This window comes from Bidens hawaiensis, unplaced genomic scaffold, assembly GCF_021521415.1.
Source record: "Bidens hawaiensis isolate Kalapana, Puna unplaced genomic scaffold, B.hawaiensis_p1.1 tig00015250_1, whole genome shotgun sequence".
Lineage (NCBI taxonomy): Eukaryota > Viridiplantae > Streptophyta > Magnoliopsida > Asterales > Asteraceae > Bidens > Bidens hawaiensis.
In genome coordinates, this window is record NW_027492359.1 from 258,386 (window position 1) to 330,474 (window position 72,089).

Genomic DNA, 72,089 nt, shown 5'->3' on the forward strand with positions numbered 1-72,089 from the left:
GACGATCATAGCCATGTTCAATTTTAAATCCATGATTTCTAGATCATATGCATCTATCTGATCATAGTCCTCATCTGTTAAATCACTTGTGGCAATCTTACTACTCACTAAGTTTTCATATGAAGACATAAAAGCCGTCAAAAAACAAAGTTTTGCTCAGCTTCCTTCATATTAACACTAGGTGGTGTAGCAAATGGATGTGTATTAGTTGAACTTCCAGAACCACCCGAATTACCAGCAGAGTAGAAACAAACTTTTGGATCATTAAACATAGTTGATTCTTTTTCACTTGCAGCATGAGTGAGAAAAGCAGTGATTGGAGTGATCGTTGAACTAAGAGGCATACTTCCACCATAGAAAGCTGGATCTTGATTTTCTTTAGAGGATTTTTGACACTTAAGATCATATTCTCTAGCTTCAATCTTTTGTAGAAATTCAAGTGCCGTCAAGTCTTCATTCAGAAAATAATCATTTTCTTTCAAAACCATTAGAAATGTTTAGGAACTTGGAAACACACTTTTAATAGTGTCAATTTTATCTCTTTCAGAAATTTCCATTTTCATCTTGTCCATTTCAGCAATTAAATGACTAAATCTTGTAGTCATCTCTTCAACTGTTTCTCCTTTCAATAAGATAAAGTTTCGAAACTGAAACTTGAGCATCACTTTCTTACTCACAGCTGTGTTTCCCATGCTTCTCATACGCAGATGTTGAAATAAAGACGCACATCTCTTGATACTACCAACTTGATGAAAAATATTTTCTGGTAATGCCATAGTCAAAGTAGAATATGCTTTTATCTCGATTTCTAAAGCTTTCTTCTCTTCTTGTGAGTATTGAGAAATGGCTTTAGGAGTATACCCAATAGTATCATCACCAATCATTGGTGCAACATAAACTTCATCAAGACAATATGAGCAGTCAGGATGAACAGATCCCAAATGTGCACGAAACCGAGGTTCCCACTTGGCAAAGTCACTGAACTTCATCAAACGTGGACATTTAGAATATGAACCTATCTCGGTATCAAGTTGCAACATCTGTTGCATCAACATGTTTTGAGACGCTAATGCATACATACCGGCTATTTTTGAAAAATTTAAGTGTTTAACGAATCAAATAGTGAAATAGCTTAACGAATCAGTGAACAGTTATAGCGAACTGTGAATAGTTATAGCGAATCAATCCTTAACAAAGTTAAGACTAATCAGTAACGAAGCACCTTAACGAATGAGGTGAGTGTTTTAACGAATCAAAAGTCAACTTAACGAGTCAACTTAACGAATCACGAATAAGGTTAACGAATCATCCAAATGGCGAATAAGATGATGGTTTAGCGAATCACAAGTCAACTTAACGAATTGACTAAACGAATCACAAAGGATTAGTTTAGCGAATCAAATGATAATCAGTAACGAATCACTAAGAAATACTTAGCGAATTAATATAACTAATCAGCTATAGTTGATTAACGAATCACACTATAGCGAATCAAGTTGTTACAACCGTTTGTAACAAACTCTGACACCTTATGCGACGTGGCAAAGGTTGTTATGACACAAATCCCAAGAAGAACACATGTCACACGAATCAGTTAATCTAGTTAACGAACTAGATAACACGAACCAATAACTCACACGAATTGATTAACGAACTGGGTAGCAAATTAACACTGTTGATAACGAATCACCAAGAAGAATATAACGAATTACATTCATCTTCAAATCTTCAAAACTTCAAACGAATTTCCAGAAATTTTGAAGATCAAACCAAGAAACTCAACAATACCAAATTCGTAATACAACCTCGTTACTAAACCAAAATGCACAAATAACCTACCAATCTACTCGTAAACCAAATCCTAATCCAATACACATAACCTCGTAACCGATTAACACCTTAAACCAAATCAATTCGATCAAAAACAAACCCCTGTTTCGGACTTAAACCAAAACCAAAACCAAACCACACAAATCCAAATCAAACCTCAATCTCTCTTAATCCACACCTATCCAATACCTTAACCAACACAAATTCCATTCAATCCGTCCATAATTCAACCAAACTAAACACAAATTGATTCAAAATCAAACAAAAAACCGAAAAACTTGATAACAATAACAATTAACACATCAAATCAAGTGTAAAGAGCACCAACAGCTCTGATACCACTTGTTGGATCCTGGATTAACAGTCAATCGATAACAATAAACAGATCTCAGATCTGAAAATATCCGATTACCACTATTAAAGATCTAGTTCATAGTTTACCTTGATTTAATGTTATGTATGTGTATATATTATCAACAGATTAAACAAATAATGTTAAGGTGAAGCTTGAGAGAGAGCAATTACTGAAAACTTTTCTCTCCAAAACCTCTGTTACAAAATGAACAGTAGTTCACTATATATAGAAGGCGACCTGGTTCGCTAACATCCCCTAGCGAACCAGATTCCCCTTCGTTACATAAATTATCATAGTGAACCACCCCCTGATTCGTTAACATCCCCTAACGAATCAGGAGGGAATACATTATAATATCTTAGTTCGCTAACATCCCTAGTGAATTAGACATAACCTTAACGAACTAGTCAACAATAAACACAAAATATTACATTAATTAATGAATAAAACATTAACGATAAATATAAAGACTCTAGACGCAAAACCGTGCACTAACAGATGTTCACTGAAAAAGATATTCCGATAACTATTATCAAACCTGAACTTATTGAGAGTGTTTTTTCAATGAAACTTCAAAAATTCAAGAACTTGAACGTGTGTATGCTCAAACAAAAACATCAGTTCAATCTGACCCACTGACTAAGGCAAAACAACTTTTAAAACAAGCTAAGAAAATTAACTTTGTGAAGTCAAATGGGACAGATACACTAAAAAGTTTTTCGAACTGTTCTAATTTAGATTTTTACCTAAAGAAGAAATCTGAATTATCTGATGAGTTTGCAAAAAGTATGACCAAAAATGTGAGTCATCATCAACCGTCTGCATCATTCATTCCAAATACCTCACAACAACATCGTGTAGACATACAAAGTTGTTTCTTATGCGGTCAACAGAGTCATGTTGTGAGGAATTGTAGTCAGCAGAACTATCAGAATCTTCATCCTTTTATCAAGGATAAATCTAAGCCATTTCCATTGGTCAAGGAGATTTTGAAACGACCTGTGTCGTATGCTGATGATACTCATTTTTTGTTCTCAAATGTGAATCCTCGGAAGGTTCTTCATGTCAATGAGACACATGGTCAAGTGAAACCAAAATTTGTTCCAACTGAACCCATATGTCAGAACAAGAATTCAAACATTGTTCTGGCAGCTTACTTAAGACGAAAGCTAGGAAGCCGGTAACTTATTCACAAGTGGCTGAACAACAGTTGAAATCTGTTCAAGTTAATGATCAAAGAGAAAACCAAAAGGTGCCCATGACTAAGGCCTGGGCTGCCTTTTTGAACTAATCACTTTTGTTTGTGTGTAGGGTTCATCCAAAACCATCTCTGGTGAAAGCTGGATCATGGATAGCGGATGTTCTCGTCATATCACTGGGAATCTAGACCTATTAACCAACGTAAGAAATATTCAAGGGGGTTATGTAGCGTTTGCTGGGAATTCGGGGGGCATGATCACACAAGAGGGTGAAGTTTCAAATGGTCACATTACGTTTGAGAAAGTGAATTATTGCGACAAAGTTGATCATAACTTATTGAGTGTATCGCAGATTTGTGATAAAAAGTACACTACGATATTTACTGACAAAGAATGTCTTATCTTGAAACCGGGTTATGTTATTCCCGAGGACATGGTTGTCATGCGATCACCACGATCAAATGATATTTATGTCTTAAATATGAGTTCTAAGGTATCCACATCGATCGAAACATGTTTTGTCTCAAAAGCAATCGAGAAAGACTCGATTCTATGGCATCGAAGAATGGGTCACATACACGTTAGAAAGATGAATTATTTAATGGCAAATGACTTAGTTGAGAGTGTCTCATTAAAGAATTTTAAGTTATCTGATCACTGCGTTGCATGCAAAAAGGACAAGCAGAAGAAGAAGACACATCCCTCTAAGTTATTGAATTCCATTGATACTCCTCTTGAACGACTTCATATGGATTTGTTTGGTCCTGTGAATAATGCGAGTATTTCTAGGGATTGGTATTGTCTTGTAGTGACTGATGATTATTCAAGATACTCTTGGGTGTTATTTATGAGTTCGAAGGATCAAACACCGGTTTTGGTACAAAACCTTATTACTAAGATCGAATCACTGTATAAACAAAATGTGAGGAGAATCCGATGTGATAATGGTATTGAATTCAAAAACACTTTATTGGATTTCTTTTGTATTCAAAAGGGAATTCACCGAGAATATAGTGCACCTTATGTACCTCAACAAAACGGTGTTGCTGAACGGAAAAATAGAACTCTGATTGAAGCTGCAAGCACAATGCTCGCTGATTCTAAGCTTCATGTCCAATTCTGGAATGAGGCAGTGAATACAGCTTGTTATACGCTTAATCGAGTTCTAACTATGAAACGACTCAAGAAGACAAGCTATGAGATCTTAAATAATAGAAAAGGGTTTTTAATTTCACATCTGGTTGTGTTGAAGAATGGTACCATGTGGACTGTCAAAAGTACACAACTCCTCCTCAAGGGAAAGGTCCAGACTGGATGTTTGACTACGATAGTTTATTTAATTCATTCACTCCTTCGACTGAACACATCGATGAAGATCTGGTTCGAGCATACTTTGAAGATCATTTAACTACTCCAAGATCTTCAAGTTCTAATGAAGTTGAAGCTCAACCAGATGCTCCAACTGAAGAACCTCAAGTTGTTTTTCCAGTTGCTATTGATAATGTTTCTACTTCTTCTGATGATGATCAAGCTGAAGATCAAGTTATTGACCTTGACAGTGATAATGTTTCATCTCCCGAGTTAGGTGAACATTACACTAACTTATTTGATAATGTTGTTGTTCCTGAGAATCCCACTCTTCGGATTCATGGATATCATCCACAGGAAAACATCATTGGAGAACTTGATGTGGGTGTTCATACACGTCATCAAGTTGCTTCGTCAAGTGATAATAACATATTGTGTGCTTACACTAACTTACATTCTTCGGTAATTGTAAATCTTGCTAAATTCTCTTGATTTCTATCTCAAGTTGAGCCAACGACAGCTCGTAAGGCACTTGAAGATCCTTCTTGGGTAGAAGCTATGCAAGAAGAATTACAGCAATTTGCACGTTTAGGTGTTTGGGATCTTATTGATAAACCTGCTAGAGTTAAGAAGGCAATTCCGACTAAGTGGGTATTTAAGTGTAAGAAAGACGATCGAGGGGTGATTGTCAGAAACAAAGCACGTCTAGTGGTGCAAGGTTTTCATCAGCAAGAGGGTATTGATTACACAGAGGTATATGCTCCAGTTTCAAGATTAGAGTCGATTCGAATCTTCCTGGTATATGCAGCTTATAAGAATATCAAGGTCTATCAATTGGATGTTAAAAGTGTTTTTCTCAATGGTGAATTACACGAGGAAGTGTTTGTTTTACAGCCTCCTGGTTTTGAAGATCCTGATTATCCGGACTGTGTTTACCGATTAAACAAGGCCCTGTATGGTCTACATCAAGCCCCGAGAGCTTGGTATGGCACGCTCGCCGACCATCTAACTGATAATGGCTTCAAACGAGGGACTGTCGACTGCACTTTATTTCATAAAACTGTTGGTGACGATCTTCTCCTAGTCCAGATTTATGTCGACGATATTATTTTTGGGTCTACAAATGACACATTGTGTAAGGAGTTCGAGAAGTCCATGCAAACAAAGTTCGAGATGAGCTCGATGGGAAAGATGAATTTCTTTTTAGGGTTGCAGGTTCACCAGTCTGCTCACTCCCTTTAGAGGATTCCGTTGATCCTACCCTCTATCGTGCCATGATCGGTTCTTTAATGTATTTAACGGCTTCTCGCCCTGATATTATGTTTGTTGTTTGTCTTTGTGCTAGGTATCAAGCAAGTCCACGAGTGACTCAACTAGCTACAATCAAGAGAATTCTTCAGTATTTGAGGGGAAATCCAGACATCGGGTTGTGGTACCCCAAGGATGATACTTTCGATCTTACTGCCTATTCAGACTCGGACTATGGAGGTTGCAAGACCAACTTCAAATCAACGACTGCAAGATGTCAATTTTTAGGAAACCGGCTTGTTTCCTGGCAGTGTTAGAAGCAGACAACGGTCTCCACTTCAACCGCCGAAGCTGAGTATGTTGCAGCCTCGAGTTGCTGTTCCCAAGTTTTGTGGATACAACAACATCTTCGCGACTACGGTTTGAAGTTTCTTACTACTCCTATCCTGATTGATAATTCTGCTGCTATTAGTATCACCAAGAATCCCGTACAACATTCTAAAACGAAACATATCGAAATTCGATATCATTTTATACGGGATTGCTATGAAAAGAAATTAATCGATCTTGAGAAAGTGCACACTGATTTTCAAAAAGCCGATCTATTTACCAAAGTTTTTGATAAAACAAGTTTTAAATTTTTGCTTGGTTTAAACGGATTGAAGACCCTCGCTGATATCCTTAAACAAGGATGACTATCTTTATTTTCTGTCATATTTTTCTTTCAAAATTTATTTTGGTTTTAGGGGGTGAAAATCTAGAAAATACAAAAAGATTGTGTTTTTCGTTTGTATAAATAAAATCTAAAAAGATTAAAAAATTTTCAAAATTCAAAAATATTGTGATTTCTGTTTTTTTAATGTTTTTCTTTTAAATATTTAGAAAAAACCAAAAACATTTTAAAATTTTAAAAAACCAAAAAGAATGTGATTTATGTTTGTACAGAAAAATCCGAAAATCCAAAAAGATTGTGAAGTTTATTTTGTTTATAAGAAAATTGAAAAAGACAAAAATATTGTGTTTTTAAAGTTTGTATAGAGAAAACCCAAAAAGATTTTTGCAGGCATTTTTAGATTATTTTTTCGCTGAAAATTATGTCGGTTATTTAAGTTTGTGAAGCATGCTTGCATGTCTTGGTCCTATTATTCACTTGTGAATTGATGGTTAGCCATTTATTTATAAACTTAAGTTAACTGGGGCGATTAAATTTATCTTTTCTTTATTTTATGCTCCTCAAAAAAAAAATTGAACCAAAAAGAGAACATGATAGTACATTGATTATCTTGACCCCAAATCCAGTAAAAAGTAAGCTTAAAAGACTGTGTGCTTAATTGCAGTGGTGCATTGGTAGGTCTTAAAACAACCCAGTAGAGTAAAGTATGTGATATAAACATAAAGAAACGCCAAATTGAAAGGGGTGTTAGTCTCTAGCAAAAGTCTCGGTGAGGATGGCCGAAATGTAATAACCAGTCATACTCAAGCCTTATATTTGTTGATCACCCAAAAATAAAATAAAGCAAATAACAAGCGTTAGGATTCTGGACACTGTGAGTCTTTATGCGGCTTAATCATCTGGGTATTCATAAGCATGAATATTTCACTCTCTTTCAAGAAGCAAACCCAAAGTCATTAAACTTGATCACCGCTGTACTTCGTACAATTTAAATTACTGACATGATCAAAATCCACTGTTAGTCATACAATTGTTCCTCCCTTGCGTGCGTCTTAATACCAATAAGAAACGGACCCCAGGGGATACAATGTATGTAAGCCGACAGATGGACTCGTGCATACTCACTCACAGTAAAGGAAACTTGATGCATTGCTCAAAATTTCAAAATTGGTATCAAAAATTTTGATCAAAAATATAATGGTTTAAGTCAAGTTGGGGTGATTTGGCAAAAATCAAATTAAGCTTGAACCGAGATTAGAGGCTGATAGTTTCTGATATTCTGTGCTTTAATTGAACAAATTAATCATATCACAAAAATACTTGAATGTGTGTTATTAGATTTATGTGGATAACAATACCAATGACCGACTTATCGCCAGTCATAATATCGATGAAATATAAAACTGTGATGGAAGGGCAATTTTGTCAATATGATTCTCTGCTCAAAACTCAACAAAAATACATAAATATATTTCTTTTGATAAATCATTGAAAAAAAAAGAACTGTATAAATAAAAAAAACACAAAAATATTGTCTAGTTTTATGATTCGGATATTCTTTTGTAAATATACTCTTTATTCTCTATTTTACAAAATACCAAAAATATTTTCTTTCTTTTACTTTTTAAATATTTTTTAAGTTATGTTTCGTAAAAGTGAAACGTTTTTTTTAAAGTATTTACTTATCGGGATAAAAGTTTCTCGGTAATTTGTTTTAAGTTAAATTTATTTATTTTAATTAATTATTTAATTCATTTAATTATTTAATTTAAAATTAAATAAAAGATTTTCTTTCGTTAAAATCCAATTAGTTATTTATGGATAACGAACTAGGTGATTCTTTAGCGAACTAGCTTCTGGTTCGCTCACCTAATTCGCTTCCGCACTCTGTAACGAATCATCCCTTCGTTATGCATATTTAACGAATCATGACACGAATCATGTCTTGATTCGCTACCTTTAATTTAACGAATCAAGTAGCGATTCGCCAAAATAAGGTAACGAATTGAGTTAGCGAATGGGCTAATTCGTTAATTTTAATTTAAACGAATCGTCTGATTCGTACAAGTTGTACCTCGAGTTGCGTGCAAGGTCTATAACAGACAAGAAACACGAACAGTCCTTACACTGTACGCCTTCTTCCTTCACCTTAAAGTAACCTTATTCAAATTTTCCTCTGAAATTTCAACCTTCACATTTTTAAATTTCTAAAATATCTTTGGATTCCTAAGGTAAAGATGTTTATGGCGATCTAATTTTCGTCAACAATGGTTATGATTTGATAGCTAAATTATGAATTTTTAGTGTTTTAACGTAAAGATGTTGAATCTTCTCCACTCTATGAAAATCAAACGGCAGCTGACCGTCAAAACCAGGAAAAGCTTATGGAGAATCAACGACGGATGATGGGGTACATTTCTTTCTGTCAAAAGGAAACTAAAGCCCTCCGTGAGATTGTTACGTCTCAGGGGGTGAAATTGAAAGAGCAGGAGGAAATTATCCTACAACTGACGTGTAAAGTTGATGCCCTGAAGCGACTCAAGAACGATGATGAGGATCCTGACGAGTCGGGTGCTGGGGGTGAGCCAAAACAAGCTCACGGTTCATCTACTGGTGCTGGTACTAGTGGGGGTGAAGACTCGAGCCAACAGATTATTATTTATCAAGATCCAACAGCTGCCAAGCCAATTGAAATGATTGCAGCTAACACATTGATATTTGTTGATGGATCAGGGGTGGTTAAGAGTGTGGTGAATAGAGATGAGTTAGAGGTTGGGGAGTTTGTAGAAAGATCGTTGACACGGATGCTGATTTCGATTCTGCTTGGGCTGAATGACGATCAGTTGACTGCTTTAGAGACTGAGCCCGATGTCGAAGTGATAACTGAGGAGGGTTTGGAAGTTGATCCGTCGATTCAGATAAATACGGATTTTGTTTATGAGAATGAGGATGTAGAGACAGCTGAAACCTGGGTCAAAGCAAATCAAGTGACTACCTTCAAGACGGTGTCCAAGGTACATGGTGATATTGTCTCCTGGCTTTATGATTCCGAGCTGAAAGTATGTATTATCAAGTGGGAGAAGGGGATCCAATACTATGAAAAGATAAGGGACGTTCTTACATTACCGCGGTGGGATATTCGTACCCTCGCGAGACGTCCATTTATCAATCGTGGGGGTTACCGAACAGCTGAGTGGTTTCACCAACACTTACTGTTCGCGGTCAATCATGGCTTCAAATTATTCAAGCCCCAGGTCCCAAGACGTAAGCGCATTGACGAGATTTATCCAAGAACCGGCTGGAAGAAACTTGTCTTGAATGTGAAGCCGCCAAAGACGATGAAAAAGGTTCATGTGAAGACGATGCCTCAAGATATTTATCTATCTTTCAACTGCTGGTACTATGACAATCGTACTGGCGAGGCCGTCATTGTTCTTGAAAGTGGACTGAACTTATTAAGATAATCGACCCGATGTGGTTGGTTAATTTATCAGAGACAAACAATGATGTGCTACACAGGAAGCAGATCTTGTTCGAGCGCCAAGAAGATTACGACCTGGCTATGCAATTTCAACGAGTCGTTCGTGTGTGTCATGAACATGGAATTCATAGTTGCAGAGGCTGGCAGTCAAAGCGCTTCAAATAAGTTAAAGACAAAGAGCTCAAGACGAGGGGGTGTCTGTTAGTGCACGGTTTTGCGTCTAGAGTCTTTGTATTTAAAGTTAACGTTTTGTTAATGTTTATTGTAATAAATAGTTTTATTTCTTAACCAGTTCGCTAAGTTAAAGGCTAGTTCGCTAGGGGATGTTAGCGAACTAGTCAGTAAATGTATTCCTGATTCGTTAGGGGATGTTAACGAATCAGGGGGTGTTTCGCTAATTTAATGTATGTAACGAAGAGGAGGCTGGTTCGCTAGGGATGTTAGCGAACCAGATCACCTTCTATATATAGTGAACCATGTTCACTGTTTAATATGTAAGTTTTAAGAAGTTTTAGGAAGGTTTTGAGTTTAATTAACGAACTGCTGTCCAATCTCTCTCTCAAGCTTCACTCTAATATTATACAGATAATATATTAATAATAGATATACATATATAACACTGAATTGATGTTAATTATGAGCTAGATCCTTAATCGTATTAATAGTATAAACACAGATCTGAGATCTGTTCGTTGTTACTGTTATTTATACGAATCATACGGGTTCCAACAATTTCATAACTAAGCTATCACATACAGCTAAACATCATGACACCATTTGGGTGATTGTGGACCGTTTGAAGAAAATTGCTCACTTCCTGCCTATACGATAGGCAATCTAGTCAGAAATGTTAGTAAGCGTGTTCATAAGGTAGATTGTAGCAAAGCATGGAGTACCATCGTCGATTGTGTCCGATAGAGATACTCGCTTTACTTATAGATTTTGGAAGAAGTTTCACGAAGCTATGGGAACAAGACTGAACATCAGTACGGCGTATCATCCTCAAACAGACGAGCAGTCTGAAAGGACTTTCCAAACCCTTGAGGATATGCTACGTGCTTGTGTTTTAGACTTTGGAGGAAGTTGGGATGATCATTTGCATTTAGCAGAATTCTCTTACAACAACAGCTATCATTCTAGTATTGGTATGCCGTCGTTTGAGATGCTATACGGCAGAACTCCGGTATGCTAGGGAGAAATTGGGAGTTTAGAAGTTATGCAAGAAACCTCCTTGAAGTTTGATCAGATTAAGGCAAGAATGAAAGTTGCTCAAGATCGTCAAAAGTCGCATGCTGATAAGCGGCGACGACCGATTGAGTTTAACGTTGGTGATAATGTGATGCTTAAGGTCTCGCCTTGGAAAGGAATTATTCGTTTTAGAAAGAGAGGGAAGCTGAGTCCAAGGTACATTGGACCTTTTAAATGATCGTGAGGGTGAAGTGGCTTACAAGATGGATTTGCCTGAAGAGTTAGAAGGAATTCACTCTACTTTTCATGTTTCTCACTTCAGGAAATGTCTAGCTGATGATACCGTTCATGTTCCATTAATGGACATCGAAGTGGATAAACAGTTAAACTATGTTTAATAGCCTGTGGAGAAAGTTGATCGAAAGGAAAAGCAACTTCGTTGCAAAGTTATCCCCTTGGTGAAAGTGATATGGAAGCATCGTAAGGGATCGGATGCTACTTGGGAAGTTGAAGAAGAGATTCACAGATTTTACCCAAATTTGGTTAGTGATAATTAGGATTCGAGGACGAAACCTCTTTTAAGGAGGGTAGACTTGTAACATCATACTTTTAGTATAATGAATAAAAGAAAATTTGTTTGTTTAATTGTGTGTTATTATTTAGTCATGTTGAATAATAATAATGGAGTGTGGTCCAAGAAAATAAAAGATGGGCTAAGGAATGGTTACGGGCCTTAGGGTCCATGGGCTTGGGGCTATATAAACCCCTAAAACCCAAGAACCCTCATTTCATCTAAACATCCTCCCTACACACTCAAAAACAAACACAAACACTCTCATATTTTTAGTCCAGATCTAAGCCAAGCCAAGGCAAGATTTTATTAGATCTTCACCTGAACCAACAAGAAACCCGTCTAGATCCGCGTATTGGTCCAGATCTGAACCGAACCGGATTCAAAAGGTATGTTTTGGACTTAAAGATTAAATTTTTGAAGTCAGTTTGTCTTAAGATTGGATACTAAGGAAAATCGGACCATATCATGTAAGAAAAACCCAAACTTTTCCATAACCGGGTTGTTGGGTAAAATCTAGAACGAACAAGTGATGTTCGGCTCTTGTAAAAGCAAGAAATTGAAGTTGTTATGACCCGGAACTCGTTGTAATAGTAAAACGGGCCTTTAAGAGATGAAAGAAAACGCTTATAGCTGAAAGGCATGAAAAACAAGTTTAAATCGAATCGAATTGAAACTCGATTCGATTGGAAACGAATCAACTCGAAGTAAAACTGGACTAGATTAAAATGAAACTCGATTTGATTTGAAAACTCGATTCAATGATAATGAAAACTCGATTCTATTATAAAACTCGATTCGATTAGAATGAAACTCGATTCAATTAGAAAACTTAATCCGATTAAAATGAAAACTCGATTCGATTAGACAACTCGATTCGATTAAAAAACTCGATTCGATTCGTTTAAACTTCAATTTTCTGATTAATTTCTAGTAAAGGGTTATCAACAAAAATAATTTTTTTCCAAGCTAACCTGGCAGCTTAACCCCAGCCAGGGGCGCTGCCCCTTGGACCCTACTAGGGGTTGCCGCCCCTAGAACTCCGTTGCCCGGGACGCTGCTCCCGGACCCCTGTTTGTTGAGGGTTTCACTAACTTAGAATACGATATGGTTAGGAGTAGTTAAATAATACTTATAATTGTTACACGGTTAGCCACGCACAGCTAAGGAGAGGTGTTACCATTAACTCAGAAAGAAACAGGATTCAGGTGAGTTTCTAGCCCCACTTCTCTGTTTGTTTTCGGGGCTGCGTGCATACTCCTATGTGTTAGTTAATACACTTCCCTTTGTTAGTGCACGAAATGGTTGTCCGTAGCATTCGAATAAGTTATACATAGTCTAGATTGTTTATTTATTGTAAATGGCCCATTCGCTATGGTTTGTATAGAGAATGAGGTCAATTCGTTATATGCTAGGCTAGTTCGTTAAGGTATAAGCTCATTCGTTATGGTAGCATAACGAATGAGAACTGGTTCGTTAAGTGATTAGCCTAAACATAGCGAATTAGGCTTATGTTAACGAATGGGAGTGTGCAGCCTATATATAGGATGCTCCCATTCATAATTATGTGAGTTCACACACATGAGAGATGTGAGGTTCTCCATAAGTTATTATGTATTTATCCACCATAATGTATTCTCTCCATATTTATCAATAAACTATGTATTTAACGTATCTTAGATTCGTATTGTATAATCGATGTATCATAGCGGCTAGATCTCTAACGGGTTTCTACACACTTAAGTGGTAAGTGTATGCTATATGAATGTTTAATGAATGATATATGGATGATATAGTAAAGGAAAGAGTATGTATGTAATTATATGAATAATTGAATGGAGATATGTATGAATGTATGGATGTATGGTTGTGTAACAAAAAGGGGACCAGGCCCTAATAATACTGAGATGAAAGGGACCCGACCCTAATAATACCGGAGATGGAAGGGACCCGACCCTAATAATATCGGAGATCGAAGGGACCAGATCGTAATAATATCTGAGATGGTAGAGATAGTTATGCATGTAGTATGAAAGTATGAAATTATAAAAGAATGTATGTATGTAAGAATGAATGAATATGTATGTATTTATGAAAGAAAAGTAAACAGGATAAGAATGAATATGTATCTACGGATATGTATATACAAGCATGTGAAGGTCATGTATGTTGCCTGATTAACTAGAACTCACTCAGCGTAGCTGACTTTTAGTATGCACGCAGGTAAATAGGTTAAAGGAGTTGGCTTGAGGAAGGCATATGGTATGGACTGAGAGGCTGGCATCTAGAGAAGGAAGATATGATGTTTATTTATGATGTTTTAAGTTAAGACAACTGAATGTTTTAAACAAGAATGTCATGTTTTGTAATTTATGGTTGACGATTTAATATTTCCGCGAAAGTTTTAATTCACTCTGATATTTAGAACTATGTTTATGAGTAAATCCAACACCAAAGTAGGGCACCCGGGTGCGGGGCCTTACAGTGAATTTTTGACATGCGATTTATTTATCTTGATTTAAATATTTCCGCTGCGTAGACTCGAGTTTTGAATTAAATAAACATACAATTTATTTCAAGTTTATTTATTTTCAATTCAGATGCTTTCTTTTTTTTGGGAATTTGATTTTGAAAGACTTTCGTTGTTTGTGTTTTGAGGTTAAATAAACACGTTCAAATTTGTCGGTAACTTTTATGGTATGATATTCCAACTGTTTAACACCCGGATTTCGGGGTCTTACATAGGTCCTCGTGAAGTGTACGGATCTAACAAGTTTTGGATCTAACGTGTTCAAATGAGCGGAAATCACTGGAACCGATGAGTATGAATAAAAATTGTGTAGTAAAAAGAAAAGTGTAAAGATAAAATGAGATGAACACAAGCAATCACCAAAATAACTTCTTGGATTTCTTCGTTGGTTCGGTCAGCTTCTCGTTAGAGAACCTAAAAAGCCAAAATTTACAAATGCAAGTGTTAGGGAGAATTCCATGGAATTCTCCCTTTTATAGTGTGGGAGGCTTGGTGGGCTTTTGGTCCACCAGCCCAAGCCCATTACATTATAATATGCCAACCCAACACTCTAACTAACAAACAAACCGTTTTACGAACTAACTAATAATTACAATAATGATATAACAATAACGATGAACAATTATCGTCGATGACAAAATATCAGCGACGACAAATATCGAAGCTGAGGTCAAGAACAGTATCAACAAACTCCCCCTTGACGTCTGCTCGATATTCTTCAGCTTCAGCTCTTCATGTCAACATCTTCTCAACAAACTTCCCTTTGGCTATAGCTCAGCAATCTTGAGAAAGCTTCAATCTTGTCTTGATTAATCGGATGATCAGTGTAAGGCCCCGTTACCGGTAGCCCTACTTTAGTGTTGGATTTACTCATAAACGCAGTTCTAAATATCAGAGTTAACTAAAACTTTACACGGAATATAAAACTTTCATATAACATTACATGTCAAATCATAAACATGTCTTAAATCATCCCTTGTCTTTAAATATTAAAACATTAAACATAAAACAACTTGCGTCTTCAGATGCCAGACCCTTATTCTCCTGCCATGTGTCCCCGCTCAAACCAACTGTCTCATTCTACTCGCCTGTGTGCATACTAAAAGTCAGCTACGCTGAGTGAGTTCTAGTTAATCATACATCCTACAATACATTCACTTACCTTTAATCATGCATCCGAAGATACATAATAATTACTTTACTAATTTACTTCTATTTCATACTTTCATACATACGTACATAGTTTATTACTTTCATACTTACATAACCATACCTTACGTTTTAAAGAGCATTACGCCCTATAACCTTCGCATATATTATTAGGGTATGCAACCCTTTAACCTTCGCATATATTATTAGGGTATGCAACCCTTTATCCTTCGCATATATTATTAGGGTATGCAACCCTTTATCCTTCGCATATATTATTAGGGTATGCAACCCTTTAACCTTACCTTACCTTTTATTGTCATATCCATACATTTTTTACCATACATATCATAGTCGTACATACTTCCTTATTCACATACACATATCATTCATACTACAGTATACTTTCCTTAACAATACGTGCAATACCCGAAGGTCGTTCACGTAATGTCAAGCATACATACATAACTATCACAATCGTCATTAAGACATACACTTATCATTTAAGGTAAGTGTATTAACATTCACATCGAGTATGCACACATCCCCGAAAACATAACAAGGAAAGGGGGCTAGAAACTCACCTGAATGCGGTTACGTTCACCGTTAATCGTAATCCCTCTCTTGAGCTGTGCACGACTAACTGTATAATATTTACATGTATCAGTTAACTATTACTACTCATATCGTATTTCTATCTTTATATAACCCACAACGAATAGGGGTCCAGGGGCAGCACCCCTGGCAGCGGGGTTCTAGGGGCGGCAGCCCCTATCGGGGTCCAAGGGGCAGAGCCCCTGGCTGGGGTTAAGCTGCCAGGTCAGCTTGGAAAAATTTTATTTTCATTAACTGTCCTAAGGCATTTTTCATTAACATTTTAAATTATTTTCAAAGTTGGGCTTGTTTGCTAAGCCTAAGATAATAGGCCAGTTTGCCTTATATTAGATATGGGCTTAGCCCAACTGTTCATTATAGTATCTGGGCACAACTGGATTTAGGCCCAAAACCCAACAGAATGAGGTGGCCAAAAACATGGCCGAGAACCCTTTGGCAGAGAACTCATGACCGAGAACCATGCTTGACCGAAAACACATGTTTGGCCGAGAACCTTCATGGCCGAGAACCATGCTTGACCGAAAACACATGTTAGGCCGAGAACCTGGTCACCGAAAACTCTTGTTGGATTTCTGTTGACCGAAAACCATAAGGTTTGACCAAGGGTCCTCAAGATTGGCCGAGAACCCCCAGCTCAGTTCATTTTTTTACCTTAACATTTCTTTCCTTAGGTCAGTTAACCATTTTATGGTTTATACCATGAACTTAACCACTTTTCACCATCATTTCAGTCGTTATACACTCATTATCACCATGACTACAAGATATAACCCGTTTTAGACTTAAAGCTTAGACCTTTATGGTTCAAAACGTTCTAGACTAGATCTAGGGTTCATCTTTGAGCCGTATACCATCATAAGGCCATTAGGTTCATTTTAATCATCAAGTTTGTATTTTTATGAGACATCTAGGTCCAATCTACTCTAGGGTCAAGTTTCATGGCAAAATGTTCATAAAAATGTAACCTTTAAACGTAAAGTACATACCTTTATATGGTTATTAGGTCACGGCTAGCTTGTTATGAGTTATTGATCTTGTATCTAGCTTGTAACCCAAAGATCTATCAACAAAAGGTTTGATTTTTTATCTCCTTTCCTTGATCTAGCTTGCGGCCGAAAGAGGAAGGTTTGTGTTTGTTTTTGTGGTGTAAAATGGATAAGATGGATGGAAATGGAAAGATTTAGGGTTTAAGGGGTATTTATACTCCCTTAAGCCCATGAACCTAAGGCTCATCTTTCCTTTTTAGTCCATGATTAATTATCTTTAATTAACCTCCTTATCTTTCCCTTTTTACCATTTTACTATTCATCTATTTACTCAAGTAACTTTTCCATTATAAGAAATAATATGTAAAATATTATTATTTGAAAATTCGGGATGTTACAATCAGCAACAAAAGTACTAACAATCCAGTTTGTTAACCAGATCTGATTGTTCAACGTTCTGATTGCTTCGAATCACCTTCTTTAAGAGTTGTTGTCATTAATGTGATTTCTGAAGGCGACTATCAGAATAACCCCCCCCCCCCCCCTAACAACAGATGCAAATATCTTGATTTAAGGCATGAAGCGTCAGCATTAACGTAGCATCATTATCTTGATCATAGTTAGTCGATGGCGAGAAGCACTCAAATGAGGCGGAGAATCCCCATTGGATACTACGAAGTTGCGCGTGCTGGAGCTGGAAGGAGCAATCTTTGTGAATTCATTACTATCTTCAAGTGAACACGAATCAACCATATTTGCACACAAGCAAAAAACAAACACACAAACTCTTTCCAATGTTAGCACCAATTATACCCTTGGTTGAATGGTGTTGAAGGATGATGTTGAATAATGAGAGGAAAAATGATGTGGCGCAGAGATGACGAGTGAGGGGAAGGATGTTGAAGGATGTATACCCCTTAGCCTAAATGCCCAATGCTCACCAAAGGTAGTGTTGCTACAACAAATATAAGACCAATGATAGTGAATGGACTAGTTAGGCTAACAAGCTTCAAGGGTTCAGTTTAACCTAACGCATGTCATGGTGTCCCTCCACGTTTGCAAAACGTAGAGAGAGGTTCACTAGTTTGTTGTTAGTTGTTATAGTTCACCGGAGATCCAAGACCGAGATGTTTGAGACCGGTTTTTGGATGAAGTTCTTGGTGAAGCTATGATATTATTGAAGTAAGAAAGAAATAAGCAAAGTGCAGATTTCTCAAGGAAGAAGAGAAGATTAGAGAGTATATGTTAACTCCCTAACTTGGTGTGTTCTTGTTTATGGCTGGATCATCCTTTTATAGAGGGAGAGATGCAAGCCTTTTATCCAGCGTGTAAACTAGTTAACCTCCAGTTTACTAGAGTGTTGACCTTTTATGGGCGGGAAGCTTTTAACCGTTGGGCAACGATTATAATAATAATACTTTTTTTGAGCATGTCCCTTGCTCAGATGGAACAGTGATGTGAATAGTGATTTGACATCGTACTGTTGCACGTGGTTACTGTTCACATACTTGTTTCCTAAATTTGGGCGGGAAATGAAGCTTTTAACATTTTAACCCTTTTAACGTTAATGTATGAAAGCCATTTTATCAATTCCTTAGACTATCCCCGTCATCAGGTAGCATTCATTAACCACTAAGTCACTTTCACATATCATTATATTTTTCATCTCTCATTATCATTAGAGAGCCTTGACACCCTTGTAGTAACGATATATATTACATCTAAATTGTTTCTAATTACATATAGAGTTCCATAGTTTCCTAAAATGTGAATTTTAAGGAAGCAAAGTTGTGTTTCTAAATAAAAAACCGGTCATCGGTATATTTATAACGAAACATATCATTATGATTAAAAAAATTAGAGCCCCATTTATAACGAAACGTATCATTGTGATTAAAAAAGTTAGAGCCCCGTACAAAATCAGGCTCGACTTGTTAGTCGAGCACCAAACTAAAATCGAGTTATATTTAAAGTCTTTGATCGATAATCGAACACGAACTAAACGACTAACTCTCGTTTATATTAATCAAAACTAACTCAAAAACTGGTTACCATATCTCAAACCCTAACTCGGCTTGACTCTTCTTTTTGACAAACCCTAACTCGGTTTGCCTCTTGATGAACGCTAACTCGGTTGCATCTCACGGTGTCTCTAGATGAACCATAACTCGGTTGCATCTCACACGTTCTATAATGTCTAACCATAACTCGGTTTATATAAACTAACCTAACTTGTTATCAAAGACATTACCAATTATAATTACAATACAATTAGGAAACATATTGTAATTAGGAATTATAACCAACTATGACCGACTTGTCATTATTGGTCATTCAAGTTCACCGACTTGTGACTTGGAGTCCAAAATTACGTCCAACAATATTTAAGTGAGGCGTGTCTCCAAATTTATAGTAATTAAGCATATAAATTGTGTTTAAAATTAATTATCCAAATCATTTATGATTTACCTAACTATTACAACGGATACCGTATGCAGTGACATTATTTTTTTCTTGAACAACGTTTGGAACTAGTTTCAATAATCGAGTGAGCATTCCTAGGAAGGGATGTCATCCGTCCATACTGATTCTAACGCTTTAGACATCATCAAGGAGGAAACCCAACACTACGAGAAAACTTCCTTAAGTCAGGTTTTGAACCTAAGACCACCACATAAGTCCAAAGCCTTAACTATCACTCAATGTTATTGAACTAGAAAGGCAATTGTGGTTTATACTATTACAATTGGAGATCGTGATACATTAATATTATTGGATTTCTATTATGGTTGTGATTAATATTATTGTATTTAATCTTGATGTACAAAAAATAATTAAAAAAAAGTGTAACGTGAATTATATCTTGTTGATCAATCAATCAATCAATCATACCCAGTTAAGTCCCACCAACAGCAAAGTTATAAGTAGGGTTTGGGGAGGGTGGGATGTAGGCACATCGTACCTCTATCCAATGGGATAAAGAGGTGGCTTCCTGAGAGACCCTCAGCTCTGAAATACATATGTATAAGGCAATATAAAGTAAATGAAATAGTAGTAGTAATAATAATAATAATACAAATTAATAATAATATTAATAAAAACAATAATAGTAATAATAAAATAATAATAATAATAATACTATATGATGTGTGATCAAAATAAGGTAAATAGAAGCCATAAGGTGCTTCTTTTTCCCTAAAAATCTTGTTGATCATTTTCTTAAAAATGGTAAGTCAACTACTTCAAGTTTTTAAATTACCGTTTGTGACACCTATTTTACTATATATAGCCAACAATGTCTGTCTATATTTTCATAAACTCATTGCCAACTTGTAAGAATAATCAAAGATGGCTCTATCAGAAAAGTTAATCGGTTATGTGGAGAACAGTCTTGATGTCTTTCATGATGTCTTTAGGCATAACCCACACAAGTTGGTTGCAGCAACACCCGATAAGATTCATGATTGTGAGCTGCATGAGGGTGAGAGAGGGGTCACTGGTTCCGTCATCACGTGGCACTACGCTCATGGTACGTATAATACTAGTTTCGTCTAGAATCTTTTGATTTTTTTTTCTAAAATGGGATAAGAACGCATGTCCTAATGGCTTCTAGGAGAGAGACAAAAAGTCTTTTGGTTTCTAGACAATCCACCATTTGAAAAGGGATAGATCCAGTCCAAATGAAATTAACTTACTAAAAAATGAACTAGAGTAACCGCAGTGTAATATTTTAATTACTCTAGTTTTAGCATAATTACTTTAGTTGTTTATATGCTTCTCATGTTGAGAACTATTTGTATTTGATCATAACACACATATGTGTATATGTATAACAAATAAAATAATTAATAAATAGGAAATGAGTCGTGTTCGAGCCTCAGTCGTTAACCCCTAGTTTCATGCTCTCTTAGTTAAACAACAATAACCAACATTCTTTATTGGATTTGTGATTTTTTTTAACAAAGTATAATATTATTAATTTATTATCAGTTGATAAGTATGGCATACTGATCAACTTATGACATTTTGTTGCAATCTGCATGAAAAAAGATGGAAAGAAAAAGTTTTCAAAACAGATAATTGAAGCAGTGAATGAGGAAAACCACACCAGTGTGTTCAAGGTAAAGAGCTTCACAATCACACTTCATGTTGAACCAAAGGGTGATGTGCAAGTGGCTAACCTTCGAGTTTGAGAAACCGGATACAAGTGTACCCTATCGGACTTCTTTGATGGATTACCTATGCACTCTTGTTAAGGATGTCGATGCTCATAACACCGACCACTAAGTTGTGTTTTCCCGATTGAAAGAATGAATACAAATGAATATGCTCGTGTGTGAGTGTATTCAGTATAATAAATTGCTTGTGAAGTAATTTCCTTTTAATGTCTTTGCGATCATGTTGTGATATACGTATCGATCATTATTGTCGTTTTCCACAAATGATATTAACTTCGTGTTTTCTATATATCTTGAATCGTGGCCCTTGTCTTTATCACGAGCTTTTGGAGTAGCGATCATAAATAATACGACTGACAACCGACAGTTATCAAAAATGAAGAACAAATGTAACGAAACTCATGGTGGTACCTAATTACTCATGCAAACTAAATCTACTTGCCAAGATATTATTTTATCAAGCAAATCATGGTTGAACTTTTTCGTTTTACACAACTGTTGTTTATCCTTGATGTGCAGTAAATAAAGGTGCACAAACCGGGTATTTTTAAGAACCGGAACCAGGTAGGAACCGGTTCCGGGTATGGTCAACAAAAGTCAAAACCGTGTCAGATAGGAATCGGTTCCAGGTATAGCCGGGTATTTGACCGGGTTTTCTGGTTTTTTTCCATATTTCGAGTAGGGTTGGGGTTTTGACCAGGTAAAGGTGATACCGTTCCGGCGGGTCCGAGTCGGATCCAATTCCGGGTACAGGTCTAGAGAGAAACCCAATACCAAGTCGGGTCCGCTTCCGGGTACAGGTCTAGAGAGAAACCCAATACCAGGTCGTACCCGCGGATCAGGTACGAGTAAGAACCGTCTCCGAATCGGGTCTGAAACCAGGTATTTTGTGCACCTCTGGCGGTAAAGAATCTTTTGCAAAAATCTTATTAACACCTTAAACATATGATCAATTGTTTATAAATCTGATTATAACACTATGAAGCTAAGACAGAAGATGATTCTAGGACTTAATACTTTACGTCCAAAACAACACAAAGCTTTCAAAATTGTTATAATACCAATAATCCATATGACACACACCTGCAACTAGAGGTGTAACTGAGTCAAGCACCTCATCATGAGATACTTAAGATCAACTTGCTAAAATCTCAAACCCAGCTAAGTTTATCGAGCTCGAGCCCAAGCTTATACTAAACCTCTTCGAATATATGAACTCAAATCACGAACTTTACATACCACGCTTGAATATGTTCACGAGTCAAAACAAGTTTTAACAAGCCTATTAATAATTCAAAATTTTGATAATCATCATTCTATCTAATAAATATAAAAAATAAAAACACATAACTTTGTAGGCCACAAAAAAGTTATTTTCCCGTCAATCTCCTATTAAATAATAAAAATAAATGTCTTCAATTTGGTAAATAAAATGATTATACCATAACTCCATGAGTCATACTTTCAAAACTTTTTTATAAAACGTCTTTAAAAATACTCAAACATTAAAAAATATTATTTGACATTTGTAATAAACAGGTTTGATCTTTGGAAACAACCAACTCGTGGAACCACGAGCTGGCTAGTTGCAAACAACACGAGTTCAAACTCGGCATAGAAACCAATACCTGCCTAATCTAACTCAAAAGTTAACCGTTTTTAACAGTTTGAACCAACCATATCATACCAATCAACATTATACAACTGAAACACAACATCCACCATTATCTAAACTAACATCAAAACATAACTTTAAACTCTTTTCCTACTTATAAAAAAAAGTTGAAATATTTCAGCAATTGATTGATGATATTTATAAGAAATAATCTGGAGTTTTGCGGGTTGTGTCGGGCTCGATCTGCTTCGGGGCTGGATCAAATTGTAAAAAGTTTTGGTCCATGTTTTCGCCAATTTCAAGAATTGCAGCCATATTTCCGCAACGATAACAGTAATTTGGAGCACTAAACACAGTCACCACATTCTTGTCCTGATAATTTCATATATAACAATATCACAAACTTATTTCATCTATTTCGACCCGTTTACTTATTCATGGGTTGGGTTTAAGTTTTGCTTCAAACGGGTCAGATTTGAAAAAGCAGTCCAAAGTCTAATTTAATGCTAAAAATCTCCTAAATCGTTGTTTTTATTACAAAAATATCTATATATTATTATAGCCGGCTTGGCATATCTAACCCATTAAGAAAACAGGTTGTGTTCGCAGTTTAGTACTTTAGTTACAGGTCAACGCGCTAACATGTTTAGTTAAACAGGTTAACCAGTAACTCATTTAGTCATTTATGACCCGTTTATCCCCTTTATTTACAACCCACCAACCCGATTAACACATTTACAACTTGATTGTTACCCCACCAACCAACAAACCCGTTTTGACATGTTAGACAAATAGGTTAAACGGGTCATGTCCAGGTTACACGATTTTAAGCGTGTGTGGGTTAGGGACGATGTTTTTGACACAAATAAATATATGGGTTGTGTTCTGGTTGAAAATTTCAACCCCCAACCCGACACAATTGACACCCCTATTTAAAAAGCATGTAACCCGAACACAACCCGATTGAGGGTTTTAAATGGGTTGTAGTAAAGTTGTAAACGTGTTAATAGGATTGGTGGGTTGCAATAGTGGGTTAAAAGCGGTTGTCAGGTTGGTGGGTCTATCGTCAACTTGACCAAGACCTGTTAATTTAACGGCTTAGAGATGACAACCCAAAACCTCATCATTTTCTTCTTATGTCAGAAATGGTACTCGCATCATGCAAATGATAAATTTTCGTAGTAATTATAAATGAATAATAGACTTACAAATTATAGAGAGATTTAAAATGATATTTTTTTATAACATTATATAGGGTGACAAACCTGGCACCAATTGAAACCCTCCATGACAAGCTGGTGGGCCCTTGAGATGAGAGTGAGCCCATTAGTATGGTTAAAATGGCTCGCGATATCTTGTCCAAACGTATAGCCAGCCCCACGAGGTGAAATTCCCCACCCGCACCTGTCATCTGGGTCGGACCATAACAGGTCACACATTGGTCCTTCATGTGGGACCTACATAATCACCATCCAAATGTCCAACAAAACATGTTTAAAACTTCAGATACAGGTCAAGTAACCAGGTTTAAACAGATAGGTTGTAAATGATCATAAACTGGTTAACTCTATGTTTATACAGGTTGAACCGTTTATCTACAACCCAACCCAACCCAAACCAAACACCACCCGTTTATTAAACAGGTTAAGCGGATTGACCCATTTATTTTCATGCCAGGTTCGTGTCATGCTGGGAGCTAGCGCTCCAACCTTTTTTAAACATAATTGTGCGCGGTTAAAAAGAATCCCAAAATTTAGAAAGTATTTTTCAACATTCGGAAAACAGGAACATCTTTTATCATTTAAATACAATCATCAATCAACAAATTTTACACCTGTTTCACTGCACAAAGTATAGGCATACATACCACACACACACACACACTCACACGCACGCACACACACAAATTATATGCATAATTGAACCGCATAAGCACTTCTACATAATGCTTGCCAGATATAATGGGAGAGAGAGAGAGGATTATCTGGTTATATAACCATCTTATGTATATCACAGTTAAAGCAATAGGTAGCGGTGCTTATGTGCTTCATGCAGTTCTCTAATTAAAATTAAAAATGGTTATATAATGAACGACCCTCTATATGTGTATTCATTCACGTACCTCCTGAATGCGGTCCAAGGATCGAATATTGTCGAGTGTGTCCAAAGATGGTGAGAGTCCTCCATGCAAGCAAAAGATCTATAATATATCAACAAAATTAATTAAATAGTGTTCACATAATATGTACATCATTTGTATGTGATTTATGCGTATGCTTTTTTACCTGACTCTCAATAATTGCTGTAAGAGGCAGGTAATCAAAAAGGTCAGTAAAATACTTCCAAACATTTGCGTTTCCGTACTTTCTCAAACACTCGTCATAGAAACCGTACCTGAGTTGAAGATAAAGGTTATTATAATAAAGAAAGATAAGAAAAGAATAAAAGAAAAGGTGAGAATAAAAAAGCAATTGACAAAAGTTAATAAGAGCATGTATGCTATTTATTTCATGAACCACTTTACAGAAGTTTTAGTGCCGCTGTGACATGTTGTTACTATTATAGAGAAAGTTCCATGTTTTGACTAAAAAGAATCTTTGCATTTAGTGCATCAAATTAGACACTAAAATCATGTGGTCCAATAACATAGCTATTCATATAACCTTATTTTTAATACTTTTCAAACAGAAAAGAATACTAAATATGTCCCGGTCAAATCTCCATGGTATCAGTACAAGTTAAAGGCTCATTTTTTTATTCATGCCATAATTGTTTCATGTTATAACTAAAATGAATAATTAAAATACAGTATTGCTATAGGTGAAAAGTATCAAAACCTAACTTTTTATTGAATGAAACTAACTAGTAACAAAACAAAGCGACTGGCCAACCTCCAAGAGGCTGGCCACCGACTTTCAAGTATCTGTACGTTTATCTTTTTATAGCTCTTGCCTTTTTAAACACTACTATATTTGTCGGTATATTTACGTCACTTTACGTGCAAACATAAAAGAATACAAGATGACAAAAAACACTTTAATAACAAATACTAAAATTGGGTCTTCAAAGGGTAGCCCTAGTAACTATGAATTTAGTGCAAACCCTAACTTCTCTTGGGTAGCACGTGCATTAAACCGACAGACAAGAAAAATCAATACGATAATTGGACCGCTTATCTTGTTTCATTTTACATTTTGCAATTTTGCATCCACTGTCAAAATATTGTTTAGTAGGAATGATATTTGAATTTGATCATTGAGTTAGTTGTTACGCCAAGAAGGAAGCGTGTTCTATTGTCATTTTTAAATTTTATTTATGTGTATAAGGGTTCAAACGAGAACTACGAAAAATTTAGGAACCATTTTGTTCACTTGTGGATTCATTGTTTGTTAAATCAATAGTACTTATTGTGTATTCTCTTGTAGAACCATCTAATATTGCAGCACATTCGGTAGCGAACAGTGAATAAAATGGTCCTGATGGTTATCAAATACTTAGTGGTTCTCACTGAACTCATCACTATAGACACACACACACACACAAACACACGTGCGCGCACACTAATAAAGTAAAGGTCTTACACTTGAGTAATCTGCCGGCTCTCATGATTTCCTCTAAGAATAGTAAGTCTGTCTCTGTAACGAACTTTAAGAGCCACTAAGAGTGACACAGTCTCCACCGAATAATACCCACGATCTGCAGTTACAATATGAACAGAATGATATCAAACGATCGATTTAAATTGTTTACACGTGACAGAACAAAAAAGCCAATTTGACATGCAGCACATTGACGCAAAATATAAGAGACAATTAATCATAAATGCAAATGAAATATTTAAGCATGCTTATACAATCGCCATTGTACTTCCACGATGACAGTATCAACTTCCAAAATCACCATCGTACGTCCACGATGACGGTATCAACTTCCAAAATAAAAGAACCAGTTGGCAAAACTAAGAAGATCTGATTATAGATTCACAAGCAATCATTCCCAATTAGGGCCGTAAACGAACAATTCAGCAAACTGTTCGTGAACTGTTCGGCAGGAAGTTTGTTTATGTTCATTCATTTAATAAATGAACGAACATGAACAAGAAATTTGGTCGACTAACTAAATGAACGAACTTAAACAAAGGCCATGTGCGTTCAATAGTGTTCATGAAAGTTCGATAATGCGTTCGTTTAAGTCCGCTTATATTCGTTAATGTTTGTTCATTAAAAGTTTTTAATAGTTTTTAAAAGACTTTTCGAATCTTGGCATATAGATTTAAGCAAAATTATTAACTTTAAAACAAACATATATGTGTATTATGTGGTTAATATTTAAAATTAAAATACAAATACAAATGTTTGAAAAACACCTACATAAACTTGGTACCCGAACCGAACCGTTGACACTAACCATTCTCGGTTAGCCAAATCAAATAAAACGTTGTTTGTGTTCATTTGTGTTTGTGAACTGTTCACAAACAAGTTCATTTCCTTGATTGATGAACACTGAACAAGAAATTCCGTTCGGTTAGGTGTTCGTAAACCGTTTGCCTGTCCAATAAAGCTTAATGAACGAACATGAACAAGGCCTTGTTCGGTTTGCTTCGTTTACAGCCCTATTCCCAACTAATGATACTAAAAAATTTACTTCTATAACCTAACTTTCTACTTCTAAACCTAACGTAATCAATACATTCTAGATTTCGAGTTCCAGTTCAGTTTATACCTTTAAACTCCATCAACATTTACACAAATATTAAAACTTGTAAACTAACATCATAATTAACCACAATCCCCAAATTTGAGAAACAAAATAGCATAATAAGCAACAACTCACCAACATAATCCCCCATGAAGAGATAATTCGTATCCGGAGTACTCCCACCAATCTTAAACAGCTCAATCAGATCATAAAACTGCCCATGAATATCACCGCAAACCGTCACCGGACACTTCACCGGCTGAACATTATACTCCTCCACCAATATAGCCCTAGCTTGTTCACAAAGCATCTTCACCTCCGCTTCCGTCAACGCCTTGCACTCCATCAACTGCTCTATCTGCCTATCCACATCCGCGTGCGTCGGCATTCTCTCTCACCTCTTCCAATCACCAACCGGATCTCAAAATTCTCACAATTCTAATCAATAAACACCTTTTCAACGAACTTATTAACAAATTTCAATCCGAACGGCGATACCTAGGGTTTCATTTTGAAAGCATGCTCAAAATTATCACAAATTATAGCAGATGAAGACGAAAACAACGGAACGAGAATTACAAAGCAAATCAACGGCGGATCGAAGATCGGATATCAAATTCTTATATAGCTCTAATCCATAAACACCTTTCTAACGAAATTATTAATTATCGAATTCAAGCCAAACGAATCGAAGCCTGATACCTAGGGCGGATTGAAGATCGGATTTCAAAATATTATGAATTCCAATCGATAAACATTTGAAATACCTAGGGTTTGATGATAACAAATTCGTCTCAACTAAAAGCCGATTTGCAGGAAAAGAAATATAGCGAACTACGAATTCAAGCCGTACGAATCGAAAGCCTAATACGAACCAATCAGCCGTTTGACATAATACATAGGCTTTGGTGTGGTGTGTGTTTATAGATGTGTATGTGTATGTGTATGTGTATGTGTATGCGTATGTAATCAAAGGATGATGAAACTGAAAGTTTGAACCACAAGTGACCGATGAATGAATTTGAGTCAAAATGTTGATCCTGATGATGATGATGCTGATGCTAACGTGCGCTGCCCGCGTAGGATAGCAATGTTGATTTCTTTGAAGCGCTTATCGGCGTAGGATAGCAATGTTAATTTTTCTTTTCCAAAGTGTCTACTCAAATACGAGCGGAGGAGACGGTAGACGAGCGAAAGGTTGGTGGTTAGATACGATTAAAACCCGTCACGCGTCCAAATTTTACTAACACTGTCGGAAGACGGTGTAAACGTTGGTATGGCACAAGCATGAGCGCGTTGTTGATACATAGGCGGATCTGTTCGTATTTGGAGACGTGGTGACATGTGGTTAGCTTTGTACAACGTGTCAGCTTATTTAATATTGTCGGTGGTGTTTGTGTTTAAGTGGATGTTTTGAGAAGTATATAGTCTGATTGCCAGATTGAGGAATCCGATAACTCGTATGGATATTGAGAAGAGTTTCATTTTCCGTTTTCTTTTCTCTTTCCATTTGCAACATTGATTAAGAGTTTTTAGTCAAAGATCTTATTTTATAAAGGGTTAGGCTAAACGTACCCACATTCCTTACTTGTTATACCCCTCCGTTGAACTTTGACTTCCTTTAATAATTTTATTTGACATAATATTATCCTCTAATTTTATTTTATTTTTATGGTTTCTTTTATTTTTTATTTCTATAATGTTTTATTCTTATTTTTTTTGTTTCTCTCCTTTTGTGTTTATTGTCCTTGTTCATAATAATATTATTATCATCGACATTATATTTATAAAACTATATATAAATGTGTCTGTGTGTGTGAAAGATTGATATTAATATTGATATTCTTAAAAATAAAAAAATATTAATAATATTTACAATGATAATAATATAAAAAATTAATAATAACAAAATAGTTTTTAGTTTGATATATTTAGTGAAAACTTTTAAGTGAAACAAAATGTTTGAGGGACTAATATGTATGTAAATAATGTTAAGTGAAAATGATAATTGATTTTATAAGTTCAAAGGGTGTACATTTAGTAAAAATCATATGAAAGTGGTACTTTTAACAACACCCTTTAGGCTATGTGTAGTGGAGGGGCTACAATTGGGGGCGAATTGTGACACGTGACGCCCAGATAGCAAAGGGGGCGAATTTGTTTTTGGGGTGTAATGGTGTAGGGGCTACAAGTTGGGTCCACAGTATCTTTTTTTATTATTTTCTTTTTATAATTAAACTAATTAAATAAAACCAATTTCTTCAAATAATTAAATAAAAATGCATTAAAGTTAAAAAGAAATACAAAAAAAATACATAACTAAAAAAATACATAACTAAAAATATAAAAAAACATATAGCTCGGTTGGCGTACATGTTTAGGTTCGGGTCGGGAAATTGAAACGGATAGCTCGGTTGGTTTAGGTTCATCAGGTTCCATTGTAAGTTCACATTCGGTTGGTTTTGCGAACCATGGTGTTGACCGAAAGGAGGGAATGGGTGGTTCGGGTTGTTTCTAGGATTCATTTTGCATATACATATATATACACACACACAACATATATACATATGCATATATATATATATATATATATATATATATATCACACACACAACATATACACATATACATATATATACACACAACATATATACATATACATACATATATATATATCACACACACAACATATATACATATACATATACATATATATATATATCACACACAACATATATACATATACATATATATATACATATACATATACATATACATAATAATAATAATAATAATAATAATATAATAATAATAAAGTTATCTCCTCCAGGCGATAAATAACCCACGCCCTCGCCCAAATAGCCCCAATTTCGCTCAGGAGGGCGGTGTTCGCACCCAAAATCGCCCCAATTCACCCCTAACTTGCGCCCACTACACATGGCCTTATAAACTTCTAACTATTTGCTTTCACTTTCTCAAAAAATGTATATTTATAATATTTAAGTCTACTTGAATGTATCAACTTTTTTGCTTATGAATTCTCTAAGTCTATACTAAAAATAACATTGGTTGATGAGTTTTATAAGTTATAACTTGATGCACGAATTCGTCTCCATGAAAAACCGAATTTGCAATATATATATATATATATATATTGTATGCATATGCAAGCGAAATGATTACTAAGAAATCAAAGAGGACGAAACTGCAATCACTCATCACCGATGATTTCGAGTCAAAATGATGTTGATGATGGTCACCACGTAACGAGCTTTTTGATGAAAAAATTCTAGCATGTGCCTACCAACGAAGCATGGCAACATTGATTTTTTTTTCTCAAAAAATGTCCACTCAAATATGAGCGGCAAAGACAGTAGATGAGCTGAAGGTGGTGGTTAGATACAATTAAAACTCGTTACGTGTCCATTTTTATTAACATTGTCAAAAGATGATGTAACTGTAAGTTTGTAACAATGTTGGAACAACACAAACATGAGCGTGTTGTAAATACATTGGCAAGTCCGTTCGTATTTGGAGACCTGGTTACATGTGATTAGCTTTGAACACCATGTCCTCTTATTAAGTATCGTCGGTTGCGTTCGTATTTGAGTGGATGATTCGAGAAGAATAAAGTCAGATTGAGGAAATTGAGAACTCCTAGGGATATGGTGGAGACTTTTCCCCTCCCCCCCCGCCCCCCATTTGTAACAATGATCACGAGTTTTTAGTCTAAAATCTTCTTTTATAAATATCTAAGTATCTAAGTATCTGCTTTCACTTGTATATTAAACTTTAATCCTATAAAATGTATATTTGTGTCTTACATAAACTATATTCTTTGTACTATATATAAGCCTACTTGAATGTATCAAATTTTTGCTCATAAACACTTTATATTTTAATTTGTTCAAAAAATAACATTGGTTGACATGTGTTATAACTTGATGCACAAATTCGTCTCCATGAATCGCAGAATTTGCAGAAAATAATTTAAATTACCTTTGGTGTATATAGATGTATGTTGTGTGTATATGCAAGCGAGATGCTTACAGAAGAAATCAAAGAAGGATGAAACTGGAACCGAGTCACAAGTCACCCATGATTCCGAGTCAAAATGATGTAGATGGTGGTCACCATGTGTCAATCATTTCGATATAAGAACACTAATGTGCACCTAACAGTGTAGGATAGAAGTGTTACGGGTCTTCTGGTTTAGTGGTAGCTCAGATGATTCTTCTAGAAGAGATTGTCAGTCCGAGTCTCAACGTCTACATCAAGGGTGATTTTACCTGGTTGTTAGGGGTTTTGTCTGCGAGGTTCGAATGATCAAGAACACTAAAAATTCAGGAACCACTTTATTCACTCACGAGTTCACAGTTTCTTAAATCATTAGCTATACAATTAATTGCAGCGCTATAGCGGTGCTATAACGGATAGCGGCCCGGTGGTATAAAAGCGGTCAAAATAGCGGAACCGCTATTTGCGGCGCTATTTACCGCTATTTGACGTATTTAACAACCGATATATCGGTTTACTCATTGAGTTTATCGGCCCAAGATTATTGACCCAAGTTTGTTAGAGTTTTGGGCCCAAATCGTTTACCTTATTAACCCATAGCCCAATTCCATCTTATTTTAACCTAAATCAGTATATTATTGAACGTTAAAGACCGATACATCAGATCTTGTTTCTTTCTCCACCTCCAGCGCTGCTGATGCTATTGACTTTGTGTTTTGAACTATTGACTTTTACGATTTTGGTATTATTGTATTAAGACTTAAGTATTATTATTAGATAACTTTTGGTGTTATATATATATATATATATATATATATGAAAAAATTACAAATTTTGTCATTTTGAATTACATAAATTATGGAATGGGTCCTTTATCAAAAATAGTTTCACTCTTTGTCCTTTATTTGGATGTTTGCCATGGTTTTTGTCCTTTACACTAACGAATGTTAAGTTTCTCAGTTAAGTCATCTCATGGGCTCTGCACATGAGGGCATTTTAGTCCTTTAACAATTTAAAGGACTATTTGTGTAATATGTAACAAGATTTATCTAACTCAAACACTCCACACATCTTATTTCATCTCCTTCACTAACAAACCCTAAAATCCACCCACCTCCATTACCACACCACCACCCCCTCTAACAAATTTCCGGCCGAACAGTAACCGGAAGCTGCTTGTAGTTGGCCTTCAACTCTCTAACCTGAAACAACATCAATTGTTTGGTTTTTCTGCGTTTTTTTCGATGGCCGAGACTTCGATTACGACGCTTTGGCCTTGGAAGGTATTTATGTTTTGTTATTGTTTGGAAATTTATAAGCTTGACATGATTAATAATTGATGTTGCTTCAGGTTAGAGAGTTGAAGGCCAACTACAAGCAGCTTCCGGTTACTGTTCGGCCGGAAATTTGTTAGAGGGGGTGGTGGTGTGGTAATGGAGGTGGGTGGATTTTAGGGTTTGTTAGTGAAGGAGATGAAATAAGATGTGTGGAGTGTTTGAGTTAGATAAATCTTTTTACATATTACACAAATAGTCCTTTAAATTGTTAAAGGACTAAATGTCCTAATGTGTAGAGCCCATGAGATGACTTAACTGAGAAACTTAACATTCGTTAGTGTAAAGGACAAAAACCATGACAAACATCCAAATAAAGGACAAAGAGTGAAACTATTTTTGATAAAGGACCCATTCCATAATTTATGTAATTCAACAAGACAAAATTTGTAATTTATGTATATATATATACCGCTATCCCACCGCAATAACCGATATCTCAGATATCAGTCATTGACCGATATCCACTATTTTTTAACATTAACTGTATAGATCATTAGTACTTATAGTGTGTTCACTCCTAGAACTACCAAAATGCTAGAGTGCTTCGGTAGTAAATCAAGATAAGAATTGGAATACTTGGTAATTTGGCAAACATCCTGTCGAAACACGAAACGAATCTAACCTGATCCATGACGATGCTTCCACGGATTTTCGAGATGAACGAGCCACGTCTTGATCTTCTTCTTCCTCGGCTGCGCATGAGACCTGCAATGCTGAGACCTGCAAATGGTTTCGGGGGTGTGGAGGCGACTGCTAAGATATCCTGAGGATTTCTTGTTCACAGACACAAAAATATGGTGGTGGCTCTTACTGAGAATTTGCCCACCCTTCATAAGGAGGTGGAGACCTCCTTATATAGGGAGCCTCATGGCCACCATCATGATACCCTAATGGGCCTAGCCCAGTTAGGGTTACCTCCACCAAACCCCCTCGGCCCAAAAACAAATATATTAGCCCATATAATAAAATAAGCCAAACATAATAGATTTAGGGTCGTAGAACCGGGTTTTAGTACCATACCCCTACAAGCCCCCCCAAGTCCAGTGTTGCTCCTGGGCGCGCAAGCGTCTAGGTGGAGCGCTGGACTTTATAAGGTGTGAGGCGGTTTTTTCCCTTTTCTTTGGCCTTGTCTTATTGTCTGAGTTTTGAGAGGTTTTCTTCATGATGGTGACATGTTGTAATAAAAGCCTGCGCGCGAGGCGACTTACAAGCTATAATAATAATGAAGCTCGCGCGTGAGGCGACTTACGAGCTATAATAATAATGGAGCTGGCGCGAGAAGCGACTTACGAGCTATAATAATAATGGAGCTGGCGCGAGAAGCGACTTACGAGCTAAAATAATAATAATGCCTGCGCGCGAGAGGCGTCTTACGAGCTTAGAATAATAAAAGCCTGTGCGCGAGAGGCGTCTTATGAGCTTTGAGAATAATAATTGAGCTGGCGCGTGAGGCGACTTACGAGCTGTGAAAGTAATAAAGGCCTGCGCGTGAGGCGACTTACGGGCTGTAAGAATAATAACAGCTTGCGCGCGAGGCGTCTTATGAGCTGTGAATAATAAAGGCCTGCGCGTGAGGCGACTTACGGGCTGTAAGAATAATAACAGCTTGCGCGCGAGGCGTCTTATGAGCTGTGAATAATAAAGCCTGCGCGTGAGGCGACTTACGGGCTGTAAGAATAATAACAGCTTGCGCGCGAGGCGTCTTATGAGCTGTGAATAATAAAGCCTGCGCGCGAGGCGACTTACGGGCTGTAAGAATAATAACAGCTTGCGCGCGAGGCGTCTTATGAACTGTGAATAATAAAGCCTGCGCGTGAGGCGACTTATGGGCTACTTTATGTCACGCGCCACGTGCAGATGTTGCATGCACGTGCGCGTAGACTTTGGCTTTGTGTTCTGCGCCACGCGCAGATGTTGCGTGCGCGTGCGTGTAGATTGTGACATGTGCGAGCATGTGATGCGTAAGCATGTGATGCGTAAGCATGTGTAATATGCGTGAGCATATGTGATGCATGAACACATGGTATGAGGGTTCCCAACCCCTAAGTTTGGCGTGTAGCCATATGGGATCTTAGGAGGATTCCCAACCTTGCAGTTTGGCATGTGTAATATGCGTGAGCATATGTGATGCGTGAACACATGGTATGAGGATTCTCAACCCCTAAGTTTGGCGTGTAGCCATATGGGATCTTAGGAGGATTCCCAACCTTGCAGTTTGGCATGTGTAATATGCGTGAGCATATGTGATGCGTGAACACATGGTATGAGGATTCCCAACCCCTAAGTTTGGCGTGTAGCCATATGGGATCTTAGGAGGATTCCCAACCTTGAAGTTTGGCATGTGTAATATGCGTGAGCATATGTGATGCGTGAACACATGGTATGAGGATTCCCAACCCCTAAGTTTGGAGTGTAGCCATATGGGATCTTAGGAGGATTCCCAACCTTGAAGTTTGGCGCGTAGCCATATGGGATATTATGAGGATTCCCATCCTTGGCGCGTAGCCATATGGGATATTATGAGGATTCCCAACCTTGGCGCGTAGCCATATGGGATATTAGGAGGATTCCCAACCTTGAAGTTTGGCACGTAGCCATATGGGATATTATGAGGATTCCCATCCTTGGCGCGTAGCCATATGGGATATTAGAAGGATTCCCAACCTTGAAGTTTGGCGCGTAGCCATATGGGATATTAGGAGGATTCCCAACCTTGGCGCGTAGCCATATGGGATATTAGGAGGATTCCCAACCTTGGCGCGTAGCCATATGGGATATTAGGAGGATTCCCAACCTTGAAGTTTGGCGCGTAGCCATATGGGATATTATGAGGATTCCCATCCTTGGCGCGTAGCCATATGGGATATTAGGAGGATTCCCAACCTTGAAGTTTGGCGCGTAGCCATATGGGATATTAGGAGGATTCCCAACCTTGGCGCGTAGCCATATGGGATATTAGGAGGATTCCCAACCTTGGCGCGTAGCCATATGGGATATTAGGAGGATTCCCAACCTTGAAGTTTGGCGCGTAGCCATATGGGATATTAGGAGGATTCCCAACCTTGGCGCGTAGCCATATGGGATATTAGGAGGATTCCCAACCTTGGCGCGTAGCCATATGGGATATTAGGAGGATTCCCAACCTTGGCGCGTAGCCATATGGGATATTAGGAGGATTCCCAACCTTGAAGTTTGGCGCGTAGCCATATAGGATATTAGGAGGATTCCCAACCTTGGCGCGTAGCCATGTGGGATATTAGGAGGATTCCCAACCTTGAAGTTTGGCGCGTAGCCATATGGGATATTAGGAGGATTCCCAACCTTGAAGTTTGGCGCGTAGCCTGATGCGCGCATGCACGACGATAGAGTGGTGACTCGCGAGTGCGCGTGCATGGAGGAGGTCTCTTGCACAAAACCCAGATGGTGGTTTCCGCGGCGGCACATGCACGGCTGCGGAGTGAGAACCCACGGGCGTGCGTACATGGCGGCGGAAGTCTGGTAATTTCTGGATCTGCAATTTAAGAGTCAGATCTGCAACTTTAGACCTAAAATCCAGGTCTGTAATCTAGGCCTAGATCTGTAAATCAGATCTGGACAGATCTGAAGCCCGGAGCAGATTTAAAACCATCACAGATTCGGAGATCTGATCATTCGAATCACGGATTTTCCATCTTGCCCAGATCTGGAAGCCTCTTTTTAGATCTATGGATCTTTTTGAGCTTTAATAGAACAAGCTTTGAAGCCTTTTTCTGTAAACTTCCAGATCTGTGTTTTTCTTGGGAGAGATCTGACAGCCGAGATGAAGATCGAAGGGCAGTTCGTTGCCGTCCCACGGATGGCGCCAATGTCGAAACACGAAACGAATCTAACCTGATCCATGACGATGCTTCCACGGATTTTCGAGATGAACGAGCCACGTCTTGATCTTCTTCTTCCTCGGCTGCGCCTGAGACCTGCAATGCTGAGACCTGCAAATGGTTTCGGGGGTGTGGAGGCGACTGCTAAGATATCCTGAGGATTTCTTGTTCACAGACACAAAAATATGGTGGTGGCTCTTACTGAGAATTTGCCCACCCTTCATAAGGAGGTGGAGACCTCCTTATATAGGGAGCCTCATGGCCACCATCATGATACCCTAATGGGCCTAGCCCAGTTAGGGTTACATCCACCAAACCCCCTCGGCCCAAAAACAAATATATTAGCCCATATAATAAAATAAGCCAAACATAATAGATTTAGGGTCGTAGAACCGGGTTTTAGTACCATACCCCTACAGGAAACATACTATTAGTTGACATTGAAGTTGATTAATGATGAAGTGATTATTTAACAATCAAGAATAGCCTATGAATTTTAGAGAGTTGTTGATATTGTGACAAAAAAAATATATAAATTTGGCAATAAACATAAAAAAAAAACCAACATGAAATCTCTCTACGTGTTAAATTTGAACAAATTTTGCATATTACATTTGGTTGTTTTGCTTATTGTTTATTTTTTCTTCCAAGTTGTTGGATTTTTTGTTTTCGCAATATTGTTTAAGTTTAACATGTAGATGAAATTTGTGCGTAGAGGGAAATTTATAAGAAAATGAGAATTTATGTTGGTATGTTATGGTATTTTCCCATTTAAATTTGACATGTCGAGCCAAATTTTGGAAAACTAAAACTGATTGCCCAAGAATTAAAATTGACTGATTTATTAAACACGGAAATTGCTTAAATCAAAGATTTACCTGTTTTTACGATGAAAATGACAAAAATTTAAAAACTTTTGAAAGAGTTGAGCTTGAATTAGGGAATTTGGGTTAGCGGGTTGGGCAAATCGTGTATGGCAGTTTGTCACATGTTTCGGTCCCTTGCTTATGGGCCCGGCAACTCTGAGGGTAGCCCAACTAATATCCTTTTATAAATGGGCTTCTTTCTAGCCCATTTTCCTCTATCTAGTTGGTTCATGTACGAGTCTGCTAGCTTCTGGATCGCTCATAGAATCATGAATCTTGAATCCACGCCTTTTAAATAGTTCTCATGGCATAAACTAACAAGCATTGTACCATGGTTTATTGTTTTTGACCATTTCACCAGGCAATAATTTTTCAAAATGCTACTGATTTGATAATCTGCAATTCTAGATAATATATCAAATTCAACATATTAGGTTTATACTATTTTTTTTAATTTCCACCTCAGCAAAGTTGAAATAAGATAACTGGAGAAAGAATGATATACTTACAAAAGTTAACATCATTTTGACTAGTGTCTGATAGGATGATTTGGATGCTAATTGAACATGAAAATTATATTAAATAACACTTCGAAAGAAAAACTTGATAATTTTATTTCACAATATAACAGTTAAAGCTTGCAGGAATGCTATTGGTTGCTCTTTATTTGAGCAGTGGTTAAAGAATATTCAAAGTGAGAAAGGGCTCCTTGCAGATGGATCTTTGTCTTTAAAAAAAGTTCTTATTCAGGTATTATCGTAAAGAAAATACATCTATTTTTTTGTGTGCGGGTGCTAGGCATGTATACGAACCAAACCAAACGTTCAATGAACATGTCGTGAACCATCGGTGGGAAGTCTGTTTATGTTTTTTTATTTAATAAATTACGTAACTTGAACAAAAAAAAATTGTTCATTTAGTTAAACGGACGAACATGAACACGTTTCTCGCTCGCTCATCTATATTCGTGAAGGTTTGCTCATTTGAACTTGTTTATGCTCATTTGTGCTCGGTAGTTTATGTTTGTTTCAGTTTGTTCATTAATATACTTACTCATTACAATTTTTTTGGCCCATTACAACTTGATCTAGTTTTGATAACTCTTTAGAGCAACACATTATTTTTTACTGGTTTTAGCTCAGTGATGTTCGTTCATTTACGTTCACGAAATTGCGTTTATATTGTTATAGAAAAACAAACAAACACAAACATGTTCATTTTCTTAATGAATGAACACGGACTACATTCGGATAACGGGCATACTCCGTTCGTGTTCATTTGGTTCGTTTACACGCCTAGCCAGTGCGATACGTCTGTTACGTCTGATCTCTATGCGTTTTGTAAAATTAGGGGGTGGACGTGTTTGGCAAGAGAGTCGGCTTTCTCAAATTTAAAGCTGATGTCATCGATAAGGACACTGGACAAAACGTTCCAGGTATTGTTTTTGCAAGAGGCCCGGCTGTAGCTGTTCTAATCCTGCTGGAATCCGAAGGGAAAATTTACGCCGTGCTTACCGAGCAGGTAAAGTGTATAATATGCATTTAAAATTATAATATTATGATTTTAATCATATTTAAATATGATAATATTTAAGGTTAGGGTGCCTGTGGGGAGGCCAATGTTGGAGCTGCCAGCTGGCATGTTGGATGACAATGTAGGTGATATTTTTGGTACAGCTTTACGCGAGGTCGAAGAAGAGACTGGCATTGAATTAAAACTTGAAGACATGGTTGATCTCACGTCGTTTCTGGACCCTTCCACCGGAAACAAAGTTATCCCCTCGCCGGTATTATAATCTTAGCAACATTAATAAACCAGATGTTTTGAATTTTGGCAACAATAATCTGTTTGATGTTTTGTTGGTAGGGTGGATGTGATGAGGAACTCAGTTTACTTCTGTACAGAGGAAGCGCAAGTGCGGATGTGGTTAAAGAGTTGCAAGGAAAAGAAACCGGGCTCAGGGAACACGGTGAGCTGATTAAAGTGCATGTGGTTCCTTATGATGGACTTTGGCGTTTGACCCCTGATGCTAAAGTGTTAATGTCGGTCGCAATATATGAAATGGCCAAAAAAGAAGGCTTGTTGCCTCACAAAAACTGATCAAGTACGATGTAATTGATTTCACAAATGTGGTCACAGGTACAACCCTGGTAAGAACAAAAGAAATGAAACACATCTTATGGGCAACAAAAATGTCAACAAAATATTATCTTTCCCTTTAGGCAGACCCTCAATGAAATCCATGGTAATGTTGTTAACCGCATTTTGCGGCTTGATTTTCCGTCCGCCTTTTGTAGACAGTTTTGTAATTGAATCTATCAACTTGAATCACTGCTTTTGCTGAAAAGGTGTAGCGATCTTAGTATCTAACAAATGTTTTTAGACAGCTAATAAGTGTAAATGTTATTAGTATGTAAATAGAAGTGTATGCTTTGGCAGTTATGTGTTTGCACAAACCTTAGATGGGCTAGTATTCCAGTTCAATTACACCAAAGATACATTTATTAAATGGTGTATGTAGAGGTGCACAACAAACCCGAACTTGAAACCGGACCCGAAATAAAAACCCGGAACCGGTTTTTATAATACCAGGGTTTTTAATACCCGAACTGGACCCGATTTGTACCCTGTAATACCCGAAAACCCGAACCGCTTCCATACCCAGATAAAATCTTAAATATACCCGAAAAATACCCCTAAAAAGTGCAAACTTATAAAAAACCCAATCTATGCCCGAAAAATACCCGGAAAAAAACCCGAAAATATCCGTAAATAGGGTTTTTTCAATACCCGATAATAGGGTATTCAAATACCCGGTTTTAGAATATCCGGTTCTATACCCGACCAGAACCCGATGAATAGGGTATGGTTTTAGAGACAATACCCGACCCGCACCCGACCCGATTATTACCAATACCCGGCCATACCGTTCCCGGACATACCCGAACTCGGTTCCATACCCGAACCCGGGTATTTAAAAAAACACGATTTGTACACCTCTAGGTGTATGGGTCGGTTTTGGGGTCATATTGGACCATTTATGTGTTTCTGAAAATTGTCTAAAACTGTCTAGTTTCTGCTTTTTTTCCGGCTTCAGTTCGGTTTTGATTTTTTCAGTTTTACCATATAGGCATTATATTTTTGGGCCAGAAATTTATTGGTCGAGAATAATAAATTGGGACCTAAACTTGATATTTACTAATTAATTGATATATATTTTTGCTAAAACTTTGAATATTTACACCCTCTTTGATATTAATTCAAAAATACTAAAATATATATATAAGTAATGTAATTTGTGTTCCTCTGGTAAGTTCCCAATGACTTATGTTTTAAAAATAAAATAAAATTTTAGTTTTAAGATTAAAAATAATTTAAACTATAATTTTAATAATTTAACTACAAATTAAAATTTATTAACTTAAACTTTAACTAATTAACTGATAATAATTCATACTAAAAATTCAGCTCTTAACTTTCATTTTCATTGCAAATAACAATTGCATTTACATAATTATCATAAATCAATACTTATTTTTTGCTCACAAAAACAATGTGATTTTCCATCTCGTTTCATAATCATCAATACCAACGAAATAAAGTAAAGAAATATAATAATTATGTGAGTGAACGCACATGACAAAACAAACATGTAATATAGCCATTTACTTGGATAAATTGTTAGTAAAGATTATAATTATTATTGCCAGCAAGTTATAGCTTACAATTTAGATTATAGAATTTTAGAAGTTAACTATGGTTTTAGTCCCTGATGTTTGATCAGATTCTCGCTTTTTATTCAAAAGATAGAAATGAACATTTGATCTCAAATACTGTACTCGTACCCGTACCTGTACCCGTACTGATTTAACTTATTCAATACTGGTATTTATACTCATTTTTTTGAATTTCGGTACATGTACAATCGGATACATGTATGGGTACGTTTGGTATTTTGTACATGCTTGGAATATATAGGGGTTTAGATGAGATTCTTCATATTCAATATATAAAATAAATTCTCTAACCATGTTATTATTGAACAACAACCAAACGTTTCTTTATATCTATCTTTACTAATAAAGTAAAATAATGAAGATGATGTGTCAGTATCATATTCCTTCTTGACTAATTTTTCCCGCTCAAATTCATATTATTCTTTTATAGGCATTTTAGAAACTTTCCATACTACAAATAAAGATTAAATATATTCTAAAATTGGACAATTACTAATTAAATAAATTATGTTTATTGTAATCTAGATGAGAAAAAATAAAACTAAAATTGAAACTGAAATATTTAACCAACTTCAATTTTAATTATAATATATAATAACTAGTTTTAGAGCTCGTGTAACATACGGGATTATCTAAATTATAAAATTACAAATGAAGAAAATAATTACATAACGCATATGAAAAAATGTATTATATCTATGCTTATATCTATACTATGTGTATATAAATTGATTATACTTACATCACGGAATAATTTCTTTTAATTGAATTTAATAAAAAATACACGTGCAAAAACGTGCCCGAGAACGCATATTGAAACTTTCATTGTCAGTATCATATGTATACTTGAAAAAATTCAGGAATAAGACTTCTCATACAATAATCATATAATAGTAGTTCTGACCACTAAGTATAATTTCTGAAGGACTATTATATTTATTAATGTATTTATCAATTTACAACCCATAGAGGAAGAGAACATTAAATTATAACGACGGATGTTCTTCAAAAACTATGTTTTTCTGAGCCAAACCATGAAAAAGATTTTGATAAGTTTGACAACATAAAAAATAACATGTTAACCCATTATGTTTTGTGAATATTTTGCTTTATTTGAGCATAGTTTTGCATGACATGCTTCCCATAAAACGTTCTGATCACCATTAAAGGAAAAGTTAATGTTGACACAAATGTTTTAAATTTGATACAAGTTAGAAGATTGATATGTCTGGGGGTGGCATGTCGTAAGCGTTCACTAACTACTCTTAAATTTTAATAGTCGAGAGAAAAATAGCCAATTTACCAAATCCCAAACCTTTTGATTTTTTCCAAAAATGTCATTGAAGATAAATTTGAAACGCAAATCATGTTTAAAATTCTAACTTTCATCTGTTTGACATTTCAAGTCAACACTTTGAAGCCGTGATAAATTTGACGATAAATCTATTTGCATTCTCAAACTTTTAAAAAAACTTAGATTTCTCATATTTGACCCATAACCAATTTTGACCCAAATGTAGTTAACTTGTACCAAACAATTTATTTAACAATATTTTACTATAAAAACCGAATTTAAGTTCCACAAAACCCGTAATAATTCTTAATAAAAAACCAATAAATTAAATATGATAAGCTTTGTTATATATAAAAGTGATGGGTGTATATTTACTAAATTAATTGAAAAAATAAATTGATAGATTTAGAGCACATATTTATAATTTATAAATTTATATAATAATTTACAATAATAATAATAATAATAATAATAATAGATAAATGGATTGATCTTTAAAATATGGATCAACTTTTAAGCATAGATTTATGATTTAATAATTTAAAAAATTACTTTGTAAAATGAAAGCATGTTTGAGTTTCGTTTTTCTTTATAATATTAAACAATATACATAATAAAATATGTTAATGATAACATTTAAAATTATATATTCTTTTCAATATTTAACAAACATGGTTTGTTCTTAATTTTTGGATTTCACATAGTATTCCGAAATATATAGTAAAATAATATGTTAATATTTATTTTTATAAAGTTATAAAAATATATAAATATAATATAAATAAAATGTAAAAGGAAAGTGAATATGGACATATATTGGAGTCAATTAAGATTTTTGGAGGGAAAAAAATTATGAGGTTTAACCATAAACTGACACATGTCACAATTATTTTACTTTATTAGAATAGGTAGATACAACCGAATCTACCAATAATAATAATATATGATTTCCTATATTACGTTTTCATTTACAAATCAAATCACTTCTCTTATATCTTAATCCTTAATATCATAACTTTAATTTGTGACATAATCTTACTATTCTAATAAAAAAAATATTGATTATGTGTCTTAACCACATTTAATCATAGTCTAAATTTCCCTCATAATTCTTTAATCTATTATCTCATGAATCATAACTATTCATAAGTTATGGGTCAAAACCATTTTGACAAAAATGTTATAACTAAAAGAATTGGAAGAAAAATTAGGCTAGAAGTGTAAAACTAAGTAGATTCATTTTATCTTTTGTTTATTTTATCTAGCTCTAAAACCTGATACACGAGATTTCTCTATGTTTAAATTAATAAAACGAATTATTTGAAACAAATAAAACACATTACAAAAATACTAAAATACCTACTAGAAACAATAGGGAGTCTAAAATTTTTAAAATTTATAAATTAAAAAAAAATCTCTTCATATACCATATTTCAAAATTTAAAATTTACACGAGTTGTAAAACTGAGATTCTAGAACTTTTTTTTTTGTCCTGCATATTTTATTTTTTTATTACATTTAATTTTGTGTCTTTATTTTAAAAAATGCACCTTATTATTTTTTATCATTGACAAATCCTGTGTAATACTCGGGTTCTAAAACTAGTTAAGTAATATAACATTCAATAATCAAACCAACAAACAAATCACTTAAAGTCAGCGACTAAATTAAGGTTCTTCAATCTTATCATTAAATCGACGACCCATTTGGTATTTGTACGAATTGGTATCCGTCACGTACCTGTGCAAGTACCGATGCTCGGACTAACTCAGGTTGTTTGTTACTTGTACATGTATCAGTTTTAAGATCGTTGAAGATTTAGAAATAAAAAAGCAAATTGGTATAAAAACGGATACCGTACCGAAATACTCGTACCATAGCGAAAAGTTTGGTACAATAACCCGAATACGCAGATCCAACCCATTAATAACTCAGAAGTTTATTCAGTTAATGACCCAATCAACAAAACAATTGGATAAGAAGTTGGAAGTATTCAAAGTTGTTATTTGCTTTTCCCACGTTTTATTTGCATGCATGTAGTTAGAGAGTGGTCCCAACACTACTCCACTTTCCATATTTCTTGCATAAGTTTAGGATCCCATGTTTACATGTTTAAATTATCATACTGCATCATTTCCTATTTAAGTTGTAATTTTGCATTGAAAAATTAGAGAAGAAAATTGTTCCAAATCTTGTGTTCTTTGCAATTTAATTAGGAGATTGGTTATCTTGAAATTAACCTCTATCAGTATTGAAATATTTTTTATTTGTATTATGTAGGTCCTCGGTACTCCTGATTTCACACTATCAAAACAACCAATTTTAGGCGTCACTAAACAAATTAAAACAACCAGATCCAGGTGATGGAACTGGGTATGAAAGGATGGTCAATTAACTTGACTATTCAATTACAATGTGAGGTTACATATACTAGAGAATGAGCAAAGGTCAAGGCATAATAATAGGCCTAAGATCAAGGGAAATAAACACAAGTAATTACAAGATGTTACATATCAGGAAGTTAGAAAAATTCAAATATGGTCTTGGGTGAAACCGTAGATTGATGCTAGGTTTTGTTGACTGGATCCGGTTGGGTTTTAATTATCTCCCCTTAAGATGGACGATCGAGAAAGAAGTCCAATCTTGGATAATAAATCGTTTTAGAGTGTTTTGAGTAGTGGTTTTGTTAAGGCATCTGCTAATTGCACATCTCCTTTAATGTGAGTTACTCGTATAATGCCGGATTGCACCTTTTCACAAACAAAATGAAAATTGAGTGCAAGGTGTTTCATTCTTGAGTGAAAATAAGGATTTTCTAAGTAGCGGGTTGCACTTAGATAGTCACAATAGATGGTTGGGGTTATAATGAATTTATAGCCTAGCTCGGTCATTAAAGGATGATCTATTGTACCTTGGTCGTAGTTGACCCGACGGTTTGAAATTCAGCTTTGGTAGATGATCAAGCCAAGGTTGGTTGTTGCTTTGAAGTCCGTGCAATTGGGTTTGAACCAAGATAAACAACGTAAACCGTTGTACTTATATATGTTTCTTTGTCACCTCCAATTCGCGTATGTAAAAGCATGTACTTGTAAAGGTGATTACGACGAATGAGCAAACCATGATGAAGTGTCCCATCTAAATAACAAAGTAATCTTTTTAGAGCATCCCGATGGACGTTTGTAGGGAGGTGCATGAAATGTGATAATTTATTTACTGCGAAAACAACATCAAGACGAGTTAAAGCTAATTATTGTAAGGCCCTAATGGTGGACCTATATTCAGTGGGATTAGGTAAATAAGACCTGTCGATGATGTTATAATGGACCAACATTGTCATAGGTGTAGGTCCGGTTTGGAATCAGTCATGTTAGTTTTATTAAGAATATCACGTATGTATTTTCTTTGGGAAAGGAAATGACCATCATAAAGTAAGTTAGGTTGCCCAACTCCTTTAGGGAAAATTTGGTGGCAAGCGATTTAATGAAAGACGAAATAAGTGAAGGGTTAGGACCGGTGATGATAATGTCATCAACATAAACGAGAATGCAAATAGGGGAGTGTGTGGAGCAATGAACGACAAGAGAAGGATTAGAAGTAGTAGGTTTAAAATTATTTGAGTTGAGAAAAGATTTAAGTTCGTTTTACCAATCTCAGGAAGCTTATTGAAGACCATAAATAGACTTGTTTAATTTACAAACATGATTTGCGAGAGATAGGTCAACGAACCCGGGTGGTTGAGACATGTAAACAGATTCAGTGAGAATTCCTTGAAGAAAGGCATTGTTTGGGTCGAGTTGACGTAAACCCTAATTATGGAGGCGGCTAAAGCAAGAATTAGGCGAAGAGAAGCGAGTCAAACAACCGGACTAAAAGTCTCAATATAATCGATTATCAGTTTTGATTAAATGCTTTTGCAACTAAACACGCTTTTAAACAGTCAACCGAACCGTTGGGTTTAAATTTCATGCGAAACACCCATTTACAACTTACAATATTAGGAACAGATTCATGTGGAACAAAAGTCCATGTTTGGTTACGAAGGAGGGCATCATGTTCGTCTTGCATTATTTTTCTCCATTAAGGCTGTTTTAAAGCTTGGGTAATGTTAGTGCACTGAAATTTGACACTGTGGATATGTTATCCTGGCATATAATATGGATCAATTATCCTTAGAATATGTTGCAGATCCTGTCAGGATCAATGATTCTCAGTACTTATTATTTATTAACGATTTTCCATTGTTATCTTGATATTTTTGGTAGGTATAACGGCTAGTGACTGAATCCAACCTATAATCTCGCAATCAAGTCAACAAACCGCGTGGATAATAAAGAAAACAATTACAATGAAGGAATGACTCGATTGGTGGCTAAAAAATAGGAGTTTACTTATTTGTATTTCATGTATATAGAGAGGATATGATCACCAAGGAAAAACAGACAATTCACTATGAATTCAGCAGCATACACACACACTTAGACATCATTGTAATCACTGATCAAAGCTCCCAATCCTTGTAACCTTGTTTTTTGATTAATAAAGTGGTGATACACGATTTTTCATCAACCGGGGTTTTTGTGCCAGCGATCCGACCAAGATCAAGGGCTTTTCCTCGTAACAAATCACAGTGTTCATCTCTATTTCGTTCGTATATTCATTATCATCATCATAGCACTAATCCTCACATAACATATTTGGATACATTATCCTTAGCAGATTTTTATCCAAAACAATTTGACGCCCACCGTGGGGCAATTGGTGCTATAATCCAGAAAATACCTTATCAATATTCAACCTTTCATACCCATATCACCATCAATGGCTTCTCAACAATCTTCTGCTTCATCCACCATGCCTTCATCAATTTCTCACCCACCGAGATCCTCACTACCAATGCCTCCTCCACTCGCGGGAGCACCAAGGGCTATTGCTGCTGGAAACAAGACGCAATTACCAATATTTCAGAGCTCGAAAACCACTGCTGCCACATCGGTGGTTAACTCTAACAATGATGTTTCTACTATGTTTTCACAGGTTAAGGCATACATGGAGCAGCAGAACAAAACCAACCAGAAGATCCCACGTGAAATTGAAGATCTCAAGAAGAATAAGAGGCCACTAGAGGATCAGACTCCTTTGATTCCAAGGATTCTGGATTTCACTACTCCAGGATCTGTGGCTCAACAGACTCAAGGATCCTCGTTCCTTCAACAAGGATCACCTATCCTTCAACAGGTGTCCATGGGTCAGCAAACTCAAGGATCCTCGTTCCTTCAACAAGGATCATCTATCCTTCAACAGGGATCCATGGGTCAACAAACTCAAGGATCCTCGTTCCTTCAACCAGGATCCTCTGGGATGTATCACCAAGGATCCTCCAAGGTGAATCAAGGATCCTTATGGCAGAATCAAGGATCCTCAGGGGTGCAACATCAAAGATCCTAAGAGTTTCATGAAGGAGACATAATCCCCATGCAAACCATTGCCTATGGTGGACCAACTCCTATAGCAGATGCTTCTTATCTTGGCTACACTTCTGGGATACCAACGTTCAATCAACCAAGAGGTAACATGTGTAATCATATATCCTTAGACACTAACCTTAGTTCTATGCAGGATACAGGTATCAACCAGGCTATGGCTAAGGAACTTCAGAAGCTTAAGGATATGATATCCAGCGTACCAGGAGTGGTCCGTCCGATCCCTGAAATACCGGAAGGAAGCCACAAGTTGTCCAGATTTGCTCCACCTATTTGTGATGCTGAAGTCCCAAAACGATTTCAAACCCCCAACATGAAGGTGTATGATGGGACAAATGATCCCGAAAAGCATGTGGCTCAATACAGGGAGAGAATGGAAATCATCCAATTCCCGAAAAACTCAAGGAGGCTTGTCTATGTAAGGGTTCGGATCCATACTAACAGGATCTGCATTAAAATGGCTGCTAAGTCTTCCTCCCTTTTTCGTTACTTGTTTTTCACATTTAGTTAACTTTTTCAACGACCAATTTTCTTATAGTAGGAAATTTGAGAAGTTAACTAGTGATTTGTATAGAGTTGTCCAACCTTATAATGAATCCCTTAGGGATTTTGTTACAAGGTTTGGCAGGGAGGCCCTAGAGATCCCTAGTCTTGATATGGCTACGGCTGTTGAATCATTCAAGATGAGACTTCAAAGGGGCTCCCCATTTTATGACGATCTTGTGATGACCCCATGCAGGACTTTAGATGAAGTCAGAAATAGGGCACTCAGATTTATAAGGCTAGAGGATAACAAGAAGATCCAAGAACGATTAGGAGCTCCAACAAAACAAGAGCCATCTAACCAGAAATAAGGATCCTCACACAATAACAACAACTCAAAGACGTACTCAAAATTCAACAATCAAAATGTCCGGGCAGTTGAAGAAGGAGAAGATGATGAGGACTACCCAAGTATTTCCGAGTATTGCTTCTCTGTTTACACTCATGGTTTGATTTGTGCCATGAAGGATCTTGGAGAGAAAGCAAGGTGGCCTCGAAAAAATGAGAAAACAACATCCTTCAAAGACAAGTCCAAGTGGTGTGCATTCCATGAAGACTTTGCCCATCAGACAGAAGGTTGTATTGGTTTAAGGAGGGAAATTGGATACCTCCTGAGCAAGGGTCATTTCAAAGAACTCTTGGGAAGAAAAAAGTCTAGGATCCAGGATCCTGAAGATGTACCACAGAAAGCAACTCCGCCCCCACCAGACACACAAGTAATCAACTTCATCTCCGGTGGCTCAGATATGTGCGGTACTTCTTTCTCCTCGGCATCAAGACACGCCAAAGAAACCAAGTTGAAGAATATCAGAATATCAGGATTCAAAGATTTCAAGAAGGAGATCTAGTTTTGAGGAAAGCCTTCAAAAACACAACTAATCCAGCGGATGGAAAGCTAGCACCTAAGTGGGAAGGCCCCCACTTGATCGAATTAGAAGCAGGAAAGGGGGCATATCATCTACTTACTATGGAAGGTGACCGACTACCAAGAGCATGGAATGCTATCCATCTCAAGAAGTACTTTTTCTAGTCAGGATCAAGTATCCTTAAAGAATCAAGCATCCTTAAAGGGTCAAGGATCCTAAAATTGGTAATATCTATCAGATCACTTATTCATTTCAGATTCTTATTAGTTTAAGGATAATATATTTTTGACGTTTGTCTTTTTCCAAGTTTTAAATAACAATGCAGATTTCAATAAGAGGTTCAATGTCTAAGAGGTTGGCCACCTCTCCTTCACACTTAAGGTACTTTACTATTTCCCTTGGCCTAGCCCACGATTAAGGTATGACCCCCGATGGTCATATCTTCCAAGGTTTAAAGGTTTTCACCTTTCTTACGAATTAGAGTTTCTACACTCTCGCCTGTGGCGCACGCTATCCAACGTATAGTCCGGGGCAGCGGGACCAGTACACGCTTAGTGGCTGACAATTTTGTTGTCATCGGCTATATGGAGGATCCTACGATTTATGGTAGACGTACCATACCACCGGTTTATAACATTTCCATGTTATCTCACGTTTGGGCTAAATCCCGGTTTGGGCGAGTCCCCAGTTGACATCCATATATTTGGGCCAGTCCCCAGTTTGGGCTTGTCCCCAGTTTAACACCAGTATGGGCTTGTCCCCAGTTACACGGGCTTGTCCCCTGTTGCACGGGCTTGTCCCTAGTTACACGAGCTTGTCCCCAGTTGCACGGGCTTGTCCCCATTTTATTTTTCGGGCTTGTACCCAGTTGAACGGGCTTGTCCCCAATTACACGGGCTTGTCCCCAGTTGCACGCGCTTGTCCCCAGTTTATTTTTAGGCTTGTCCCCAGTTTGCTGGGTTTAATCCCAGTTAATATCATAAGTTATTTTCATCAGGTATCCTGAGTTCAATTACGAGGATCACAAAAGGATCAATACTAATGGGGAGAAGGATATACAACAGGAAGGGAAGTTCCCAAGGAAACTCCATTATGATAGTTATATCCAGCTTGTCAAATCTCATCTGTTTTGCAGGAAGTCTGATTTCAAAGGCAAAATGACAGTTGTGATCTTATTACAACCGCCATTTTGGGGGCAATTGTTAGTGCACGGAAATTTGACACTGTGGATATGTTATCATGGCATATAACATGGGAAAATTATCCTTAGAATATGTTGCAGATCCTGTCAGGATCAATGATTCTTAGTACTTATTATTTATTAACGATTTTCCATTATTATCTTGATATTTTTGTTGGAAAAATCCTCATTGACAGTGATGAGATGATATATCCTCGTCATCTATATGAGTTTTATTCCGGGTTTAAATTCGATTCATCTTCTTCTAAGATAACCTTATCCATGTACAATCGACAATGGTTTTGGACTTTTGAAACCTTTTGTGATCTCCTACATATTCTAAACGATGGTCCCAAAGTGTTTGCCAAAAGTCTTGACTTGATTGATATCGGAGTATACTCGAGTCAAGAAATCATTGCAAGCATTTGCACATCACACATCATCACGTGCGTCTTACCTTTTCCAACAAGACCTCTTTCCAGAGTCTGTTGATTGGCACAAGATTCATGCTAATAATCTCTTTATGCATTGGAAAGACATTCACAAGGTCCATGCCATTGATGCTTATGTGTTGCATTGTCTTAAAAAATATAAACCTTGCAATTTGGGATATATCGTGGTGAAAAATATGGTTAATCCCCCACTTTATTTAAAATCCTAGCTCTTTGAAGTACGGAATCCTCCTCACCAAGCATTTTAAGATGCTTGATTTACCCTTTGCTGAAGCCTATGCTCCCGTGAATCTCACGAAAATATAAATTCTTCTTGAGCTTCGCAATTTTGCTAATTACATATCACCACAATGCACTTCTGCCCCACCATCTCATAATTTTGTGTTTGAAAATGAAGACACTCAAACTTAGGTAGCGTTTGGTATGCAGTAATCACAGGGGGATGAAATGATTCATTGCTTGGGAATGAAAAATATGGTGTTTGGTTGCTCAATGGAATGGAATCATCGATTACACATGGAATCCCATTCCATCAAAACCATTCCTTCCCACCCCCTTCTTTTTTTCATTTCATTCCTCATTCACCATACTTTCTCAACATCATCACCACCACCTAATAACATCAACCACCACCACTACCATAGCCACCATCACTTGCCTCCACCGCCACTTTCGTCGTATCCACCACCACCTCCGCCACCACCTCCGACGCCACCACCACCACCACCGTCGTCACCACCACCACCTTACCACTAGCGCTACCACCGCCACCACGCCGTCGCCGCCACCATTGTCATCGTAACCACCACAACCATTTTCACCGTAACCACCGCAACCATTGTCACCGTCGCCGCCTGACTATCACCGCCACCACCACCTGACCTCAACCACCATCGCCACCATCCTACTATCGCCATCACTACCAATGCTACCATCGCTTGACCACCACCACCCCTCCCACCACCACCACCATAACCACCGCCCTTGACGCCTGACCGCCACTACCACCACCGTCGCCACCACCATTTTTGTTGCTGGAGCTACCAGCACCACCACCGTCGCCATTGAATTTTTTTTTTTGTATAATAATTTACTATGAGAAAAAATGTTTTTATTATTTCTATTTCATTTCTATGATATTTTTGGATACCAAACAACATTAACTAATGATTCATTTCATTCCCATAGGTTAACCAAACAAGACAAATGAATGGTAATGATCCATTTCATTCCCTTGTTCATTCCACTCCTTCTCCCATTCAATTCCCCTTTCATTCCATTACCTCCAACCAAACATACCCTTATTATGTTGAGTTTGAAAGTTGCCATCGAATGGAGAGTGTTGGAAGATTTCAATTTCTTAATCTAGAAGAACGTGTTCGAAAATACGAAGCTTCTCAAATGACTTATGAAGAATTAAGTTCACAAAGGCAATTCCAACCGGGCGTGGATCCGTGTCTTCCAAACACTCGAGCTCTTAGGATGTGAAGATGGATGCTTAAAGACTCAAGCTTTGGAAAGTTGCCTCGTTCTTGGCTATGTTTATCTCGTGTTTGGAATCTTGGAACTTATTTAAACTATCTTAGGTTGCCGGTTTATGTAGACCGGTTAGGACTTAAAACTACTTTGTTGAACTTGTAGGTTCCGGTTCGTGTAGGCCGGTTAGGTTCCATCTGTAACTCTTAAGTGCTTCTCATGGTTTTGTGTTGTGCAATGACTGAGCATGGTTTAAGGTGGATGTCAGCTAAAATGATTCTTCAATTAACAGGGAGCTTTGTTTCAACTTTTCTTATTTCTGGGGGGGGGGGGGGGTGTTTCTTTTTGAGAATAATAAAAGGGAGAGAGAAATTAAAGAATATTTAAGACCAACATGATAAAAAGATCCTTGAAAGTTCAAGATTTGAAGACTCTAATGTAGCATTTGGTATGTAGTAATGGCAGAGGAAATGAAATGAATCATAAAGAGCGAATGAAAAAAATAGGTGTTTGGTTGGTCAACAAAATGGAATCAACGATTACCCAAGGAATCCCATTCCACCAAAACAGTCTCTTCCCACCCCTTCCTTTATTATTTTTCATTCCATGCCTCTTTCACCATACTATCTCAACAACAACAATTGACAACCACCACCACCTGACCCTACCATGTGACCACCACCACCGTCACCAGCGTCACCACCACCACCACCACGATCGTCGTCAGCGGCACCACCACCACCATCGTCGTTATTGCAATTTTTTTATTTTGTGACATGAGTACTTTTGTCATTTCTATTCCATACATGTGTTTTTTTCTTTTAAGCTACCAAACAATATAAAGTAATAATTCATTCCATTCTTTAGGTTAACCAAACAAGGTAAATGAATGGTAATAATCTATTTCATTCTTTTGTCCATTCTTTTCCTTCTTCCATTCCATTAACCCCAACCAAGCATACCCCTAAGTTTAAAGATTAACATCTACAAGCCAACAATATGTCTAAGTTTGAAGATTATTGAAGACCATTAGGTTGAAGACTTAAAAATTTTAAAGAATCTATAAGCAAACTTTTGAAGACTTTGTGACTTTTGATGATAACCAATGATAAAAGGTGTGTGACATTGTTAACATAGTAATAAATGTAGTTAATTCTTACTAGTTTATGTCATTTAATAAAATGACTTCAATTGAGTTTTGTCATTATCAAAAGGGGGAGATTGTTAAGAAAACAATGGTTTAAAATTTAATCAACCTTATTTTTTTATATAGATCTAATTAAGACAATGTGACATTAGATTGTTCTAGTTCATCAATGATATCTATATGTCACATGCATGTTCCTCAACACTTGATTGATAAACATTAGTCAGAATTAAGCAACATTAAACTTAATCAAGACTACACACATCCAAGATCAAGATTATCAAGTTCATGTATACCAGGGGTTAAATTAATATTTCTATACCAACATGATGATGAAGAAATTACATGATTAATCTATTGAAGACAAATTAACAACTTAGTTAAGATATGCTGTTAGTTTTTATAAACCTATGATAAGTATATAAAATTATATATATTTAAACATATTTGTTTAAATATCAAATATCTAAAAAACTTATTATACTCTTAATAATCCTTCATTCATGCCAAATCTACCAAAGGGGCAAGTCAAACTCCAATGTGGAATGTGTTGAAGCTTTGGTTGAAATTGATAATGTATGTTTAAACACATGAGTAAAATACTTGGCTTGTGTTTTATGGAGATGTGAGAAGTGATTGAGGCATGTTCTTACATGTGTTGGCCAACATTAGAAGATAAAATATCAAGACAATGACCGCACAATGTTCACATTGGTAAAAGAAATGTGAAATGGACTGAGCGTCCACTTGGCTATAAATAGAAGACATATTCAAACTAAGTCTTTACCCGTTTCGCTTTACAATAACTGCACACACACTTGCAGGTTAATCTCTTCAAATATTCAAGTCTAATCAAGCTTAAATTATAGAGCGAGGAAATTAAATGTGTAAAGTAAAAAAGAAGAGATTTTCTAAGCTATCATCCAACCATCTTACTTGTAATTTGAGTTGTCAACACTAAAAATTTATCTAGTGTTTTGACAAGTGAAGAATCATCATTTGTTGGTGATTTGAGAGGGGTGACACATTATCTTGATATAGTGTTGTTTTATATTAGGTTGAGGCATTTATCTTGATACAGAGTTAAATTAGTTGTTAGGTGAAGACTCACTATCTTAATATAGTGAGGTCAGAAGAAAATTTAAAGCTAAATACTTGGTGTACTTGGTGTGCTTGGTGAAGAAGATGATCATGTCTTTTAAAGAGTGAGACGTTTGTATTGGTGATCCCTATCAATTATAGGACCCGAGTTCAAGTCTCCCTTTAGTCGGTTTAGTGTTTTATTCAAATAGAAATATATTTTTGAAACCAATACCCCATTTTTTTAAATTAAAGTTTTTGGTTGCTTCACACTAACACTAACACTGTGTTTCAGAGTCTACTTTTGAAAAGAAAAGAAAGGAAAATGGGAAGAATTAGAATTTAAGATGTGTTCCAGAGTTTTTTATGGGAGGAAAATGGAGAGAAATGAAAAGAAAAAGAGTGAGATCTGATGGTAATTTGATTCCCTCCAAATCGGGAAGAATACGAGAGAAACGAAAATTGATCAAACTAAATATAACTAGAATTACTATGTTGCCCTCACCTTGTGTCATTTGTATCTCATGCCATAAGCTTCTTTCCCTTTTCCACTAACCAAACCTATCCTGCCATTGAACAACACAGTACTTCGATGCCCCAGGCACAGACCACACCTGGATCTCAACACTCGTATCAACCCATCTTTATCAAGTATTCTTAATTTATTCTAACACTTTGTTTTGATTTTGCATATTTAGGGATTAATAACCATCTTAGGAAGGATTAATATGTTTCTTTTATAGCACTTGAATTAATTATGTAGTAAAAGAATGTTAGAGGTATTTGTTATGAATGCTTTGTTATTTGTCAAATAGTTTGCTCTTTGTTAATTGGCACTCGATCTTGACTCAGGTTCGGCTCGTTTACTATTTATTAGAAAAACTTATATTTTTATAATTATTTATATAAAAATGATAAGCTCGTTAAAGCTTGCGAGCCGGCTCGAGCTCGGGCTCGTTTATTAAACGAGCTTATTTTTAGGCTCGAGCTCGTTTAGGCTCAGCTCGATCGACCTTTTTCACGTGCCAATATCGAGTAGCTTGGCTCGTTTGCACCCATGTTTGGATAAATAGGTTTTATGTTTCTTAAATTGGTTATAGTTTAGTTTACTTAACAGTAAATTTATTTTGTTGCTTAGTTGTGGCAGACTAGGAGAACTCAGCTCATGTTCATATGGCAGACTATTTTAGTAATTAGAAGTAGAGTATGAACAAATAAGTCCACACACTGAGTTGTATTTTACTGAACCTTTTAGTTTCATTATCATTAAACCAGCAAATGAAACCATTCCTTGCAAGTGTTTAGACCAATAAATCAATAGTTGCCGATAAATAATAAAAATACATAGAAATTAATAATACAAAGATTTTAATGACTGCAAGGATAAATGTTGTGAAACACATTCTGCTATCTTTTTGACAAATTGGAATGTTTTAAGATGTGTTTTTGTTTTAATTTTACTAAAAGGATATAATAGTAAAAATGTAATTTTCTTTTCTTTTCATTTCCTTTCATCTCAGGAACATATAAAATACTTATTTTCCTTTCACTTTCATGAAACCCGGAAACACAAAAGAAAATTCTAACTTTTCCTTCCCTTTCTATTATAATGTTTTTTACCTTTCATTTCTCTTATTAAATGAAAGTTGGGAAAGTAGTGTAAATCTCATTTCAAAAATATATTTAGGACAAAATATTGAAATACCAGTGATTTATTATATATTTAATTAGCTTGAAGCTTCTTCCACCTCGATCTCTAAACTCTCATTCTCCCACCTCAACAAATTACCAATCAAAAACCTCACTATAATTACGAGACCCATCTCTATCTCTGCCAAAATGTCAACATCGGCCCAGACCACCCACACCATCAATTTGCCCACCCGACCCACCGAACCCGTCACGGTTGTTGCTGCACCCGGTGTTTCTGATACCGACTTCAGGTCAGGCTACTCTTTTTTATTTCTTATTTGTTTACACTCACATCTTGCTTTTAATTTGTGCGTAGAGGGAAATTTATAAGAAAATGAGAATTTATGTTGGTATGTTATGGTATTTTCCCATTTAAATTTGACATGTCGAGCCAAATTTTGGAAAACTAAAACTGATTGCCCAAGAATTAAAATTGACTGATTTATTAAACACGGAAATTGCTTAAATCAAAGATTTACCTGTTTTTACGATGAAAATGACAAAAATTTAAAAACTTTTGAAAGAGTTGAGCTTGAATTAGGGAATTTGGGTTAGCGGGTTGGGCAAATCGTGTATGGCAGTTTGTCACATGTTTCGGTCCCTTGCTTATGGGCCCGGCAACTCTGAGGGTAGCCCAACTAATATCCTTTTATAAATGGGCTTCTTTCTAGCCCATTTTCCTCTATCTAGTTGGTTCATGTACGAGTCTGCTAGCTTCTGGATCGCTCATAGAATCATGAATCTTGAATCCACGCCTTTTAAATAGTTCTCATGGCATAAACTAACAAGCATTGTACCATGGTTTATTGTTTTTGACCATTTCACCAGGCAATAATTTTTCAAAATGCTACTGATTTGATAATCTGCAATTCTAGATAATATATCAAATTCAACATATTAGGTTTATACTATTTTTTTTAATTTCCACCTCAGCAAAGTTGAAATAAGATAACTGGAGAAAGAATGATATACTTACAAAAGTTAACATCATTTTGACTAGTGTCTGATAGGATGATTTGGATGCTAATTGAACATGAAAATTATATTAAATAACACTTCGAAAGAAAAACTTGATAATTTTATTTCACAATATAACAGTTAAAGCTTGCAGGAATGCTATTGGTTGCTCTTTATTTGAGCAGTGGTTAAAGAATATTCAAAGTGAGAAAGGGCTCCTTGCAGATGGATCTTTGTCTTTAAAAAAAGTTCTCATTCAGGTATTATCGTAAAGAAAATACATCTATTTTTTTGTGTGCGGGTGCTAGGCATGTATACGAACCAAACCAAACGTTCAATGAACATGTCGTGAACCATCGGTGGGAAGTCTGTTTATGTTTTTTTATTTAATAAATTACGTAACTTGAACCAAAAAAAATTGTTCATTTAGTTAAACGGACGAACATGAACACGTTTCTCGCTCGCTCATCTATATTCGTGAAGGTTTGCTCATTTGAACTTGTTTATGCTCATTTGTGCTCGGTAGTTTATGTTTGTTTCAGTTTGTTCATTAATATACTTACTCATTACAATTTTTTTGGCCCATTACAACTTGATCTAGTTTTGATAACTCTTTAGAGCAACACATTATTTTTTACTGGTTTTAGCTCAGTGATGTTCGTTCATTTACGTTCACGAACTTGCGTTTATATTGTTATAGAAAAACAAACAAACACAAACATGTTCATTTTCTTAATGAATGAACACGGACTACATTCGGATAACGGGCATACTCCGTTCGTGTTCATTTGGTTCGTTTACACGCCTAGCCAGTGCGATACGTCTGTTACGTCTGATCTCTATGCGTTTTGTAAAATTAGGGGGTGGACATGTTTGGCAAGCGAGTCGGCTTTCTCAAATTTAAAGCTGATGTCATCGATAAGGACACTGGACAAAACGTTCCAGGTATTGTTTTTGCAAGAGGCCCGGCTGTAGCTGTTCTAATCCTGCTGGAATCCGAAGGGAAAATTTACGCTGTGCTTACCGAGCAGGTAAAGTGTATAATATGCATAATATTATGATTTTAATCATATTTAAATATGATAATATTTAAGGTTAGGGTGCCTGTGGGGAGGCCAATGTTGGAGCTGCCAGCTGGCATGTTGGATGACAATGTAGGTGATATTTTTGGTACAGCTTTACGCGAGGTCGAAGAAGAGACTGGCATTGAATTAAAACTTGAAGACATGGTTGATCTCACGTCGTTTCTGGACCCTTCCACCGGAAACAAAGTTATCCCCTCGCCGGTATTATAATCTTAGCAACATTAATAAACCAGATGTTTTGAATTTTGGCAACAATAATCTGTTTGATGTTTTGTTGGTAGGGTGGATGTGATGAGGAACTCAGTTTACTTCTGTACAGAGGAAGCGCAAATGCGGATGTGGTTAAAGAGTTGCAAGGAAAAGAAACCGGGCTCAGGGAACACGGTGAGCTGATTAAAGTGCATGTGGTTCCTTATGATGGACTTTGGCGTTTGACCCCTGATGCTAAAGTGTTAATGTCGGTCGCAATATATGAAATGGCCAAAAAAGAAGGCTTGTTGCCTCACAAAAACTGATCAAGTACGATGTAATTGATTTCACAAATGTGGTCACAGGTACAACCCTGGTAAGAACAAAAGAAATGAAACACATCTTATGGGCAACAAAAATGTCAACAAAATATTATCTTTCCCTTTAGGCAGACCCTCAATGAAATCCATGGTAATGTTGTTAACCGCATTTTGCGGCTTGATTTTCCGTCCGCCTTTTGTAGACAGTTTTGTAATTGAATCTATCAACTTGAATCACTGCTTTTGCTGAAAAGGTGTAGCGATCTTAGTATCTAACAAATGTTTTTAGACAGCTAATAAGTGTAAATGTTATTAGTATGTAAATAGAAGTGTATGCTTTGGCAGTTATGTGTTTGCACAAACCTTAGATGGGCTAGTATTCCAGTTCAATTACACCAAAGATACATTTATTAAATGGTGTATGTAGAGGTGCACAACAAACCCGAACCTGAAACCGGACCCGAAATAAAAACCCGGAACCGGTTTTTATAATACCAGGGTTTTTAATACCCGAACTGGACCCGATTTGTACCCTGTAATACCCGAAAACCCGAACCGCTTCCATACCCAGAACCGGGTATTTCAAATACCCGATAAAATCTTAAAAATACCCGAAAAATACCTCTAAAAAGTGCAAACTTATAAAAAACCCAATCTATGTCCGAAAAATACCCGGAAAAAAACCCGAAAATATCCGTAAATAGGGTTTTTTCAATACCCGATAATAGGGTATTCAAATACCCGGTTTTAGAATATCCGGTTCTATACCCGACCAGAACCCGATGAATAGGGTATGGTTTTAGAGACAATACCCGACCCGCACCCGACCCGATTATTACCAATACCCGGCCATACCGTTCCCGGACATACCCGAACTCGGTTCCATACCCGAAACCGGGTATTTAAAAAAACACGATTTGTACACCTCTAGGTGTACGGGTTGGTTTTGGGGTCATATTGAACCATTTATGTGTTTCTGAAAATTGTCTAAAACTGTCTAGTTTCTGCTTTTTTTTCCGGCTTCAGTTTGGTTTTGATTTTTTCAGTTTTACCATATAGGCATGATATTTTTGGGCCAGAAATTTATTGGTCGAGAATAATAAATTGGGACCTAAACTTGATATTTACTAATTAATTGATATATATTTTTGCTAAAACTTTGAATATTTATACCCTCTTTGATATTAATTCAAAAATACTAAAATATATATATAAGTAATGTAATTTGTGTTCCTCTGGTAAGTTCCCAATGACTTATGTTTTAAAAATAAAATAAAATTTTAGTTTTAAGATTAAAAATAATTTAAACTATAATTTTAATAATTTAACTACAAATTAAAATTTATTAACTTAAACTTTAACTAATTAACTGATAATAATTCATACTAAAAATTCAGCTCTTAACTTTCATTTTCATTGCAAATAACAATTGCATTTACAGAATTATCATAAATCAATACTTATTTTTTGCTCACAAAAACAATGTGATTTTCCATCTCGTTTCATAATCATCAATACTAACGAAATAAAGTAAAGAAATATAATAATTATATGAGTGAACGAACATGACAAAACAAACATGTAATATAGCCATTTACTTGGATAAATTTTTAGTAAAGATTATAATTATTATTGCCAGCAAGTTATAGCTTACAATTTAGATTATAAAATTTTAGAAGTTAACTATGGTTTTAGTCCCTGATGTTTGATCAGATTCTCGCTTTTTATTCAAAAGATAGAAATGAACATTTGATCTCAAATACTGTACTCGTACCCGTACCTGTACCCGTACCGATTTAACTTATTCAATACTGGTATTTATACTCATTTTTGTTGAATTTCGGTACATGTACAATCGGATACATGTATGGGTACGTTTGGTATTTTGTACATGTTTGGAATATATAGGGGTTTAGATGAGATTCGTCATATTCAATATATAAAATAAATTCTCTAACCATGTTATTATTGAACAACAACCAAACGTTTCTTTATATCTATCTTTACTAATAAATTAAAATAATGAAGATGATGTGTCAGTATCATATTCCTTCTTGACTAATTTTTCCCGCTCAAATTCATATTCTTCTTTTATAGGCATTTTAGAAACTTTCCATACTACAAATAAAGATTAAATATATTCTAAAATTGGACAATTACTAATTAAATAAATTATGTTTATTGTAATCTAGATGAGAAAAATAAAACTAAAATTGAAACTGAAATATTTAACCAACTTCAATTTTAATTATAATATATAATAACTAGTTTTAGAGCCCGTGTAACATACGGGATTATCTAAATTATAAAATTACAAATGAAAAAAATAATTACATAACGCATATGAAAAAATGTATTATATCTATGTTTATATCTATACTATGTGTATATAAATTGATTATACTTATATCACGGAATAATTTCTTTTAATTGAATTTAATAAAAAATACACGTGCAAAAACGTGCCCGAGAACGCATATTGAAACTTTCATTGTCAGTATCATATGTATACTTGAAAAAATTCAGGAATAAGACTTCTCATACAATAATCATTGTTAGTACATGTGTGTCAGTAGTTCATAGTCTAGCATTTGTAATCGAGTCTGTAATGTAATTATGTTTTGTTTATGTTTGTTTTGTAATGCGCGAAGTTGTCAACAAGTTCGCTATGGCGAACTTGTTGAATCAGCGAAGTTATTGACAACTTCGCCTATGGCGAAGTTGTCGTGTATATAAACTGTTTCAGACGAAACAGTTTGTGGTTGGTCGTTTTAGGGTTTGTTTCAGTGTGTTTCGTATTGTTACGTGTCATCTTCTGTAATAGTGACCGTGAGTCACGTGTTCGGTTATCAATATAACGTGGTTGATTTATTGCTCGTGTGATTCTATCTCTACACTCGTAACTACCTGCGCAGGGATTCCGCACCTGCGTTGTTAGCGATATCCCGTGTACGATCCGTTCAGGAACCTACATGTGGTATCAGAGCCTTAGGCTCTTACGCTATGGTTCGAGATCTGCGTTTTGGTGTTTCTGGCACGTTTCTGTGCGTTTCTGGCCGAACAGTTCTTCAGGCGAAGTTATTGTTCATCAGGCGAAGTTGCCGTCACTGTTCGTAGGGTTTCAGCGAAGATATAAGGTCTGGCGAAGTTATGAACAGGCGAAGTTGACTTTAGGCGAAGTTGACTTCTCGGCGAAGTTATAGCCAGGCGAAGTTATGAACAGGCGAAGTTATGAACAGGCCAGGCGAAGTTATGAACAGGCGAAGTTATGAACAGGCGAAGTTATGAACAGGCCAGGCGAAGTTATGAACAGGCCAGGCGAAGTTATGGCCAGGCGAAGTTAGCAGCCAGGCGAAGTTATGGCCAGGTGAAGTTAGCAGCCAGGTGAAGTTAAAAAAAAAAAAAAAAAAAAAAAAAAAAATTGTTTGGAGTTTTCGTCTGTATGGCCAGGTGTACACGATTATTGTGAGACCGAAGATGTTGTTCCGTCAACGAGTGATCTTGTTATCTCTTGATCTTACGTGTGAACAAATACGTGTCAACTCTGATTTGGAGTTGAGGTTGTGAATGGGTTATTGTTTGAAACTGGATAGTGACACATATTCGGGTGTTTGTGGGAAAGGAAATTGTTGTTGTTCGTGGTGACCAACCGAAGAAAGTCAAATTGAACTGAAGGTTTTTCGTCATTACTGGATTGCGGTCAGAGCATATTTTTTATGTTATTTTCAAGGCGTTCGAGAATTGGATCCTGAAACGTGATGCTTATTTATTAGAGTGAAGATTCTGGAACAAGTTGGATTTAACCGGGAATTAAAGTGTTTATGTTCCTGATCGTTATCCCTGGTGATTGAAGATGCTTCAAATTTTTTAATGGTCGTGTGTTAGATTCTGTCAGGATGGTTTTGTGATGAAATTGATCACTTGATGTTGAGTAGTTGAAGATTAAACCTTATCGTATGCCGACGAGTTGGTGAAGTTGTGGAGGAAGCCCAACTTCATGTGGTGGTGAAGTCAGATGGACTCACGTGATTGGTTGAGATGATCTATTGGCACGAGGATGCATGCATTACAAAGACCTCAATCGTTATAGTCGGAGAAGCTTACACTGAAGGGGAGATCTGATATGGAAGACGCTGGGTGATTGGTAGATTTGTGAAGCTACAGGACAGTTTCTGACACGGCTGGTTGACTGCAAACAGAAGATCATCAGTTAAGAGGGAGTCTGTTGGTGCATGTTTTGTAACAGATGATCTTTCGTGTTTGTTAGAATTGAGAGCAACGGTCAAAGGGGAGACTGTTGGTGCATTTTGTTTCCGTCGCTATGCAATTCTGACCAGCGGAACGCCACAGGCGAAGTTAGCACAACTTCGCCATAGGCGAAGTTAGAGCAACTTCGCCAACGGCGAAGTTGTAACAACTTCTGCCTTAGGCGAAGTTATCACAACTTCGCCATAGGCGAAGTTAGCACAACTTCGCCTACTGAAGCCCAGGCCCGTGAATGTTTGTCTATATATAGTTGTGTCTTGTTTAGTTTTAGGAATCAAGAAATCGGTGTGTGTTTGAGCAGCTTGTTTATTGAGAGAGAGTAAGAGACTAGTGTCGTGTGAGACGACCCGAGGTAGAGCTCACCTCGGGTCAGTCGTGTTTTCTGTTTTTGTTACGGTATGTAACGTGATTATTTTATATATGAATCTGCAGATTTGTTTATCCCGTTCTAGTATTTGTTTGTGTATTTGATCGTGTACGTGTTTGTGTTCTTTGTCTTTACACCAATAAACGAGTCTAGGAGGATTCCGCACTCCTAGACCTCGTGCGGATCTCGTATCGATCGGTGACGTCCCCGGGGGGACCTACATGTGGTATCAGAGCCAATCGGCTCGATTGTGAGGTTCGGGATTTCACGCGGGTGTAGAAAACGTCTCGTTTGACCTATTCGCGGGACGTGTTTTTGTTGGGATTGAGTTTTGCTAGTGCTTGACAGTCATTTTCAAGCCTTTGCATTGATCGGGAGCTGCTGGATTGACGAAAACAGATCTGAACAAACTTCCCTGTTCATCGGGCGAAGTTACCGTTCATCGGGTTTTTGGCGAAGATATAAGGATTAGCGAAGTTAACTACAACTTCGCTCACTTCATAAGTTCGCCTTAGCGAAGTTATCCGCAACTTCGCTTCATACCCAAGTTCGCTCAACTCATAAGTTCGCCAGAGCTAAGCGAAGTTATTCTTAACTTCGCCCAATTCAAGCGAATTTAAGATCTCAGCGAAGTTCTCTTTCAGCGAAGTTAACCTTCAAGCGAAGTTATTCTTAACTTCGCCAACTGAGCTGTTTTAATATTTTTTTTGTTTTTTTTTGTTGTTTTTCCAGGTTTTTCAGGTTTTTGCAAGGATGTCGTCGATCAATATCTCCGATTTGGTCAAGATGGAAGTAGAAGCGGGGTCTGCCACTAAGGCCCCGAGGCTTATGAAAGGAACTGACTTCGTGGCATGGAAGGATAGATTCATCCAATACATCAAATACCAGGATGCCAAAATGTGGGTGTGCATCCAGGATGGATATATCCCTCCTACTATGCAATACGAAGGCCGTGACGTAGTTAAGAAGTACAGCAAAATGGAGGACGAAGAAAAGAAAATGTACGAGGCCGAAAGCAAGGCCCATGCTGCGATAACAATGGCACTTCCTCAAGAAGTTCTCCATACGTTCCGAAAGTACACTTCTGCAAGAGAGCTTTGGGATGCTCTTGAAAATAGATTCGAGGGGAATGTGGGTATCCGTGCATCGAAGGTAAAACTTTTGAAGACTCAGTTCTCCGTCTTCAAATTTTTGAAGAACGAATCGCTGGATGATATTATCACCAGATACTATCATCTAATGACAGAGCTTAGCAATTATTCGATTGCTTACCGAGAAGAAGAGATCGTTGAAAAACTTCTCGATGCTCTCCCACCGAAGTGGGAAATGTACACCGTTCTTATGAGGGAAGACAGAGACTTTCCTAATTATGATCTTGAAACGGCAGTGAACAAGCTCAGAACTTATGAGCTTAATATGGTTCGAAAAGAAACACCTACAGATCAGATACAAGACCCTGGTATGTATGGTGCAAAGGTTAACTCAGGCTCAAGTTCAAGGCCTGAATCTGCTGCTTATTACTCTAAAGGGGAGTCAGGCTCTGACTCGTCTCATGAAGGAAACGTTTCTGTAAACACGAATGGTGATGTATGTTTCGTTGCTGGAGGATCTAGTACTTCAAAGCCTCAAGCATCCACAAGTAGTTTTTCTGCAAATGCATCAAGCAATAGTTATTCCAAGATGCCTATGAGTGTAAAATCTGCTGAAGAGCAGTTTGCAGTCTATGCATCATTTATTGCTTCCTACGAAAACTACATCCAGGGGAAGATTGTGGACCCTGCTGTACTAGATGAGGATTACGACCAGATCGATGCTGATGATCTGGAGGAGATGGACTTGCAATGGCAAATGGCAATGATTGTGAGGCGTGTGAAACGGTTTATGAACAAAACTGGGAGAAAGTTTGTTGGTGGTCGGCCTGGGTTCGACAAATCCAAGGTAAGGTGCTATAATTGTCAACAGTACGGGCACTTTGCCAAGGAATGCAGAAATGAGAGGGTTGAACGAGGACAAGGTCGGCCTACACAACATTCTGGAATTAACAGAGAGATTAACGCCATGTTGACCAGAGAAGCAGGTGAGTACAACTGGAACCTGCATTCAAGTGGTTCTGGTGAGCAAGCAAACATGGCTGAGACTGAATGTGAGAAGGTTGATGGAACTGAGAAAGCTATTGAAGAAGAAACAGCTTTCATGGCAAATGACAAGGACACTCGCTCCGAGGTAAGAAATAAAAATATTTGTACTAATTGTGAAAATTTGTCTGAGCAACTAACAACTTTGACTGATCAGTACGTCCGTTTAGATGCTGACTTTAAAACTATTAAAGAAGATCACCATTTTACAAAAGCAAGAGAAACAAGTTATAAAATTAAAATAAAAGCATGTGAAAAAGACATTCAAAGCTTAAAGCTTAAACTTGCTGAGAAAATTGAAATAATTGATCTTAGTTATGAAGTTTTGGAGGAAAAAACTAAAGTGATTGCTGATCGGGATAAACAGATTGCTGACCACCAGGTAAAGGTGGTGGAACTGAACCGCAAACTTGAGCAGTTCAGGAATTCCTCGGCAATCCTTGATCACCTCGTGAGTGATCCAGGTACCTCTGCAAAGAGGGGAGGAATCGGATATCACGAAGTTCCACCACCCTTTAACCACAACTATACTTATAATCCAAGTGTTCAGAAATCTGTTGATTTCGAGGTTTCTCAGACAACTCCTATCAAGATTACAAGTGTTGAACCAAGTGTTAGCTGTGGCGAAACAAGTTCGCCTGTTTCTAGTGTGAATATTTCTGTTTCAAGTCCAGTCTCATCAGATTCGGATAAGTTGTCCGAATCTGGTCAGACAAAAGAGAAGGTAGGTTTACCCACCGATGGAGATAAAAATAAAGTTTCTAAAAAGAGTTCTCCACTCAATCCGTACGTCCCACCTTATGTGAGACGAACGGCTGGTAACACTGCCTCTACATCTAAACCAACATTTGACAAGAAAATGGAGAGTCGATGTTGCTTTAGATGTAACAAGTTAGGACATCTAGTTGCAGATTGCCCTTTGAAACCGAGATTTAGAGATGAGAAGCCAAATAAAACTGAGTATAAGCGTCATTATGCTACTGCTAAAAATGAAAACTTTAAAAAATGCCAAAATGTATCGAATTCATGTTTTCATAAAACCAAACCTCAGTTTTACAACCAAACCACAAGATATAACACTTTCAATTCTCAAAGGTTTGGAAGGCATTACACTCAATCTGCAGGGAGATTCCCTAACAGGACTTACAGAAATTATCCTGATGCTAACTTGAGAAAGCCAGGGTACGGGATGTATCGATCCAAGACCAATTGGTCTTGGGTCCCAAGATTCTAACTCTTTGTTTTATTGTGCAGGAACAGTTGAACAGGGCTGCCAACAATCTTTGGATTGTAGATAGCGGCTGTTCCAGGCACATGACGGGCAACAAACACTTGTTGCAAGATTTAAAACCTGTCCAGGGAGCAAGAGTTAGTTTTGCTGGTGAAAGCGGTGGAAGGATTACCGGTAGAGGAACTGTGTCGAATGGGAGAATGACACTTGAAAATGTAAATTTTGTGGAGGAATTAAAGCACAATCTGCTGAGTGTGTCGCAGATTTGTGATAAAGAATACACTGTCCATTTCACTAAGAATGAAGCGATTGTATTGAAGCCTGGTTTTCATATACCAGAAGAATGGATAGTAATGAAAGCTCCACGTGAAACGAATACATACGTGATGGATATGAGGTCTACTGAAATGGTCACCGGAGAATCCTGTTTAATGACAAAGGCAAGCGAATCAGAATCAGAATTATGGCACAGGAGAATGGGACATATTCATCTTCGTAAGATGAACTTCATTGTCAAAAATGGGCTTGTGATGGGCGTTCCCTTAAAGAGTTTTAACTTTGAAGATAAATGCATAGCATGCAAGAAGGGAAAACAACACAAGAAAAGCCATCTCACCAAGACGATCAACTCAATTGCTGGTACTCTAGAACTACTTCATATGGATCTCTTCGGTCCGGTGAATGTACAAAGTCTAGGTGGTACTTCTTACTGCTTGGTGATAACTGATGATTACTCGCGATACTCGTGGGTATATTTTCTGAAAACGAAAGACGAGACGACTCAGATGGTGAAGAATCTAATTACAAAAGTCGAGAACGTCATGAGTAAATCAGTTAAATTCATCAGAAGCGACAATGGGACAGAGTTCAAGAACTTTGAGATGGAAATCTTTTGTCTTCAGAAGGGTATTGAGCATCAATACAGCGCTCCGTATACTCCACAACAGAACGGAGTAGCTGAAAGGAAGAACCGAACGTTGATTGAAGGAGCCAGAACTATGCTGGCAGACTCAAAGCTTCCTGTGATGTTCTGGGCTGAAGCAGTTGCTACAGCCTGCTATGTTCTGAATCGGGTGTTAACCGTTAAGAGACTTGGAAAAACCTGTTACGAGCTTATGCACGGAAGGAAGCCCAACTTGTGCGGTCTTGAACCTTTTGGGTCTCCTTGTTCGATTTTGAAGACTAATTCGAAATTTGGTGAAGTAGCTGATGAGGGAATCCTAGTCGGTTATGTTGTTGGGACTCCCAACAGACGGGTCTTCAATACGACAACTTGCAAGGTGGAGGTGGTTTGTAACACCGACATTACTAGTTACCAACCGCCAAAACCAAGCAATGGACCTGCTGAGCTGTTTGACTATGTTAAACTTTTTAAGTCGTTTAACGTACCTACTTTGGAAATTTCTGAAGAAGACGAAAGAGCAGTGACGAAGATGATATTTGATGAGGAAGAGGAGGTAATGCAACATCAGATGACAGAAAGATCTCAGCCTTCCACATCAAACCCTATCGATACCCCTGCGGCCTCAACTGAAGATGAGTTTATTAATCCTTTTCACTCTCAGCCTGAAACTACTATAGATGAGATCTCTTCAAACTTGGAAGACAATTTGCATGTCGGTGCTGTTCCGACCACGAGAATTCACAAAGATCACCCATTGGAGAATGTTATAGGTGATGTGTCCTCTGGTGTACAAACCAGAAGTAGCTTGAATGAGCACACCTGTGTTTATACAAGCATTAAAGATACAGGTATCATGAACGAATGTTTGTACTCTTGCTTCATAAGCCAAGTCGAACCGAAGAATTATCAAATGGCTTTAAAGGACAGCTCGTGGGTCGAAGCCATGCAAGAAGAGTTGGCTCAGTTCGAAAAAATGGAAGTTTGGACTTTGGTTGAAAAACCAAAGAATGTGCATGCTATAGGCACGAAATGGGTGTTCGAGTGCAAGAGAGATGAAAAGGGGATTATCGTGAGAAATAAGGCGAGGCTGGTTGTTAAAGGTTTTAATCAGCAAGAGGGTATTGACTACAATGAGGTTTTCGCTCCTGTTGCCCGGTTAGAAGCGATTAGATTGTTTTTGGCGTTTGCTGCATCTAAAAAAATGAAGGTGTTTCAGTTGGATGTGAAGAGCGCGTTTCTTAACGGGAAAGTTGATGAGGTTGTGTTTGTTGAGCAACCTCCGGGTTTTCCTGACCCAGACTTTCCGGATCACGTATACAGGTTGAGCAAGGCGTTATATGGGTTACATCAGGCACCTCGTGCCTGGTATTCAACGTTATCGGACTACTTGCTGGAAAATGGTTTTGAAAGAGGATTGATTGACAGTACGCTGTTTGTGAAGAGAGAAGGATGTGACTTCTTACTGGTTCAAGTCTACGTGGATGATATCATTTTTGCTGCATCAAGAGTATCCATGTGTCAGGATTTTGAGGCTGTCATGAAGAAACGATTCGAGATGAGTGCTATGGGTGAACTAACCTTCTTTCTAGGATTGCAGGTTGATCAGAAGAAGGATGGGATGTTCATTCATCAAACAAAGTATGTTCATGATGTGCTGAAGAGATTCAAGATGGAGGACAGTTCTCCATATGACACCCCAATCTGCGTCAATCACAAATTGGGCGCTGAATCAGATGGTGACGCAGATGTGGACCCTACTCTGTATCGGGCGATAATAGGTTCATTAATGTATTTAACTGCTTCTAGGCCCGATATAATGTTTTCTGTTTGTCTTTGTGCTCGTTTTCAGGCAAACCCAAAGGAATCTCACATGAAAGGTGTGAAGAGGATTTTGCGGTATCTTAAGGGCAAGCCGAAACTAGGGTTGTGGTACCCAAAGGGAGGAGACGTTGAACTGGTGGCGTATACAGATTCTGATTATGGTGGCTGTAATCAGAGTCGGAAGTCAACAACAGGAGGCTGTCAGTTTCTTGGAGGAAGATTAGTTTCCTGGCAGTGCAAGAAACAGACATCAGTTGCAATTTCAACATGCGAAGCTGAATACATGGCAGCATCCAACTGCTGCTCTCAGGTTTTGTGGATTCAGCAACAATTGCGCGACTATGGTCTGAATTTCTTACTTACTCCTATTTTAATTGATAACACTGCCGCCATCTCAGTAATTAACAATCCCGTGAAGCACAGTAAAACTAAGCATATTGACATTCGTCATCACTTCATACGGGATTGTGCTGAGAAGAAACTGATAAAGATCGAAAAAGTTGATACACTTGAAAATTTTGCTGACTTGTTTACAAAAGCGTTTGATAAATCCAGATTTCAAAACCTAATTGAGCTAAACGGGATGATCAATCCCGAGTAACCATGTCTTTGTTAAAAAAAAAAAAAAAAAAAAAAAAAAAAACATGGGTCATTTTTGCTTAAAATTAGTCGGTTACCTCAGTTTGATGGACATATCCTAGGATATGTTTTGGTCCTCGTTTCAACTTAGAGAATGAGGATAGCCATTAACCGGAAGACTGAAAGTGACCGGGGCAGCTATGACGTGTGTTCTTTCAGTTGCTGAAAATTAGTCGGTCATACTTAGTAAGAAGGACACATACTTGTATGTGGTCGGTCCAGTTGATCCATTGGATCTTCAGGATAGCCGTTTACCTGACGACTTTGACGTGATTGGGGCGATTGAATTTAAAGTTTTTTTTTAGGGAAATGAAATTAATTTTCAAGTCTGTTACTTCGTATGAAGTTCTATGCTGTGTTTAACAGAAAATTGATCCAACCTTGGAAAATGATATATATACTGATTGTGTGTGCTTAACTAGTGAAGTTATTAGGCTTAAAAGGCTTTAGAACAGTCATTGTATGTCATGGTAATTTTTATGGTGCGTAAAAGTGTATGTGATACTAACTTAAATTTACTCGAATTTACGTGGAAACTCCTTAAGAGTTTTGTATGTCTTCATACATATCTTTTCGAAGGATAGGCAGAAAAGCGACTACCCAGTCATACACGAGCCCGTGAGTGTTCTGATTCCCGTGAAGAAAGCATTTCAAGATACTGCAGTGATCCAGATTCGGGACTTGCAGTGATTTAGTACTCCGAAGTCGATAAAAATGTTTAATTCAAAAAAAAAAAAAAAAAAAAAAATATATATATATATATATATATATATATATATATATATACGTGTATATTTTTAAATACTTATGAGACATAGTAACAATCAAGACTTCTCAAGTCTGGAGTTAGAAGAAAACGGGAGGCAGACATAGTGTATCTACAAGATAATCAGACATTATGGGTCGAAGTCAATTCGGGGTGACTTGGGTATAGCCAAATACGCTTTGAGAATAGATAGAAGACATCATTATCTCTGAGATGTTGCCAACTTAAACTTTTGAGCTTAACTGAACCTTAATCCGTATCACAGAAACGATGAAAACCATTTACGTTATTTACATGCTTACAACCTGTGTCTCTATGTCATAATACAGCTAAACACGGATCTAAGTGACAGTCACATCGTTAGTATGATTCCTGTTAGGATCTTTTCTAAAACGTAGTGGTCCCTGACTAGACTGAAATTTGATCCCTTATTTCGTTAAAATTTTTCTAAGTTTTTTTGTAGTTATATTATTGTTGGTTACTAGATCTTGATCATATTTGTTTAACTCTTTTTGGTAATTTATAAGGTTAAATTCTAGATTATTCAAACTTAAAGGGCTGATTTTGAAAATTACGGGCGAAGTTGTTGAATTCGGCGAAGTTGTGCTTAACTTCGCCTTGGCGAAGTTAAGCGTAACTTCGCCTGAACCAACTCTGCCCTATATAAGGGATTGTAAACAGTAACAGTATCATTTTTTTTCGAATTACCGGCGAACTTGTTCTAAACACCATTACATCCAGATCTTATTCTTCACTTTCGA

At 36.8% G+C, this 72,089-nt stretch overlaps 3 protein-coding genes across 3 annotated transcripts; 2 read left to right on the top strand and 1 right to left on the bottom strand.

Annotated features, from left to right (window-relative positions):
- Positions 1–22,946: 22,946 nt before the first annotated feature.
- Positions 22,947–28,012, bottom strand: LOC143548800 (serine/threonine-protein phosphatase PP2A-2 catalytic subunit-like). The gene is made up of 6 exons (XM_077039881.1): positions 27,760–28,012; positions 26,508–26,622; positions 25,212–25,320; positions 25,049–25,126; positions 24,192–24,383; positions 22,947–23,298 (listed from the first exon to the last, which is right to left on the bottom strand). Exons 1-6 carry the CDS (start codon positions 28,010–28,012, stop codon positions 23,125–23,127), a joined length of 921 nt encoding a protein of 306 aa, XP_076895996.1. The 3' UTR covers positions 22,947–23,124.
- A 10,271-nt stretch (positions 28,013–38,283) lies between these two features.
- On the top strand, positions 38,284–39,812 carry LOC143548801 (nudix hydrolase 14, chloroplastic-like; the record flags this gene model as incomplete). The annotated part of the gene is made up of 4 exons (XM_077039882.1): positions 38,284–38,451; positions 39,052–39,222; positions 39,296–39,487; positions 39,568–39,812. Coding segments are annotated over 4 exons (765 nt in total), but the record flags the coding sequence as incomplete, so codon positions are not given.
- A 16,890-nt stretch (positions 39,813–56,702) lies between these two features.
- LOC143548802 (nudix hydrolase 14, chloroplastic-like) lies at positions 56,703–59,216 on the top strand. Its single transcript, XM_077039883.1, has 5 exons — positions 56,703–56,899; positions 57,760–57,865; positions 58,466–58,636; positions 58,700–58,891; positions 58,972–59,216. The coding sequence occupies exons 1-5, from the start codon at positions 56,796–56,798 to the stop codon at positions 59,203–59,205; spliced, it is 807 nt and encodes a 268-aa protein (XP_076895998.1). The 5' UTR covers positions 56,703–56,795; the 3' UTR covers positions 59,206–59,216.
- Positions 59,217–72,089: the final 12,873 nt, after the last annotated feature.

Coding starts and splice junctions, on each gene's coding strand:
- LOC143548800 (XM_077039881.1), bottom strand. CDS start 28,012: ATGCCGACGCACGCGGATGTGGATAGGCAGATAGAGCAGTTGATGGAG. Junction 25,321..26,507: donor AGCCGGCAGATTACTCAAGT/GTAAGACCTTTA, acceptor TCTTCAACTCAG/GTACGGTTTCTATGACGAGT. Junction 24,384..25,048: donor CCTTGGACCGCATTCAGGAG/GTACGTGAATGA, acceptor GTGATTATGTAG/GTCCCACATGAAGGACCAAT.
- LOC143548802 (XM_077039883.1), top strand. CDS start 56,796: ATGTCAACATCGGCCCAGACCACCCACACCATCAATTTGCCCACCCGA. Junction 58,637..58,699: donor ACGCTGTGCTTACCGAGCAG/GTAAAGTGTATA, acceptor ATAATATTTAAG/GTTAGGGTGCCTGTGGGGAG. Junction 58,892..58,971: donor ACAAAGTTATCCCCTCGCCG/GTATTATAATCT, acceptor TTTTGTTGGTAG/GGTGGATGTGATGAGGAACT.